The sequence below is a fragment of the Nicotiana tabacum genome, chromosome 19 (assembly GCF_000715075.1).
Source record: "Nicotiana tabacum cultivar K326 chromosome 19, ASM71507v2, whole genome shotgun sequence".
NCBI lineage: Eukaryota > Viridiplantae > Streptophyta > Magnoliopsida > Solanales > Solanaceae > Nicotiana > Nicotiana tabacum.
In genome coordinates this window covers 4178100-4250188 of record NC_134098.1, presented here as the reverse complement: position 1 = coordinate 4250188, position 72089 = coordinate 4178100, and positions in this window count along the sequence as shown.

Sequence of the window (72089 nt, the reverse complement as noted above, 5' to 3'; positions counted from 1 at the left end):
GATTTGGTAGCTTTGGAACGACTCCTGGCACGTTCGAGGATGAACGTATGTTTAAGTGGTGGAGAATGTGTTGAACCGATAGGTCATCTTATTTTTAAACTTAATTCTGCACTTTGAAGCCTCAAATACCTTATTTTAGCCCTCCTCGATTTGCGTGCACAGTTCGAGTATTTTTTCGGAAGGCTTTTATGTTAAAAACTGCTAAATATATGAAATGTTTGCCTTAAAACCCATTTGAGTTGACTTTGGTCAATGTTTTGAGCAAACAGACTCGGATGCATATTTTGACGGACCCGATGGGTCCGTATCATGATTTGGTACTTGAGCGTATGCCCGGAATCGAATTCGGAAGTCCTTAACTCAAGTTGTCGAATTTTTTTGAAATTTGAAAGTTTAAAGGCTTAAGGAATCTAAAGGTTTGATCGATGTTTAAAATTGTTGATACCGGGTCCGTATTTTACCGGGTTCGTGCATTCCGGATATAGCAGCCGCTTGTCCTTGGTAGCTTTAGATTTTGTTAATCTATTTATGTAATTTTCAAACAGAACGTGTAATTATTTGTATCAGCTTTGTAAATTTCAAGTCGTAGAAGCTCATGATTCGTACTACCTGTTCTTGGGTTAATTGGTAAAAGTTCAGATAATTCTTCCATATTTTCCTACAATTTCATTTGGATTGTATTGACTGTTAGTTGGATTACCTTGCGGGTCGAATTAGGTTCCATCACGACTTATAATTTTTGGGTCGTGACAAAGATAAAGAGGAGTTATTTGAGTTATAGTTCATTTGGTGTTGATAAAGTGCTTGGGTGGGATCATGTGATTTTGCGAAGCAAATTCTTTTTGGTTGCTCTTTGCAACTCTGATTTATCAACTTATTGAGAGAGAAAATATCTTAACTTAGGGTGTATTTGGTATGAAGAAACATATTTTCCATAAAAAAATATTTTCTTGAAAAATAAGTGATTTTCTTACTTATTTTTTAATGTTTGATTAGCTAGCAGATAATATTTTTTGAAAAGTATATAATATATGCAAACACTAAGAAAAACGAAATGAATGAGGGCAAGGGGAGGAGAGGGTTGTAGGACATGGGTAAAGCAAGGGTGCCACGACCCGAAAATCTCACACTCGGGAACGTGATGGTACATAATATTTCACTTGCTAGTCAAGCAACGTTAGAATAATCTTAACTATTTTAAATAAATCAAATTAAACGGATGCCAAATTACTGCAATAAAGTGCGGAAAACCATAACAACTGAATTATCTAATTATATCCCTGAATCTGGTGTCACAAGTGCATGAGCTACTAGAGTAATACAAATAAAGGTCTGAATGAAAGTAAAGCTGTCTGAAAGAACATACACAACTAAGATAAAGTAGAACGAGACTTCAGAACTACGGACGCCACGCATCTATAACTCAAGTCTCCTCTGGGTAGTTGAACCCGAGAAAGTGTATGGTATGCTGTTGGGACCAACTCCGATATCTGCATAAGAAGTGTAGAGTGTAGTATGAGTACAACTGACCCCATGTGCTATGAAAGTATCGAGCCTAACCTCGACGAAGTAGTGATGAGGCTTAGGCAAGTCGCTTACATTAACCTGTATGCAGTAATAATAATAACAGAAAACATGAATAGAGGTAAGACATATAAAGTATACCAACAAAGCTCAAATCAGCCAGCAAATAGCTCTGAATAATCAGTCATCTGGCTCATCTCAACAATCGAGGCCATTTCGGTAGTTTCAATCAATTATTACTTTTATCATTTTGTTGCGGCGTGCAACCCGATCCTACAATGTATATTTCACATAATTCTATTGCGCAACTCGATCCCATAATATATATATATATATATATATATATATATATATACTTGAACAAATCTCCTTCATTCTATATACCCCTTCATATAATAATCTGTCAATATCATAATCCATCTTTATCCTACCTTTTCAATTCATTTCCTTTCAATTTCTGTTGCGGCGTGCAACCCGCTCCCCAAATAATATAGATTAACAATACTCATAAGTGAAACCACTTCAATGAAGACAACAATTAATACAAAACTGTAAGGCAACAAGGCATACAACAATTCCGATATACAAGAGAAACAAATAAGGACAAATAACAAATATGTATGAAATAAGGGAAGGGATGGACAACCTAATACAGGAAAGTGATAAAACATCAAGTAGCAATTATAATCAGAAGTCCAAATAATCAGGTAACAATTAAGGCATAATATCAAGTAAGGAAGATAGGGGCAACAAGTAAAATAACAGTTAAGTCCTGAAATAAATCAATTAATAAAATACGGGAAAGCATGGAAACAAGAAATACGATGGTGTATATCCACCCGTCACCTCGCATATATGCCGCTACATATGAAATTCACATAACACATAAATTAAGGGCCCCTATTCCGTCAAGTCAGAGTTAGACCCAACACATACCTCACTTTGCAATGAACTGAACATTCCAATAAGCCCTTGCCTCGCGAATTAGTGACCGAATGCCTCGAATGTAGTCACAAACAATTCAATATACTCAACTCAAGCTATAGGAATCAATTCCATATGAAAATGCTATATTTCCAAATTAAAATCTGAAAGGTCAACTAAAACGTCAACACGGGGCCCACATTTTGGAACCTGGAAAAACTTACGAAATCCAGACACTCATTCCGATACGAGTTGAATCATATAAAAATTATCGATTTCCGATATCAAATCACCCTTCAAATCCTATATTTTCGTTTTTGGAAAATTTACAAAAATCTCAATTTCTTCCATTTGATCCACTGATAATTGAAGAAAATAAGAATGACATCATGAAATATAACTAATTTCGGATATTGAATACTTACCCAACTTAAGCTCGTGAAATATCCCTATGAAATCGCTCAAAACCCGAGCTTTAAACTCAAAAATGTAAAAAATCAGACTAACTCAGCTTTTGACCATTCGCAATTGCAACCTGGGGTTTGCAATTGCGAACCTTGAGAACCCCTGTAATGCAAAAACTCCTTCACAAATACAAAGACTTCACATTTCTGTTGCCATCGCAATTGCGATAGTTTGTTCGCAAATGCGAACTTGGCCTTCTCGCAATTGCTACCATTTTGATCACAAATGCGAACCATGTTGACCCAGCCCACTTTGCAATTATGAAGCTGACAGAGGCACCGTAGCATCGCAAATGCGAAACAAATTGCGGGGTCTGAGTCCTGCACCAGAAACTGGTTTCACCAGCTTTGCTTCTAAGTTCAAAACCACTATGAAGCCTATTTGAAACTCACCTGAGCCTTCGGGGGTCCATACCAAACATGTAAACATGTCCAAAAGTATCATATAAACTCGGCCGCGCAATAGAAATACCAAAATAACACCTAGAACTACGAATTGGACAACAAAATGAATGAAATTGTTAATAAAACTTAAGAACTTTCATTATAACAATCGGACGTCCAAATCATGTCAAATCAACTCCGTTTTGCACCAAACTTTGCACGTAATTCCCAAATGACACAAATGATCTATTCCAACTCTCGGAATCGCAATCCGAGCATAATATCAACAAAGTCAATTTGAGGTCAAACTTTAAAATCGTTAAACCTATACATTCTAGTTTTTCAATAAATGGGGATAATTCACGCTAGGGACCTCCGAATTCAATTCTGGGCATACTTTCAAGTCCCAAATTATGATAAGGACCCACCAGGACCGTCAGAACACTGATCCGAGTCCGTTTGCTCAAAACATTGACTGAAGTCAACTCAAATGAGTTTTAAACATAATTTCACATTTTAATCAATTTTTCACATAAAAGCCTCCTGGATTAAGACTCGGATTGCATACACAAAATCGAGGAAGGCTGAATGGAGCTATTCTAGGTCTCGAATATATGGAAATGAAGGTTAAAATTAATGATGACCTATCAGGTCTTCACAAAAGGGGACAAGGGCGGTGGTAGGAGGCAGTGGCAGTCTAGAGCATTGTATATAGAGTCCCTAGAATTCAGTAACTTTTGCATAAACCTTGTAGTTTTATTAAGTAATCCACCAAATACCTATAAATATCTAACTGTGAACCCAGTTATTATTGTATATTCAAATCCTGGATACGCCTCTAGTTGTAGGGTTGGCGAAGGGTGCTGTGGTAGAGATGGGTTGGGGAGAAGCCAGGGTGCAAGGTGGTAGGTTGGGATATGATAACTGAGGTGACTAAAGTGTGGATTAGGAGGTAAGGTGGGGTGGGAATTGGAAATGTCGAAAGAGAGTTTTGGAAAATATTTTTTCTCCTCAGTATGGAAGACATTTTCCTCCAATCGGAGGAGAATGAGTTCATAAGAAATGAAGTAAAGTAACTATTTATGTTAATTCACAATTTCAACATTTAAAATGAAAGTAAGGTATAAACACTTCTCAAAGTCATCTTTAGGTTATAGGCTTAAAATCATTTTATTCCATTGTATTGCAATTAGATGATAATTGTAACGACGCGACCGATCGTTTTGAGTATTACAGCCTCGTTTCCCCGTTTACTACTCAATTTATGCTTTACAGTTATTATGCGACTTGCCGGGGATATTGATTTGGGTCCGGTGAGGCTTTGGAAAGAATTGGAACACTTAGTTCCAAGGATTAAAGATTAAGTTGAAATAGTTAACAAGATGTTGACTTATGTGTAAACGACCCCAGAATAGAGTTTTGATGAATCCAACAGCTTCGTATGGTTATTTTGGACTTCGAAACGTGTCCGAAAAATTATTTGAAAGTCCGTAGTTAAATTAGGCTTGAATTGGCTAAAATAGAAATTTAAGTTAGGAAGTTTGACCGGGGAATTGACTTTTTGATATCAGGATCAGAATTCGATTCTGGAAATTGGAATAGGTGTGTTATGTCATTTATGACTTGTGTACAAAATTTGAGGTCAATCGGACTTGATTTGATAGGTTTCGGCATCGAATGTAGAAGTTGGAACTTCTTAGTTTCATTAGGTTTGAATTGGGGTATGATTCATTCTTTACCATTGTTTGATGTGATTTTAAGTTTCGACTAAGTTCGTATGATATTTTAGGACTTGATGGTACATTTGGTTGTGGTCCCGAGGGTCTTGGATGAGTTTCGGATGGTTAATGGATTAACTTTTGGACTTGGAACTTTGCTGGAATTTGTCTGATGTCTGTACCTTGTTTCCTTCTTCGCGTTCGCGATGGTAGTCCCGCATTCGCGAAGGGTATTTGGAGGCTGGTGAGCAATTATTCTTCACGTTCGCGAAGGGTTGAGGGTTAGTGTACGTTGCGATCGCGGAAGAGGGCTCGTGTTTGTGTAGAAGGGCGAGGCAGGCTGGGCACCAGGCCATAAGGCTTCGCGTTCGCGGTCAGGGGGGACGCGTTCATGAAGGCCAAGCTTTGTAAGGAATCGTGTTCCTGAGGGTGCCTTCGCATTCGTGAAGGATGAATTTTGAGCAGTGATGTTTTGTGCTTCGTGAATATGAGGAAGATTCCGCGTTCGCGAAGAAGGAAGAAGCTGGCAGAATGTTGAAGTTTTGAAAATGAGACTTTGTCCCATTTTCCATTTTTAGCGATTTGGAGCTCGGGGAGAGGAGATTGTCGGGATATGTTTCAAGGAAAACAACAGGGTAAGTGTTCTTAACTCAATTCTGGTCTAATTAACTGAATCTATTGCTATTTTTAGCATTCAATAGGTGATTTAAGTTGGAAAGCTTTAAAACCCTCTTGGAATAATTTGAGGATATGAGGGACGAATTGTTATCGGAATTTAGTAATTTTGATATGGTTGGACTCGTGGTTGAATGGGAGTTCATATTTTGTAAAGTTTGTAGGGTTCCGAGATCTTGGCCCAACAGACAATTTTTGAGTGCAATTTCGGATTTCGGAGGCCCAACAGACGGTGCACACCCACATACCTGTCACCTAGCATGTGTGTCACCTCAACAGTTCTAAATTTGGTTCCGAGGGTATTAAACCCCGAATTTTGTTATATATGATAGGTTTTGAGGTGACACACATGCTAGGTGACAGGCATGTGGGTGTGCACCGTAGGAATTGTGACTTGATAAATTCCATGTAACTATGTAGTTGAATAATCTGTTATTATCCGTACTTTTTCCACATATTAGAGAAATTGAACTATAAATCATATTTAAACTATGTGTTGAAACTGAAGGGAACCCCAGAGGTCGTGTACTTATTGAATTATATGCTAAATTATTGTTTTGTACTCAGTCACGGTTTTACATCCATATTACATCTCAGTCTCTATTGTTCATTATTGATGCATCATATCATTGTTGTTTGGGCTGCTTATCATGAATTCATAGAGCCTGTCATGACCCAAAATTCTAACCTATTGTGATGGCACCTATCGATGGAACTAGGCAAGCCGACCTTTCAAAATACTCCAATATTTCATGAAAAAAGACAATTCAAAGCTTTTCATACCAGAAACGTTTACAAGAACTGAAGTTGAATTCAAAGTAAAATGCGAAAAGATGGCCCAAAACATCGGGGTGTCATCAAGTCATGAGCATCTAGATATCCAGTCTAATAAAAATAGGGTCTAAGTATTAATACAGAAAAGAAAGAAAACATAGAAGAAGAGACAAGGTCTGCGAACACCAGCAACTACATAGTATTCTACGGTACTCGATTACGCATGAACTCAACGACCTCCGTGATCAAACACACCTGGATCTACACATGAAGTGCAAGGTGTAGCATGAGTACAACCAACTCAGCAAGTAACAGAAATAAACAAGGAATTGAGAAGTAGTGACGAGCTATACAATTACAGTTCATTTTCAATAATTCCAGCAAAGAAAAGACATGCTTTCACATCCGGCAGTTTAAGTCCAATCAGTTTTATACATTTAAAGTTTTAGGTAATCCAAATATAGAATCATTCAGGAATTTCACAACAATGACAGATAGCAACTAAGTGCATCAACAAATTAAAAAAAACCAAGTACAGTCACTCGGGGCGACAGTCACTCAACTTTTCACAACAACTCAAATCACTCGGCTCTCAGCCCTCAGTACTCACATTCTATAGGTATCTGCACTCACTGGGGGTGTGCATACTATAAAGGGGCTCTTTTCAGAACACGCGCTATATCCGCAAGGACAACTCACATGTTGCATGGACAACTCACATGTTATGCTATCAATATGTGAATCCGTACAGACAACTCACGTGCGATAGTACCAATACGTCACATACAGGCCCTCAGCCTCACTCAGTCATCAACCTCTCAAGTCTCTCAGGCTCTCGAAAATCATAAAGATCAGCCCAAACAAAGATAACATTGCGTATCAACAAGAATCAAGAAGAGGCTGAGATATGATATGCAAGTAAAACCATGCCTGAGTAGAAGACGACAATTAGAAAGTAATTCAACAAGTGCGCGACCACTGCGGGTCCCAACGGTACCATCACATAGCCTCAGCATGATTTTTAACATGATTTGCAATCAAATTTCTATAACACAGGGAGAGCATATAGCTAGCAACAAGTTATTCAACTTTACAGTTTCAAGGATTGGACCAAGTCCCAATTCCTATGGTGCACGTCCACACGCCCGTCACCTAGCATGTGCGTCACCTCCGAAATATTCACATAATCCAATAATACAGGGTTTCATACCCTGAAGACCAAATTTAAAACTGTTACATACCTCAAACAACGCAAAATCCTACTCCGCCATGCCTTTTTCCCTCGAATCAATCTCCAAACGCCCCGAATCTAGCCACAAGCAGCACAATATAATTAATATAGGCTAAAAGAATTAATTCCACAAGAAACACACGAAATTGTAAGCCAAAATCCGAAATAGGCTCAACCCGGACCCCGGGCCCACGCCTCGAAATCCGACAAAAGTCACAAAACCCGAAAGCCCATTCACTCACGAGTCTAACTATACTAAATTCATCAAAATCCGACAATATTTGGTCCTCCAAATCCCTAAAATCCACTCTCCAATTCTCAAGCTTTGAACCCCCAAATTTCACTTCAAAATCTCGCTAATTATGTGGGGAAGTTAGTGGCGAATCAAGATTTGTGATCAAGAACGAGTACAAGAAGCTTAGCTCAATAATCCCCTCGAAAACCTTCACCAAAATCGCCTAAGTCCGAGTCTCAAATGGTGAAATAAGACTAAAATCGTGAACCCTTGCTTTTAAACCTTCTGCCCATACTTTGCGCATCTGCAGACCCACTGTTGCATATGTGATGCCGCACCTACGAAAAATCCATCGTAGGTGCGTATTCCAATTGAAATCCCAAATTCTGCTCTTGCGGCTACAAGACCGCATTTGTGCCTATCGCAGGGGCGGAAGCCCATCGCACCTGCATATGAAACTCGCACCTGCGCTCAGCTGCCCGCTTTTGAGACTATCGCAGGTGCGGGAAAATCTTTGGACCTGCGACCTCTGCTCCACTCATCTTTGGCCGCTTCTGTGGTTCCTTCTCCACTTCTACGGGACCACACCTATGGTGCCCACTTCGCATGTGCGGTCACGCTAGTAGTAGCAGCACTTCAGATGCTTCATCAACTCAAAATCAAGTTCGTTAACCACCCGAAATCAACCCGAGGCCCAGGACCTCAACCAAACATACCAACTAGTCATATAATCCAATGCGAGCTTAGTCGAATCTTCCAATCACCCAAAACAACATCAAAACACATATTACACCCGGATTCAAGCCTAAAGAACTTCTAAACTTCCAAATTCGACAAACGACACCGAAACCTATCAAACCACATCTGATTGACCTCAAATTTTGCACACAAGTCCTAAATGACATCATGAACCTACTCCAATTACCAGAAACCAAATACGACCCCGATATCAAAATTTCCATTGTCGGCCAAAATTCTAACTTTTACCAATTCAAGCCTAATTATACTACAGACCTCCAAATCATATTCCGTACATGCTCCGAAGTTCAAAATCACCCAATGGAGCTAACGGAATCGACGGAAGTACATTCCGGAGATATCTTCACATAATTCCGACTACGGTCAATATCCTAAGACTTAAGCTTCCCTTTTTGGGACTAAGTATCCCAAAACACTCCTAAACCAAAAACAAAACCTCTAGGCAAGTCACAAAATCAAAAACAGACACGGGAAAAGCAGGAAATAGGGGGTCGGGGCTAACACACTCAAAACGACCGGTCAGGTCGCTACATCCTCCCCCTCTTAAAACAATCATTCATCTATGAACAAGTATAGAGAATACCTGAAGTGGTTAAAAGATGAGGATACCGGCTATGCATAACATGCTCGGTCTCCCAAGTCGCCTCCTCGACCGGCTGGCCCCCCACTGAACCTTCACAGAAGAGATATTCTTTGACTGAACCTTCACAGAAGAGATATTCTTTGACCTCAGCTTTCGAACCTGCCTTTCCAAGATCCCCACCGGCTCCTCAACATAAGATAAATCCTTGTCCAACTGGACTGAGCTGAAATCCAACATGTGAAATGGATCACCATAATACTTTCAGAGTATAAAAACATGGAATACTAGGTGAACTACCACTACACTGGAAGGTAATGCAAGCTCATAAGCAACCTCCCAAACTCGCCGCAACACCTCAAAGGAACAATGAACCTTGGGCTCAGCTTGACCTTTTTACCGAACCTCGTAACTCCCTTCACAGGAAAAACCCCGAGCAAGACCCGCTCCCCAACCATGAATGTAACATCGCGAACCTTCCGACCCGCATAATGTTTTTGCCTGGACTGGACTGTGCGTACTCTATCCTAAATCACCTTAACCTTCTCTAGAGCATCCTGAACCAAGTTTTTACCCAATAGTCTAGTCTCGCCCGGCTCGAACCAACCCACCGGAGACCTACACCGCCTACCATACAGAGCCTCATACGGTACCATTTGGATGCTTGATTGGTAACTGTTGTTGTAAGAAAACTCCGTTAGAGGCAAGAACTGATCCCACGAACATCCAAACTCTATCACTCATGCACGAAGCATATCCTCTAATATCTAAATAGTGTGCTCGGACTGTCCGTCCATCTGAGGGTGAAATGCAGTGCTCAACTCCACTCGAGTCCCCAACTCATGCTGCACGACCCTCCAGAACCGTGATGTAAATTGCGTACCCCGATCAGAGATAATAGATACTGGTACACCACGGAGCCTGACGATCTCGATGATATACACTCGTGCTAGTTGCTCGGAAGAATAGGTAGTCATCACATGAATGATATGAGCTGATCTGGTCAGCATATCTACAATCACCCAAACTGCATCAAACTTTTGATGAGTTCGTGGAAGCCCAACAACGAAAACCATAGTGATCTGCTCCCATTTTCACTTTGGAATCTCTAACTTTTGAAGCAACCCACCTGGGCGCTGATGCTCATACTTCACCTGCTGGCAATTTAGGCACCGAGCTACATACTCCACTATGTCCTTCTTCATTCTCCGCCACCAGTAATGTTTTATCAAGTCCTGATACATCATCGCGACACCTGGGTGAATAAAATACCGCGAACTGTGAGCCTCCTGGAGAATCAACTCATGCAAACCTTCTACATTGGGCACACACAGCCTGTCTTACATTCCCAATGTACCAGCAACCCCGATAGTGACCTCTTTAGCATCACTATGTTGGACCATGTCCATAAGGACAATATGATGGGGGTCAGCATACTGACACTCCCTGATACGATCATAAAAGGAAGATCGAGAGACCACACAAACCAATACTCAACTCGGCTCATAAACATCCAATCTAACAAACTGGCTAGCTACGTCCTGAACATCCAATGCCAATGACCTCTCTACTGCTGGAAGATATGCTAAGCTCTCCAAACTCTCTGCCCGGCGACACAAGACATCGGACACCATATTGGCCTTCCTCGGGTGGTACAAAATGGTGATATCATAGTCCTTAAGAAGCTCCAACCATCTCTCCTGACGCAAGTTAAGATCTTTCTTCTTGAATAGATGCTGCAAACTTCTGTGATCAGTGTAAATCTCACAATGAGCACCGTACAAAAAGTTCTGCCAAATCTTCAAGGCATGAACAATAGTTGCTTACTCAAGATCATGGACATGATAGTTCTTCTCATGGGTCTTCAACTAGCGCGAAGCATAAGCAATCAATCTACCCTCCTGCATCAGAACACATCCAATACTATTCCGTGAGGCATCACAATACAATGCGTAAGAACCAGAAGCTGATAGCAGAACTAGAACAGGAGTCGTGGTCAAAGTAGGCTTGAGCTTCTAAAAGCTCTCATCGCACTCATCCATCCACCTGAATGGAGCACTCTTTTGGGTCAATTTGGTCAAGGGCGATGCAATAGATGAGAAACCCTCCACAAAAAGACGGTAATAGCCCGCCAACCCAAGAAATCTCCGAATCTCTGTGGCTGAGGATGGTCTGGGCAAACTCTGCACCGCCTCTATCTTCTTCGGATGCACTTGAATACCTTCCCTGGACACCACGTGCCCCAAGAACGCCACTAAAGTGAGCCAAAACTCACACTTGGAGAACTTTTCATAAAGTTTTTCCTCTCTCAATCGCTGTAACACAATCCTCAGATGTTGAACATGATCCTCCTAGCTATGAGTGTACATCAGGATGTCATCAATGAATACAATAATGAACGAGTCAAGATAAGGCTGAAACATACTGCTCATCAAATGCATGAACGATGCTGGGGCGTTGCTCAGCCCAAAGGACATCACAAGGAACTCAGAATGGCCATATCGGGTCTTGTAAGTTGTCTTAAGAATATCCAAATTTCGAATCTTCAGCTGGTGATACCCTGACCTCAAATCAATCTTTGAGAACACCCTCGCTCCCTGAAGCTGATCAAATAGATCATCAATACATGGCAAATGATACTTGTTCTTGATTGTGACCTTGTTCAACTGCCTATAATCAATGCACATCCTCATAGTACCATCCTTCTTCTTTACAAATAGAACTTGTGCACCCCAAGGTGACATGCTAGGCTAAATAAACCACTTATCAAGGAGTTCCTGAAGTTGTTCCTTCAACTCCTTCAACTCCGTCGGTGCCGTACGATACAGTAGAATAGAAATGGGCAGAGTGCCAAGCAGCAAATCAATACCGAAGTCAATGTTCCTGTCAGGCGTCATGCCCTGCAGGTCTGCAGCAACATATCTGGGAAATCACATACCACAGGAACAAAATCAATAACAGGGATCTCTGCACTAACATCCCTCACAAAAGCCAAATAGGATAGACAACCCTTCTCACCCATCCGATGCGCCTTTAAGTATGAAATCACTCTACTGGGAACATAGTCTATAAAACTGCTCCACTCAACTCTCGGTAACTCTGGCACCGCTAATGTCACGGTCTTAGCGTGTCAATCTAAAACAGTATGACATGGAGACAACCAATCCATACCCAATATCACATTAAAATCGACCATAATAAGCAGCAAAAGATATACTCTGGTCCCCAGACCCCCAGTGGTTACCACACATGACCAATATACATGATCCACAATAATAGTATCGCCCACCGGAGTAAATACATGAACAAATGAAACTAGAGACTCACGGGGCATATCCATAAAATGAGCGAAAGATGAAGACACATAGGAATATGTGGAACCAGGGTCAAATAATATAGAGGCATCTCTGTGGAAAACTGAGACAATACTTATAATCATAACATCTGATGAAATGGCATATGGTATGGCAGGAAAAGCATAGAAACGGGCCTAGACGACCGCTATTTGGCCTCCCCCTCTAGGGCGACCCCAAGTTGACTAAACCCCACCCCTAGTTGGCTGGGCGGGTGGTGAAGCTGCTAGTGCTGGTGCCATCGGCCGAGAACTCTGTTGTGAAGCCCTACGTAACAACCTCAGGAAATCTCTCTTAATGTGACCAAAATCTCCGCACTCGAAACAGCCCCTCCTCTGACTGAACTGTTGCTCCTGATGCACCGAAGAACTACCGGTGGAAACCTGAGCTGATGAGGCAGGGTGAGAACTCTATATCGGTAGTTCGCTGAAGGACGACTGGCCCTGTTGATGGTTGTTTGAACCATGGCGAGATGATGCCGCACGGTGAAGTAGGATAGTCGTCTAAGCATGCCTGAAAGGATGACTTCTACTGTGGTGGAACTGACCCCAAAAGGAACACCGCTAAATCCACCTTGACTACGATGCCTCTTGGCCTCTCTCTCGACCCACTCCTGGCTTCGAACCATCTCAATCTGACGAGCAATGTCGACAACCGCATCAAAAGTATCACCATACACTCCCTCTGTAGTCATTAGCAATCCAGGTTGAAAAGTGAGGCCATCTATGAACCTCCTGATCCTCTCCCTATCTGTGGGAACCAACTAGATAGCATGACGGGCCAACTCATACTGCGTCATGGACATATCATATTGACGAAGTTGCTCAAACTGCCTATGCAACTCCTCTCAGTGGGACTGTGGCACGAACTTCTCCAGGAATAGACCGGAGAACTGCTGCCATGTAAGGAGTGGTACGCCGATTGGCCTACGCCTCTCGTAAGCCTCCCACCAACTGAAGGCAGCCCCAGAGAACTAAAAAGTAGTCTCTAGAACACTTGTTGTATGGAGTATCCTCTGACACCTGTCCAAGAAGGCTTGTGTATCCTCCCCTTCGGTACCACTGAAAGTTGGAGGCTGGAGTCTCCCAAACCTCTCCAATCTACACTGCTCATCATCAGGCATGACAGGGACTTCATAGTCCTGAGCAGCTGCAATTAGCTAGGCTGGTGGCACCCCTAGTGTCTGGAGTCCCTATACCACCTGCAATGGTGTGCGGGCGGCGGGGTTCTAAGCATCTCCCCCGGCCTGAGAAGTGGTTGTTGCGGCCGGAATAGAGATCGCCTGTGTTCCGGTTGTAGATGTGCCTGTGTTCCGGTTGTAGATGCCTCTTGCTCGTGGTAGCCTTAGATCTACAAAACTCTGTTAATGTACTTTTCAAACAGATGATGTATTTACTTCATTTCAGCTTTGCAAACTCTATTCTTAGAAGCTCATGATTTGTACTACCAGTCTTGGGGAACGTATAAGATTCATATAATTTCCTTACTTAATTGCTTCTTTAATTGTTATTGGAATTTGTTAATGGTTAATTGGCATACCTAGCGGGTTGGGTTAGGTGCCATCACTACTAGTTAGATTTTGGGTCGTAAAAAAGTGGTATCAGAGTTCTAGGTTCATATGTTCTATAAGTCATGAGCAAGTGTCTAGTTGAGTCTTGAGGATCGGCATGATGACGTCCATACCTATCTTCGAGAGGCTACAGGACATTTAAGATATACTTCCCATATTTCATTCCTTATTGTGCGACACTGATTCAGCTTAAAGAGTAACTCTCTAAATTCCTTCCACACATTCGTATGCGCATGTGAGCACTCGGTATCGACTGTGCGCTGGAGACTTGTGATTCCATGGTTGAGGTGCGAGATGTAATTTTTGGCGTGCTGATGATGGGCCAGTATGGAGGACTTGAGGCTGGATTTTGACGGTAGCTTGAGCACGAAGATTTCTATTTTGTGAGCACGTGCTTCTGGGACTTATATGTCTGGTAATGTCCATGCGGGTGGAATTTGTGGCTCGATGAGCGGTAAAATGCCTTTGTGATGAGAATGATGTGACTGCGAGTTGTGTTCAGATTGTTCGAATGTGATGAGAAAAGTTTACTTGAAATGTAGCAAGGACGATGGGGTGTCTAATTTCTTTATAAATTTGGCATATGGTCTCGAGTTATGGGTGTATTGAGGGATATCTCATGTTGTTTAGTCGTGGGATGAAGTATATTCCCATGTCTTGTCGATGAGTTCAGAATCGAGAAGATTAAGTGATTGCTTAGTAGTTGTGGCTGTGAAATGGTATAAAGAGATTCCAGTTTGAGGTTAGGCATATGGGTTATAACCTGCGAGGTAATCTACGGATGCGTGATTTTTATAATGTTGTGTGGAGTCCGTCCTTTCTACCAGTTGGGTATGTTTGTGCGATTTGAGTTTGGATCGGTTGTAACAGTTGAATTGACTATCACGAGGATGAATGCGAGATTTGCAGACGATTTGAGGTATTATATAGTTTGTGTTACATGACCTTACGAAGGATTTAGTTGAATTTTGGTGCGGGATTTTGGTAGCAATAGAGTATGGGTATCGTGATGTTATCGACTGTTTGGTTGTATGGCTTTAAGCCAAGCGAGGGAGTCTTCTATCGGCAAATGGATTGCACAGTTATGTGTTGTATTGGTTTCGGTTCGGGTTATACTGGTGAATTAGTTATGACTTGCAGAGGTCGAGATCGAGGATGACTCGGGTAAAGGAATTTCTGGATATAGGTTGTATTACACTCTATAAGTATATGGGAATCACACAATAATTGAGTGGTTATTCGCGAAGGATGTAGTGTACATGGAATGGGAATTTGCTCAGTTGCTTAGGAGTGTGGGTTACTCCTTTGGAGGGGATGGTTTGCTAATGGGGCACATGTAGTTCGGTCCGTTTGGTCAGTTTAATTGATATTTGAGTAGAGTGGATGATTCTCGAGAATGGTTCTAATGGATTCAAGATTTATATGTAGCAATTTGGAATTTTCAAGATTTATATATGGCTAGAAACTGAGAGTTTCATTGGACGGTGTCGAGACTTGGGGCATTTTATACCGTTGTGGATTATGCATTTCACCATCAAGAAGGTTAAGAAAACCATTTTAGGTTCACATAGGGTCTCCTTAGAGTGGGTGTCGCGGTTGTGGTGCTTTGGGGTGCTTAAGAGGGAAGTTAGCGGCTTATGGGCCTTAGGGCATTGTGGTTTTATACTAGGGTCTCTTGTGTGGTATTTTTGGTTAAGGATCGTGGTGTTCTAGCAAGGAGAAGTATCAATTTGAAGGAAATTTGGAAGGGAATTGGAAAAATAGGACAGTGTGGTAGTAGGTTGGATCAACACAGTAATGGATGTAATCGGTTCTTTAGGTACCTATGATGTGGCTAGTCTCCACATGTGTTTTGTGGCAATGCTCTTGGGTTTTGGCGACCTGCGTAGTTGGGTTGAGTTATAGAGATTCGGTTCTGATAGCTTGGTTATGTGAAAATGGGTTTCAAAAAGTTCTCAATGATTTTCACCACGGTTCGATAAGTATATTTCCTACCGGCATGAGGGATATATTGTGTATTGGGATTTTCTCCAGGATGAGATCAAATGGAAGGTTTCTGACTGATCTGGTATGTATTCTGCTTGAGACTCAGATTTAATTGTGAGATTCGTGTACTCTTCACAGGATGGCATGGTCGATACGGTGTTGTGTGGGATTGAGATTTGCATGTGCAAGGTCACAGGTCAGTTTGGAAGGGAAGGGCATAGATTCGTAGGCAGCATGGATGGTTTGAGATGGCTAGGTAATTGATATTACTAATCGGTATGACTTGATGAGAGTATACATTTCAGAAGGGGGAATGTGTTTTGATTTATGGATAATTCATTAGTATTGCGACACTCTCCTAGTTGTTCAACTGCTGATATTCAAATTTTTCTTTGTGTCATGGAAGAATTATAGAAGTATTCCTCGTGGGATGATCGTGTATGAGAGATATGTTAGGCATTCGGGCGGTGGAGTGGAGATCAAATATGGTGATTCATATGTTCTGTGGATTTGAAGATTGGGAGTTCTTAGGAGCAGATTGTTTCATGGTTGTGGACTATGAAGTTGTGGCCAAAGCTAGCCAGATAATAGTATGTGTTATGATTCAATCATTGTGGACTTCGGAGGTTATTTATGTATCTGTGGGTGACTAGAGCTGATTTGGGGGGTCCATTGGTAGGCCGAATTAGGATGTGTATTCCACACCGAGCCGGATTGGTTGGCTCCATAATGCTATTGTTGAGGGATGTGTCATTCGATTGTTGTTGAGCTTATTCGTGTTCTGAGATGACCTGTGAGTTACTCTTCTATTCTATGAAGAGTTATGATTTGTTGGTTATATGCACATATGGTGCGGTTCTATTGGGGCCTTATAGAGGAATTTGAGCGAGAAAAGTATTGGGTATTGCTTGGTTGATGGAGTATTGGCTATGTTCTTTCGGGTTTTGTGTGACATTGTGTCATTTGCTTCTCCGTGGTTATGGTAATGCACTTGATGTCAAATTGAGCATGGTTATTGATATTTAGCAGAGTGGCTTGAGGTATTGCATATGGACCGGTATTTGGATAGGGTCACGCATTGCAGCGGAGTTATGTTAAGATCTGATCCTTTGTGTTAGATTCGTGTGTTTTGGTTCTACGGTGTGTGATAGGTTCTTAGCATTGCATTGTGGTGGTACTTGTGGAGCTTGCGGGACAGTTCTCCCGTCTGAATCAGTTTTCCATGATTTGAGTATATTTGGAAGGTTTCTTATTGGTGCACGGATTGCACGGGTTATGGCGTCAGATTGTATTGATGTGGCATGTCACTAGAGTGGTCGTGTTGGATGAGATGAGATCATTGGACCTAGAATGGATACTATCGGAATTGATTACAATATGTTTGCGAAGGCTTTAGATTGAGGTTTTTTTTGATATGAGGTTTATTATCGGTATTGGGTTGTTTTGAGCAGCTACTGTGATTTGAAATTATTGCTATGAGTACTTGAGTTATGTGGTACATCATGTGATTACAGTGAAGGCTTGATACAACTTGTTCAGACTTATACAGTGTATAGATGCGAGAATCTGACCTTATAGAAATTCCAGATGTTGGAAATTGGATTTTAAGGTTTATGGGCTAGGTTGAATTAAGAAACTATAGTTATTCTGTGTTTTCAGGCCTATATGGGATAATTTGACATGAGATCACCCCTGGGTATGTGCATGGTAAGGTTACACGACGATTTGATGGCTTTTGGAACAACTTTTGGCACGTTCGAGGACGAACATATGTTTACGTGGGGGAGGATATAACGACCCGATCGGTCGTTTTGAGAATTTACACTTCGCTCGGTTATTTGAGGGAATGAGTAGCTCCGTATGATGTATTATGACTTATGTGAATCGTCGGTTTTAATTTTCAGGTTATTCAGAATTGATTTGAAAGAATGATTCTCAGCTAGAAGCTTTAAATTTGAAAAGGTTGACCATGTTTGACTTTTGGTGAATTTGAACCCAGATCGGAGTTTTGATGGTTTCGGTAGGTCCGTTGGGTGATTTTGTACTTAAGGGCGCGTCCGGATTGTGATTTAGAGATCCGTAGTAGAATTTGGATTGAAATGGCGAAAGCTGGAATTTTGGAATGTTTGACCGAGAGTGCACTTTTTGATATCGGGGTCAGATTTCGATTCCGGAAGTGGGAGTAGGTCCGTAATGTTAAATGTGACTTGTGTACAAAATTTGAGGTCAGTCGGACATGATTTGATAGGTTTCGGCGTCAGTTGTGGAAGTTTGAAGTTTCAAAGTTCATTGAATTCGAATGGAAGTGTGATTCTTCGTTCCAATGTTGTTAAGTGTGTTTTGAGGTCTCGAGTAGGTCTGTGTTATGTTATGGGACTTGTTGGTATGTTTGGATGTGGCCACGAGTTGCCCGGGTGAGTTTCGGACGGGTTTCGGGCTATTTTTCCTTCATTCTTTACTACTGGTTCTGCTGATGTCTGGTACACCTAGTGTTCTTCGCGATCGCGGACTGAGGGATGCAATCCTGTAAGGGAAAAATTGAGGCTGAGTGTTTCTTCACCGCACTCGCGAATATGGGTCAGCGTTTGCATAGGTTACTACAGATCGAGCATCGCGTTCGTGTAGGTGTGCACGCGTTCGCATTGTAGTGCTGAGCTGGGCAGGTCTTCATGGCTTCTTCATCGCCTTTGCCAGCCTAGGGCTGCGTTCGCATAGGTTCTTTTCGAGATTGAGCAGTTTGTGCTTCGCTATCGGATAGCTTATATTTGAGTTGTTTGCTATCGGGATTGGTTCCTTTAGCATTGTTTGATATATTTTAGTTGTTTTTGGTTAGTTTCGAGCCGTTCAGAAGTCGGACATTGCGTGATGGTATATTTGGAGCATCGTTTGGCTTGCTCGGCATTGGTATTGGCTTGTTCGAGGTAAGTAAGTCTTCTAATCTTGGAGCTGAGCGTATGAAATTCAGAAATACGTGTTATGTGATTTGTGCTGAGGTGACGGGCGTGTGGGCGTGCACCATGTGAATTGCGACTCTGTTGTTTCCATGAAACTGTATACTGGTCCTACTTTGTTAATATTCGTGTTTTCACCATGTGATAAAGTAATTGAGTTGTCAATCATGCTAGATACCATGTTTAGGCTTTATGACGATACTGCTAGGTCCCATAGTGGTCGTTTCTTGCTGTTATTTCACTGATTTCATTGATATTTCATACTCAGTCATATTCATGCATTCATATCATATCTCAATCTCAGTTATTTATTGATACATCATATCATTGTTGTCAGGCTAGTTTCATGGAATTGTGAGCCCATGAGTGAGACTGGAGAGTGATGAACGAGTGAGGCTGAGGGCCTGAGTGCGATTGATATTTTGGGATCGGGTTGCACGCCGCAACATTTTATATTGGTATTTTGGGATCGGGCTGCACGCCGCAACACATTATATTGATATTTTGGGATCGGGCTGCACGCCGCAACATATTATATGGATTACATTTTATGGGATCGGGATGTACGCCACAACGATATAGCGCTTGGGCTAAAAGGAGCCCCTCCGGAGTCTGCACACCCCTAGTGAGCGCAGTCCACTATAAATATGGATCAGGTTGCACGCCGCATCGGGTATTGTACAATGCTGAGTGATTGAGTGTGCTGAGCATAGTGAGAGAGAATGCGAGACAGTGAGATTGAGTACTCTGAGAGTGTGAGTACATGAGCTTATCATCGAGATGCGTTGCATTTGACATTCGTACTTGAGATACATGCATATAGGTGCATTTCCTTCTACTACCCGGTTTTGGGGACATTTATGACTTTACCTGTATCTTGACATGTAGGCATAGAGAAGTACTTTTCTCATGTTATCTGAAAATGAAACATCTTACTATTTGTTGAAAGGAGGTTTGGAAAAACCACAGTTTTCAAACTTACTCGTACTTTGGCTTTTTTTCCGGTAAACGATTTGGGTTTTCACTGAGATACTAGAAAAGAAATGCCTATTTTTCTGTAACTGTGAACGAGCTGAGCCTTTTATTTTCGAGATAGTCTTTTGTTATTATACTAAGTTGTTATGAACTATTGAGGAATATTGGTATTGTACCCGACCTTTTTGTTAGCTCGTCACTACTTTCAACCTAAGGTTAGGTTTGTTACTTATTGAGTACATGGGGTCGGTTGTACACATACTACACTTCTACACCTTGCGTACATATATTGACTGTTGATGTTGCTGTGTTCAATGGGAGCTAGTTTGGAAGATGTGTCTACGTCCCGGTTGTAGCTACCTCTTGTTCGTGGTAGCCTTAGATCTATAAAACTCTGTTAATGTACTTTTCAAACAGACGATGTATTTACTTCATTTCAGCTTTGTAAACTCTATTCTTAGAAGCTCATATTTGTACTACCAGTCTTGGGGAACGTATAAGATTCAGATAATTTCCTTACTTAATTGCTTCATTAATTGTTATTGGAATTGGTTAGTGGTTAGCTGGCTTACCTAGCGGGTTGGGTTAGGTCCCATCACGGCTAGTTGGATTTTGGGTCGTGACAGGGTGGATTTCGGATGGTTATCAGAATGAATTTTGATTTGGAGTAATTATTGAAGCTTTCTAGCATGTCTGCCTAGTTTTTTTGTACACGATCACATGGACAGGTCCGCAAATCGCGTAGGATATTTTGCTGGGTAGTGAAAGTTTGTTCTATGCGATCGCAAGTTTTGGACTGTGATCGCGTAAGCTGGAGGAAGAAGTTCATCGCGAACGCGTGGTCTAAGTCGCGTTCGCAAAAAGAAAGTGACACAACTGGGTTCTGCGTGGTTGTTATTCGCGAACGCGAAGAAGTGTTTGCGATCGCGTAGTTTAGTGTTGAGTAGTCATCGCGTTTGCGTGGGTATTTATGCGATCGTGTAAGGTTAAATTTTAGGGCGACATAGTTGTGCTTCGCGATCGCAAAGAAATTTATGCGATCGCGATTAAGGACATCTGGGCACACTTAAATATTTCAAAACGAGTGTTTGAGTTTATTTCACAATTTGATTTTGGGAGCTCGGTTGGAGGCGATTCTTGTAGAGCTTTTCGAGAAAGTGATTAGGGTAAGTGATTCTTACATACTTTTGATTAAATTCCATATTTATGTCTTTGATTTCATCATTTAATTAGTGATTTGGGTTGAAAAATTGAGGGAAAATGGAGGAAAGTTCTTAGGACGAATTTTATTGATTTGAGCGAGATTTTGGTATTGGATTTGTGTCATTCTTGTAAAGTTGGACTCGATAACTAATGGGTGTTCGGTTTTTTGCAATCTTTGGTTGGGTTCCAAGACATGGACTCTAGTCGACTTTTTGAAGCAAGTTTGAAGTTCTTAGCTAAGATTATTATTTCATAATTGAAATTAGTTTCCTATAGTTTTATTTAATGTATGAAATTATTTTGGTTGGATTAGACCTGTTCGGAGTTGGATAATGGACGTAAAGGCCTTCTAATTGATTGATTGAGCGTGGGTTTAGGTAAGTATCTTGTCTAACTTTGTGTGGGGAACTACCCCTTAGGATTAGAGTCTTTTGGGATAATTGTGTCATGTGAAGCCGAGTACGTGAGGTGACGCCTACATCCCATTACTTATTTGTTAAAATTTGACCGTCTAGTGCTCTTAGGTTCTTATATCCATTAAATATGAAGTTGTTTTGTCATGTTAAATTCCTCATTTACTAAATTCACCCTTACGTGTCTTAATTGGAATTAATAGCTTCATGTTCTACCCTTATTGCCGATTAAACTCTTATGTGCCTTAACTGAAGTTATTGCCTCTTTTATCGCCATGCTATCCTTTCCATAATTGTTTAACCTTAACCGAAATCATTAGTATCTCTTCCGTGATTTCTTAACCTTAACGGAAGTTTGTTACCCCTTTCATGGTTGACGTATTCATTTTTGGGGTCATTAATTCATGTTATCTCTCTTGCTGTCGAATTGCACTTTCGTGGAATCCTTATTACACATTACCTCTCCCATGTTGAACTATTCTTGTTAAAACTATTATTTCCATGTTGATTTACTTGTCGTATTCTCGTATTATTATTGTTGTTGTTGTTGCTGTATTTAGTGTTATTGAGTCGAGGGCTATACGTGGTTGTGATATTGAAACTGTTTTGAGTAAATGTTGTGAAAGTCAATTATTTGAGTTGTTACGTTTTCGGCAAACGTGTTTTGTTGAGAAGTTTGGTTTTGGCAAACTTCGAGGTCCTTGTGCACTGATAAGAAATTTGGTTTTGTGCCGCTTATCTTTTCGTTTATAATGTAGTAGCTTTTATTTTGGTAAATAAATTTCTTCCATAATTGAACGTCGTTGTTAAAAAAAGTAGTTTGCATTTTGGTTCCCTGTGTCAATACGGACAAGCATTAAAGTGACCAAACGAGGCAGTTTATTGAGACTTGAATATAAGAAACTATTAAAATAAAGTCACCTCTTCATCAACAAATATTAGCTGCCAACGTACACCCTCGCCCTTCTCATTTTTGTATTCCTTTATTAAGCCTTGTGGAATGACTAAAACTTTAATTACCCATTCTGTAGCATATTTCTTCAACTTGCTAATAGGTATGCACATCTTTCATAGCTCTTCTTCGTTAGCCATTGTAAGTTATCCTGTAGTGGCTCGGAGAATAGCCACAAACACAATATATAGTTTTAATGTAGAGACGTGTTTTACCTATCTAATATATACCCTTTAGAAGATGAAGCACAAAATGTAATATATAGTTGCAAGACAAGAGTAATGTTGAAAGAAGATACTGATTATTGAGGTTTAATTGGAAAATCAAGCAACGTTAGCTGGCAACATATATGGATATCTTAAAAAAGTTTAAAGTTAATGACAAGAGTGTAGAATTATTACCAATTTTGTGATGCAGCAACCAAAATACATGTAAAGAAAACTATACCAGAAAGAATACAAGGATGATAGGACAAAGACACCTTATTGTGCACTTATATAGAGTGTTGGTATGAATCTAAAAAGGCATGTAGAAGGAGTTATCATGAAAGATGAAAGAACAAAATATAAAGAGTGAAATACTGCAAATAATAAGTTAAGGAATGAAACATTAATTTAATGGACATATAGAATGAAAACGTGGCTTTAAAAATGGGAGAAAAGCAAAAATCCAAGAAATCAATTTCTTAGAAAAACTTGAAGGAGTACGTTCATGGGAGTAACTGAAGGAGAATAAGAATGGCCTCAAACCTACTTTTGAATTGATTTAATCACGCTTCCTACTTTTATTACTTTAGTATTTTGTATTAGTATATTTACTATAATAATATGAATTAGGTGATAAAGTCTTCTAGCTTTCAAACAAATTAATTGACAAAATATCTTAAATGGGTACGTTACCCAAACTTCTCTTCTTTTGAACTTTTATGGTCTTTAGAAAATGTATTATCCGTTCATCGATAAATTTTTTATCCTTTTTAATTAGTTGTAATTATAATATTACTATTTCATATTTATTATATTAGTTGTTTAATATTTTATTGCATTTTACTTAGAAATACTTTACAGTAGGGGCAAAATAGTAATCTAACTTTGCAGGAAGGAGCATCCCACTTTTAGTATAATATGATTATTTAATTAGTATTTTGGGTTAAAAATTTGGAGAAATATGGAGGAAAGTTCTTAGGTCGAATTTGGGAGATTTGAGCGAGATTTTGGTATCGGATTTGTGTAATTTTTGTATGGTTGGACTCGATATTGAATGGGTATTTGCTTTTTTGTAATTTTTGGTCGGGTTCAGAGACGCGGGCCCGGAACGACTTTTTGGAGCGATTGTTCAAATCTTAGCTAAGATCATTATTTCACTTTTTAAATAGTTTCCTCTAGTTATATTTAAAGTATAAAATTATTTTGGCTAGATTCAAGCCTTTCATAGTTGGATAGTCGTAGGAAAGGCCTTCTAATTGATTGATTGAGTGCGGGTTGAGGTAAGTATCTTGCCTAGCTTTGTGGGGGGAGGGGGGAACTACCCCTTAAGATTCGAGTCTTTTGTGCTAATTGTGTAATGTGAAGGCTGAGTACGCGAGGTGACGAGTACGTGCCCGGACTTATTTGTGGAACTTTGACCATCTAGTGATCTTAGGTTCTTATGTCCATTGAATATGACGTTATTTTGTCATGCTAAATTCCTCATTTACTAAATTCAACCTTATGTGTCCTAATTAGAATTAATTGCTTCATGTTCTACCCTTATTACCGATTAAACTCTTATGTGCCTTAACTGAAGTTTTTGCCTCTTTTATCGTCAGGCTATCCTTTTCGTAATTGCTTAACCTTAATCGTAATAATTATTATCTCTTCCATGATTTCTTAGCCTTAATGTAAGTTTGTTACCCATTTCATGGTTGACGTATTCTTATTTGGGGTCATTGATTCGTGTTATCTCTCTTGCCGTCGAATTGCACTTTCGTGGAATCCTTGTTACACATTACCTCTCCCTTGTTGAACTATTATAGTTGAGACTATTATTTCCCTGTTATGTCATTCTATGTGAGTTTGTTCTTCCGTTTCTTTGTGTTCTGAAGTTCTTGTGTTGATATACTTGCCGTATTATCGTGTGATTGTTGTTATTGTATTAAGTGTTGTTGCGCCGAGGGCTATACATGGTTGTGATATTTGAACAGTTTTGAGGAAATGATGTGAAAGTCAATTGTTTGAGTTGTCATATTTTTGGAATACATGTTTTGTTGATAAAATTGTTCTCTGTTTGCACGAGGTTTCTTCCATACGGTTGATATTGTGTTTGCAAGAGGTTTCTGTCATGCGGTTGTTATTATGTTGCACGATATTTTTGTCGTGCTATTTTTATTGATACGCATGCGGTAGTATAATGAATGGATGTTAAAATACATGCGGTAAAATAAGGTGGGTTTCAAACGCGTGGCTAGTAGGAGAATTACTAGAAGCCTTGCGATGTGATAAGGTGGGCTAAAATGCGGGGTGTTATTTCTAGAAAATAATTTTCAAAAACTAAATATAAAGACTCCCGCGGTGATATAAGGAAAGTTGTGATTCATTTAAGCTACGAGGAGGTGCCTCGGGAATGCTCTTGTTGTCATTTTCCCTTTTCTGTGCACTTGTCTTTGATTATTATTTTCCTTAGCATACTATTAATTATTTTCCTCCGTGTTACACTATTTGCTCAGCTCTGTGTAGCTAATCTTGTTGTGTTGGTCGTTGCTTCAAACTTCATTGCTGCTTCTGTTACATCATACATTTCGGGGTGATCGTTGCTTATGCGTCATTCATTGACTCTACTCTTATTATTTGACTGAAATTATGGTAGAGCACTTGCACAAGCATACACGTGGTTAAATCACCCATATCGGTTTTAAAAGGTGAATCCTGACGACATTAACCATTATACGTACTCTTATCTGCTTGCCTTTTGTGTGAGGATTATTCTTTTGGCACGTGAGTCGTCCCTACGGTTATGTCGTCCGTCGACATTTTGGAGCAATTTTTCAGTTCTTAGCTAAGATTATTATGTCATTGTTTAAATTAGTTTCCTATAGTTGTATTTCATGTATGAAATTGTTTTGCTTGGATTCGAGCTGTTCGGAGTTGGATAATGGATGTAAAAGCCTTCTAATTGATTGATTGAGCGTGGGTTTAGATAAACACTTGTCTAACTTTGTGTGGGGAACTAGTCCTTAGGATTCGAGTCTTTTGGGTTAATTGTGTCATGTGAAGGCCGAGTACGGGAGGTGACGCATACATGCCATGACTTATTTGTGCAAATTTGACCGTCTAGTGCTCTTAGGTTCTTATATCCATTATATATGAAGTTGTTTTGTCATGTTAAATTCCTCATTTACTAAATTCACCCTTACGTGTCTTAATTGGAATTAATTGCTTCATGCTATCCTTTCCATAATTTATTAACCTTAATCGAAATCATTAGTATCTCTTCCGTGATTGCTTAACCTTAACGGAAGTTTGTTACCCCTTTCATGGTTGACGTATTTGTTTTTGGGGTCATTGACTCATGTTATCTCTCTTGCTGTCGAATTGCACTTTCGTGGAATCCTTATTACACATTACCTCTCCCATGTTGAACTATTCTTGTTGAAACTATTATTTTCATGTTGTGTCTTACTCTATGAGTTCGTTCTTCCCTTTTTTTATGTTCTGAATTTCTTGTGTTGATTTACTTGTCATATTCTCGTATTATTATTGTTGTTGCTGTTGTATTTAGTGTTGTTGAGTCGAGGGCTATACGTGGTTGTGATATTGAAACTGTTTTGAGGAAATATTGTGAAAGTCAATTATTTGAGTTGTTACATTTTTGGCAAACGTGTTTTGTTGAGAAAATTGTTATGTGTTTGCGCGCGTTTTCTGCCATGCGGTTGTTATATGTTTGCACAAGGTTTCTATCGTGTTATTGTGTTTGTACGAGATTTCTGCCGTGCGGTTGTTATTTTGTTGCATGAGGTTTTTGTCGTATTGTTGCTATTGATACGCATGTAGTGGTATAGATCTGGGTGTTGAAATGGATGCGGTGAGACAAGGTACTTTGAAATGTGTGGCTAGTAGGGCAACTACTAGAAGCGATATGGTGTGATAAGGTGGGCTAAAACGGTTGATGTTATTTCGGAAAAATGATTTTCAAAATCTAAATATAATGTCTCCCGCAGTGATATAAGAAAATTTGTGATTTATTTATGATTTGAGACTACGAGGCGGTACTTCGGGAGTGCTCTTGTTGTCATTTCTCCGTTTCTGTGCACTTGTCTTTGATTGTTGTTTTTCTTAGCATACTATTAATTATTTTTTTCCGTGTTACACTATTTTCTCAGCTATGTGTAGCTAATCTTGTTTTGCTGATCGTTGCTTCAAACTTCATTGTTGTTTCTATTACACCGTACCTTTCGTGGTGATCATTGCTTATGCATCATTCATTGACTCTACATTTATTATTTGACTGGAATTATGGTAGAGCACTTGCACAAACATACACATAGTAAAATAACACATATCGGTTTTAAAAGGTGAACCCTGACGATATTAACCATTATACGTACTCTTATCTGCTTGCCTTTTGTGTGAGGATTATTCTTTTGGCACGTGAGTCGTCCCTACGGTTATGAATTGTAATGTGGGCACAAGATGCCAAGTGATTAGGGTTCATGAATTGGGACACGTGAGCTATGATTATGAGGTTTAGTACCTCATGGGAATGCTTGAACAGATTTAGTGTAAAAGGGGTTGTTCTCATTGAGTTGTTGCTGGTTTTCCCTTTATTTGGTTACCCCGGACGTAGACTGTGATTAGTTACTCTACAACATTATTACCTGACTAATTCCTATTCAATATTGTTGTTACTAGTGTATCATTGCAAGTATTATCTTGTATTCTTTATCCTACTTAGCTTTATATTTATTTTGTTCTATGTGTGTTCATCTACACACATGTTCAGGTTGTTTAGTTCGGTAGGTTTCTTGACTGTCCCTCGCCAATACTCCATCGATTTTAGTCTTGATACTTACTGGGTACCGCTGTGGTGTATTCATAGTGCACTTCTGCATAATTTTGTGCAGATCCATGTGCCTCGGTTTAAGGATGGTTTTTGTTACTGCATGGGATTTTGATGTTGTTAATGAAGCATATGTAGTTGTTTAAGGATTTAAATTCGTATCTCCCATAGCCAAATGATGGGAAAAGGCTTTGGCAGCCATGGGAACTCCCAATTCGCTATTTGCTACAGTAATCGCTCCAAAATTTCTTAGATATGTGGCAGCTGGGACAAAATTGTTTGGGGCGCCCAAATGGGGTTCGTGCACGATGTTGAGGCGCATATTTTGGCACTGATCTCGTGGTTCTCCCATAGCTTGAAGCTGGGGAGAGGGCTGTGCATCCATGGAAGCTTCTACTATACCATATCGCCCTAGATAGAGGAGAGAGGAGAGTCCTCACCTTTTCTTGAAGGACGGAAGAAAGATATCTTGGTTGACCGGTCAATGCAAAAAATTTCTCTTCGCGAACTTGAAGGTCTCCCGCGAAGGCGATGAACAAAAATCATCTAGACAGTGTTTTAAACCAAACATATTAGTGTTTTGAGCATATCTTGAGTTCTAGATTGCCGTTTGAGGTGATTTTTGTGGCATTGTTCTCGTATCAACAAGGGGGTAAATTTATGTCTGGACAGTGTTTTAAACTGAAAAATGTTAGTAATTTGAGCATATCGTGAGTTCTAGATTTCTGTTTGAGATGATTTTTGCGGCATTGTTCTCGTATCAACAAGGGGGTAAATATATGCCTCTTATTTTGATGTTTTACATGATCAATTTTGTTGATTATTATTTTTATCCATATTTGGATTGTAGAAATTGGGGTTTTGAGATCGAAAGTTGAGAAATGGTAAATCCTTGATTTGAGAGTCAATTCGTGGATGAAATTGGATGCTTTTCTGGATATATACTATATAAGTTATCGGTAATACTTATTTTTGATAATATTTGGAATTCGGGCACGTGCGCCTGGGCATTGACCTTGTTGACTTTTCGAGCGGAGTTGAGAATTGTTACAAATTATTAAATTACAAGTATTGGAGAATAGTTTGATTGATTTGCGCATTGTTTTATTAGTTTCAGACCGTTTGGCATTGGTTTGAGGAGTTAGAGAGGCATTGGAGCCTGTTAGCAAATTTTGGATTCGAGGTAAGTCTCATGTCTAACCTTTTTAGGAGGAATTTATCCCATAGGTGTTAAGGGGGCTTCGCATGTATGAGATGGCGAGTGCCCGTGCATATGCTAGAATTCCTGATTATGTCCAGGTAGACTTAGAATTATGCCATGCTTTAATTGTACTATTTGAGTTATTCTTGCCTTCTTAAATGATTTAATTTCCATTTAGCATGAGATTAGACTCGCGTAAAGTATCAGACTTGCCATTTTAGATACTTGATGAGATACTTGATCAGCCTTGGAAATCGTACTTTCCTTTACGGAGTTTTTCTGTGTTGTGCGTATTCGTCTGATATTTTTTCTTGAATTCTATAACTTACACGTATATTCGTGAGTAGGGTCACTGACCTGTCAATGTTTCATTTTCCAAAGTGATTGAGCTGAACGCCTCAGCAACACTCTTATGGGATTGGGCCGTTCGCCTCGGTGGTAGCATGTAATACACTCTTATGGTATTGGGTCGTTCGACTCGGTGGTATCACGTAACACACTCTTATGGGATCGGGTTGTTCACTTCGGTGATATCATGTAGCATACTCTTATGGGATTGGGACATTCGCCTCCACAGTATTATGTAACACACTATTATAGGATCGGGTCGTTCACCTCGGCAGAGTAACATATTCTTATGGGATCGGGGCGTTCGTCTCGGTAGGATTATGTATCACACTCTTATGGGATTGGGTTGTTGGCCTCGAAAGTTCTATGAAAAACTCTTATAGGATCGGGTCGTTCGCTCGGCAGTTCTATGAAACACTCTTATAGGATCAGGCCGCTCACCATGGCAGAATCGTGCGAAATACTTGATAAGGAGTTCACGTACTCATGAGTTTCCTTACTTTAGATGTGACCGTTGGTTTCCTATTGACCATTACATATTCCATTTGAGGAGGTATCCAATAATTGAGGACCTTGTGTTCACTGTTCAGTTGTAGACCGTACTATTTACCTATATCTGTTCTCATTGTTTATTTACCATGTTTCATACTTGTCTACTTTATTATACTTTATTTATTGGACCATTTGTAAGTGTCAATGTCGACTCCTCGTCACTACTTTTTCGAGGTTAGGCTAGATACTTACTAGGTACGCGTTGATTTACGTACTCATGCTGCACTTCTGCACAAAAGTGTACAGGATATGACAAGTTCATTTGGTGGTCATTTGGGCGTGTAGGTGCAACTACTGGGTGGACTTTATGGTAAGATGCATTTCATGCTATGATTTGTTTATGGTTTTGCTTACCATTGGCCCACTTTTACTTTATATTTCATTTAAATTATACGTTTCTACGATTTTTAATGCATTAATTTCCCTATCTAATAAGATATTTTATTTAAAAAATAATAAAATGAATACATAAGTTGGTAGTTCACCGGATAAAATCAACTACTATAGAAAAACAAGTTGCACATTCAATTCATCCTCCTCGATAAATGACTTTTGTGAGCGGACATTTGAGATTCATTTTAAATCTAAAGGCACTAATGAATAAAAAAATAGCAACTAGGAACCGGTCTGGTACGCACAGCAGAGAGATTAGAAGAACGCATGAAAGATATTAGTCTCGCCTTTATCAAGTAAGAATGTTTCTTTGTTTGTTCATTTTACGATGTAAGGGGCTTGTCTAATGGCGTCGTTGAGAGAAATTACGACTAATAGTGGGTTTTGGGGCGTGTTAGCTTGGTATTAGAGATCTAGTTTCACTTAGGTCTCACGAGTGATGAGCAAGTTGAGTAGAGCCTTGTGGATCATTACAGAGGCATCTGTACTTATCTGCAAGAGGTTACAAGGCTGTTAGGAGAACTTCCCTTCCTTATTTCCTCATTGTGCGGTTTGATTTTGTTGAAGCTTATATCTTCATTCCCATCCTACTTATTCTTATACGATGTTGAGCGTTTGTCATCAATTAGGCATCGAGGAGTTGTAGTGGTGCTACAGATATGGTACATGATTTGTTTCCCTGCGTATTCGGGCGGACTATTATTGACAACTTGTGGAGGGGTGCTCTGTTGTTTCAGCCCAGTGTTAACGTTGCCTATAGTTTCTAGGCTATGCATAGTGTAATGCAATGTTTAAGCGTTGTTATCGCACGGTGCTGGTGTGCATGGTCAGGTACATATTTATGTGTCGCGACAGTGAATGTCCCAAGAGGAGGATTTCTCGGTCCATGGTTTAGATATTCGGCATTTACTTATGACGAGTTGGGAACACACATTAAATTATGCTATCTAGTCAAAGATAGTATAATATAATATCGTATCCTTATGGATTGGAGTTAAATAGTATTTTCATAGTTTCCAGCTTGATTACTATCAAGGAGAATCAACAATATAGATTTATATGATTAATAACTAAAATTAACTAAGAATCTAAAGCTATTGACTAATGACTATAACAATAAAGGTAAGCGAGGAAGTTATCAATGGGAGAAAGTAGGGGTTGATAGGATAAGTGCAAGATAATTGTTTGGAATCTAACTCTAGGTAATTCACTTCTAATGTTAAGTGAGTCTCTCGAATTCACTCAATTATCTGTTCAATCGTTCAGCAAAATCTCCTCTCTTGATCAAGTCTTAACCTCACAAGAGGAACCAATTTAAGCACGTAGAGATATGCAAGAATGCATAGTGGATTGGTCTTCAGGATAACCTCTCTCGATTATTCTCTTAACTAGGTTTAATCAATGATTCAACTAGCCTCTTTTGATTACTAAGAAGAATTCATGAATTTACCCAACAATATAATGCAAAGATATCACAAGTTATGCCTCTTTCGATTACTAAGAAGAATTAATGAACTCACCCAGCAATATAATGCAAAGATATCACAAGTTATGCCTCTCTCGATTACATGAACTAGTGAATATAGATGCAATAATGAAATCATTCAAAAATACTTCAATACATAAAACTAGAGTTATAATCCACAAACAATCATCAAAAACCAAAATCCATCAAAAACTAAAAGGGAACTACTACATATATATGGAGAAATTCATCACAAATAAAGCTAAAGTAGAGAAAAAGAAAAATTTAATCCAAACTCGGGTCTTGAGTGAGGAAGGAATAATAAAATCCTTGTACTCATGTTCTTCCAACTCCTCCTTAGCCTTCTAACGTCGAATATGTGTCAAAAGTCCAGAAAATAATATTTTTTCATGTATTTATATCAAGTAGGGTCGGGCACAGATGAAATCACCTTCTCCTATCTGAATTAGGATTTTCACTATGTAATAATTGCACAGGCACGCATGGGACGACACGCCATACGGGGTATTAGTGGGGAAATCCAGAGAGTTGGTTCTGAAATGCATCAGGAAATTGTAAGCCGCGGCGCGCCACGCGCCGCCCCATGCACCACGACAGTGGGCTTTTCTCAGAGTACGGATTTTTCATGCATTTTGACGTCCAGACTTGGTCCTCGACTCCTTAACAGGATTATGGCTTAATCCCTTGGACTTTTACTCAAACTTTTAAGCTAAAAATCACTCAAATTCATTCCATAACATGTACATTACTCAGAATCACTCCTACAAGGCATAAAACACACAATATGTGCAAAACACTATAAATTAAAGCTTAAAACGAGTAAAGTGCAGTAAATGAGATTGCAATAAGCAACTAACACCTGAGATTATAGCATAGCATCAACACCCCACACTTAAACCATTGCTCGTGCCCAAGCAATCAACCAACACTTTATACAGATACAACGTTTTTAACAACTCTAATAACTCATCACACCAAGAATATTTAAAACAGACTAAGCACAATACCGTAACATCATAGCCTCAAGAGGTGACTCAAAAGAACAACGCATTAATTATAACCCGCTCACTTACTCTAACACAGAGGTCAAGCATTACCTTTTCTTCATGAAGTAAGTGCCCTCACACAACAATAGAGAGTAGTTCCACACACAACAAAAATTCAGAATAATTAGGAACTCAAGATAGAAAGAATCCGCTCACTCTCAGAAACAACATTCATATGCCACAAAAGATGTACCATAAGCTTGCCCGTAGTGTACTACTCTACTAGTTGAGTTCATTTTGTCAAGGATCAAGTAGGACTTCATTTGGTTGTAATGTAGGTTGCGGGATAGGTAGGCTATATTTAGATATAAGAGTGACTTCACCTCCCTAAGGACTTTAATACATACATTTCATTGTTCAAAACCCCACACTTATGTCAAACCATAACTCCACCCTTAAATCAACATATATCGACACCCAACTTCTTTAAGCACAATTACATCAAGAGTTACCACTATAAGGGAATATTTTTCACAATCATACAATATTATTTTTTCTTTCTTTTTCAATTCAAGTGGCTCTTACTTTTTCAATACAATGGACCTTCTTCCTTATTTCAACAGTTTTACTCAAAAGCTAAACCAACTACCCCACACTTTAGCTTTTACAAAGTTTATAACAAATTCAAGTGCTCACGAGAGGTACAAGGTTAAAATAGATGGTCAATTAAAACAAATGGGTAAGGCTTGTAATGTGGTTGCCAAAGAAACCGGATTACATGCTCAAAGGGGTTAACTAAGACACATAACAATCATATGGGCAATAGCATATAACTGGCTCAACAAAGAAATGCCTAAATCACTTCCAAGACTGAACAAAACTACTATTTCTCTTTGCAAACACACGAGGTAAGTTCTGTACATCAAATGCAATGCACAAAATAACACAAAACCTCACACACACACATGGCACATGACCCACTCAGGATCAGAATCATCAAGACACTCTAGTCAAAGCAGTTAAGCAAAGTTAAGATCATACACTTTAAGGCACTTCTACAAGAGTTAAAAACTGAGCCTAAGCGTCACAACTAAAGCACTCACTATTCTCAAAGCATAATACAGTCAAAAGACATTAATTTCAATTCAAATCATAGCACATTATTTCCTACTACTAAAAAAATAAAAACTAACTACACCCGGTTCAATAAAACCCTTGGAAAAGAACCGCAACACAAAGAAAAAACAAGGGGGAATTAATAAACTACCTAACAAAAGAAAATCTTCTTGTCTTTTTTCTTTCGACTTTAATCCCTCAAGAAACCTGTCGAATTATATCCATCGTCGGGAAAAATAAAAAATGTTTCAAATCTTTATGGTGTGTTTTCAATTGTTTTCTATCTCTAACTACTACAACTAATAAAAAGAAAACTAAAATACATGCATACATACAAATATCCCCCACCCCACATTTTAAGTTGTGTCATATCCCCGTGATACACAATTAAAAAGCATAAGGTAAAGAAAACTTTCTTGAACATCTATTCGCGGTTTGAGTCGAAGTCGGACTCCATTCCTCTCCTTCTAACTAATGTGCACATCTATGCCGACAACTTCTTCTCAGCCTTTTTGGGGTACACCCCACACTTATCTTTCTCACTTTGTGCAGCCTTCTCTTTTGAGCCCTTTACTTTCAACTAAACCCTCGCACATAGTTTTTCTTTTTGTGTCCCTTTTTCTACATTCATATCAAAAGGCATTGTCTCCTCACCCACTCTAAGCATGAGTTTCCTCTCGCGTATATCCAATATTGATCTACCCATTGCTAAGAATGGTCTTCCTAGGATGATGTGGATCTCCTTGTTCTCCTCTATATTCACCACTATAAAGTCTACAATAAATACGAACTTATCCATTGAACTAACACATCATCCACTATCCCCTCGGGTATTAAAATCGTCAAGTCCGCCAGCTGCAAGGATATTTTCACCGACCTTATCTCTCCAATCTCCTACTCCAGTTTCCTATAATTATATAGAGGCATTAAATTAATTGAGGCACTAGAATAACATAATGATTTATTAAAATGAATCCCTACAGAGCAAGGTATAGTAAACCTCCCTGGATCTTCACATTTTTGTAGAAGGTTTTCAGCTAACCGGGTATCTAAATTGCTGGTGACTCAAAGTTGATAGTGAGATTGTTGTGCATGCCACATGATGGCATGATATATGTGGTGTGTTGTGCAGGATTAAGATTTACATGTACAATGTGACAGTTCATTCTTAGAGGCAAATTCACGAATTCTGGACTGGATGGTCAGTGTTATATATTTAGATGAATGTTATAGTTGCTCGGTAATCCCTGAGAGGGTTGAAATGGGCATTGTGTTTTGATTTACGGATGTTCATTGGTATTGCGGTACTCTCATGGTTGATAGATTGCTGATATTCGATTTTGCTATATGGCACAGAAGAACTTTAGGAGTATTCCTCGTGGGATGATCGTGTATGATAAATGTGCTTGATATTCTGGAGTTGGGATCAGATATGGGATTCGTGTGTTAGATAGATTTGGAGACTGAGAGTTCTCAAGAGCAGGTTGTTTCCATGGTTGTGGACTATAAAGTCATGCCCAAAGCTAGCTAGACGGTAGTATGTGTTATGATTCAGTCATTGTGGACTTTCGGAGGGTTATTTATCCATGTGTGGGTGCCCGGAATTGATTTGTGGGTCCATTGGAAGGCCCAATTAGGATGTGTATTCTACACCGAGTCGGATTGGTTGGCTCCATACTGTTATTATTTGAGGGATGTTCCATTCAGTTGTCGTTGAGCTTATTCATGTTTTGATATGTTCGGTGAGTTACTCTTCTATGCCCTGAGGGATTGTGATTTGTTGGTTGTATGCACCCATGGTGCACTTCTATTGGGGGCATTATACCGGAAATTGCGCGAGATGGGTATTTGGGTGATGCATGAGTGGTTGCGCATTGGTTATGTCCTTTAGGACTTGTGTGGTATTTTGTCATTTGCTTCTCCAGGGTTATGGTAATGCACTTTGAGTACTTGATGTCGGATTGCGCGTGGTTATTGATTTTGAGCATGGTGGCTGAGGTGTTTCATATGGATCAGTGTTTGGATGAGGTCGCGCATTGCGGCAGAGTTATGTTGAGATATTATTCTTGTGTTAGATTCAAGAGTTATGGTTCTACAGTGTGCGATGGGTTTTTAGCATTGCGTTGGTGTGGTACACGTCAAGCTTATGGGACGATTCTCTTGTTTGAGTCAGTTTCTTGATTGAGTACATTTAGAATGTAGCTTATTGGTGCACGGATTGCACGGGTTGTGGCTTTAGATGGTATTGGTATGTCATGTCAGTAGAGTAACTGGTATTTGATAAGATGAAGTCGTCGATTCTAGGATGGGTGCTATTAGATTTGATTGTGGCATAATTAGAAGGATAATATCAAAAGTCAGCTTATAAATTTGCTATGGTTCTTGTTGAAGGAGAGGGAGCTCCACGAATGGTGGATCTGATGAATGGTTATGAGTCTCCACTTATTTGATATGAGGTTTATTACCGGCATAGGGTTGTTTTGAGCAGCTACTGTGATTACGAATCATTCCCTCGAGCATTTGAGATATATGGTATTCGGGTTTTGAGTATTTGAGTTATGGTTACGGCTTTTGGTACAGCTTGTTCAGACTTATATAGTGTGTAGGTTGCGGGATTAAGATCTTATGAGAAATTTTGGATGTTAAAAATTTAATTCTAAGGCTTGTGGGCTAGGTTGAATTTAGAAATTTCATTTATGTGGTGTTATCAAACCTATATGGGATAGGGTGACGTGGGATCACCCTCGGGTACGTGTGTGGTAAGATGGAATAGTGATTTGGTGGCTTGGAAACAACTCTTGGCACGTTCGAGGACGAACATATGTTTAAGTGGGGGAGGATGTAACGACCTAACCGGTCGTTTTGAGCGTGTTAGACCCTATCCCCTATTTACTGCATTCCCCGTATTTGTTTCTGCTTATGTGACTTGTCGGGAGATCTAGTTTGGGTTTCAGAGTGTTTTGGGACACTTAGTCCCTAAAACAGAAGCTTAAGTCTTAGGATTTTGACCGTAGTCTGAATGGTGTGAAGACGACTCCGGAATGGAGTTCCGTCGGTTCTGTTAGCTCTGTTGGGTGATTTTGGACTTAGGAGCGTGTCCGGACTGTGAATTTGAGGTCTGTAGCTGATTTAGGCGTGAAATGGCGAAAGTCAAATTTTCAAAAGTTTGACTGGGGGGTTGACTTTTGATATCGGGGTCGGATTCCGATTCCGAAAGTTACAGTAGGTCTGTAATGTTGAATATGACTTGTGTGCAGAATTTGGGGTCAATCGGACGTGGTTTGGTAGGTTTCCGCATAGTTTGTGGAGTTGGAAAGTTTATAAGTTCTTTAGGCTTGAATCCGAGTGTAATTTGGTGTTTTGATATAGTTTTGAGGGATGCGATGGTTTGACTAAGTTCGTATCTGCTTATAGGACTTGTTGGTAAAATTGGTTGAGGTCCCGCAGGCCTCGGGGTGATTTCGGGTTGTTAACGGTTTGATGGGAGTTAAGGAATTGTAGCTGAAGCTACTGCTACTGATGTAACCACACATGCGGAGTGGGAACCGCATGTGCGGGCCCGGAGACGCGAAGGAGGAGCCGCAAATGCAACAAAGGAGGATCTGGGCAGAGGGCGCATGTGCGATGGTTGAAGAAGTGGATGTAGGGGCGTAGGTGTGAGTTTGGACCGCAGGTCTGCTGTGGTTCCCGCAACCGCGATGAGCGCAGATGCGGTCACCTGATCGCAGACGCGTAGGACATTTTTACATGATTTTCCGCAGAAGCGGGGCTTTGCCCGCAGATACGGAAATAGAGCCGCAGGTGCGAGAAGTCTGGGTAGAACCTATAAATAGAAGACTTCGAGATTTTTCACCATTTTCATCATTCTTGAGCTTGAAATTTGGGGGTTTTCAGAGGGATTTCGAAGTAATCACTTAGGTAAGTTCCTTGAGCCTATTTATCTTCAGTAATGGTGTTTCCCCACTAATTTTACACCTAATTTGTGAGATGTTGAAGTGAAATTTGGGGGTTTAGGGCATTGGAATTTGAGAGTGAATTTTGGGGTTTTGGATGGGCAAATGAGGTCGGATTTTGATAAATTTACTGTATGACCCGTGTTTTATGGAATTGATCCCTTTATCCTATATTGATTGTATTGTATTACTTGTGGCTAGATTCGGGACGTTTGGAGACCGATTTGAGAGGCAAAGGCATTTCGACGTAGAGATTTGCTCGGTTTGAGGTAAGTAACGCTTTCAAACTTGGTTCTAAGGGTTCAAAACCCCAAGCTATGTGTTATGTGATTGGTATTGAGGTGACGCACATGCCAAGTGACGGGTGTGTGGGTGTGCACCATGAGAGTCGTGGCCTGATTGATTCCATGGGACTGTATAATGACTCTATGTGTTGATATTCGTGTTTTCATCACGTGATAAAGTAATTGAGTTTTCAATCAGCTAGATATCATGTTTAGGCTTTATGCCGGTACTGTTGGGACCCCTAGTGGTTGTTTCTTGCTGTCATATCACTAATTTCACTGATATTACGTACTCAGTCATGTTCTGCATTTCATATCATATCTCAGTCTCAGTTGTTATTTATTGATACATCATATCATTGTTTCGGCTAGATTTCATGATATTGTGAACTCATGAGTGAGAATGGAGAGATTGATGAGTGAGTGAGGCTGAGAGCCTGATTATGAGTGACAGTTATGGGATCGGGCGGCACGCCGCAATGGTTATACTAATTTTATGATAGCGCTTGGGCTGTAGGAGCCCCTCCGGAGTCTGTAACACACCTTAGTGGATGTGGTTGATATTATTGAGGGATGGATATTCCCTGGACATGGATCTTATCCAAAGTACTTGATACCTGGAGATGGATCTTCTCCATGGGGCTGGATTGGCCTTTCCTCGGTACTGGGTGACCTATGGTCAGTGTTGTATATGTTCTGGGATGGATCTTCCCTAGGCCGTGTGAGCCATGTACAGTACCGAGTGGTTGAGTATTCGAGAGTGTGAGCACATGAGGCTGACAGCATGGTGCATCACATACAGCATGTGCATTGGCATGTAGAGATAGCAGAGTTATATTCTTTACACTGTTCGGATCTGCTTTACTTTACTGTTTTGAGTTGCCTATTTAATTTGGAAACATGCCTACATTTTTGCACAATTATTTCTATTTTATCTGTACCGGTTGAGTTCGTCACTACCTTTCAGTCCAAAGTTTGGACTTGTTACTTACTAAGTTGGATGTACTCACGTTACTCCCTGCACCTCGTGTGCAGATCCATGCGTTTTTGGTCACGGCGACAGTTGCTGATTGAGACTTCAGAGTTCGGAGACTACCAAGGTAGTTGCACGGCGTTCGCACGCCTTGACTCACCTTCTATATCACTAGTTGTATTTTCAGTTTATTTCTCTAGACATTGTAGTGGACTGTATTCTAATTTAGACGCTCATGTACTCAATGACACCCCGGTTTTTGGGATGGATTGTATCGTATTTTGGATATTCTATTTTCAAAAAGGCTTTTCTAAATTATTAAATTTCTTCCGTCTTTATGTTCAAGGATTTTCCTGGGTTGAGATGTTCAGTTGTGGCATGCCTAGTTCCACGATAGGCGCCATCACGACAGTTACATTTTGGGTCGTGACAATAAGCTCCTCTATCGATTAAGCAAAATAATAAATAACTTCACAATACGATTTAAAACTCCATTAATTAATTCAAACAATTGTCAAGAATTGAATCCCTATCAAATTATCAGTACACCATATCCATCAACACCCTAAGGGAAATTACTCCATTGCAATGAAAAATCTCATCTCAATAAGATTTACAAACATAGAAAACAACAATACTAATGATTCGGTACAAACTCCCGTTTTGCCTCGATTGTTGGTTCAAATCCTGATGAATTCTTTTGTCTTCTTGCTTTACTTTCTTCTCAAATATTTGGTAGGCCAAAATTCCTTTCCAAAATTTATTTTTGGTGTATTTATACCATGTAGAAGTGGGTACGGACAAAACTACCCTGTCCAAGCCGAAACAAGAATTACTCTAACAAAAACGCACAGATGCGGCGCGCCTGTGGGGAAATTCAGAGGGTTGTCAATTCTGTCAGCATGGACATTATACATTTCCACGCCACACCTCGTGGTGCCCCATGCGACACGGTAGTGTAAAATTCTCAGAGTAATTTTATCTTCTAGTTTTTTGACATCCAGACTTGGTCCTCGACCCCCGAACACGATCCCGATTTAATTCCTTGGGCTATTCATCAGATTTCAAAGCTCCAAATTATCTAATTTAGCTCCAATTTATATCTTAACTCGGAATTACTTCCTGCAAAGCATAAAATATGTAATAAGTGTCATTCACTATCATTTAAGCTCAAACATACAAAAAGTGCAGTAATTAGAGTGTAAACTGCTGCTAAAATAAAGGTTACTATCCTACCATCAACACCACATACTTAAACTATTGCTCACCCTTGAGCAATCTTTCCCAAGTTTTGAAAACTGTTTCAGGGTCCTTCTGGGAGAAGTTGTGGATTTCCCTTCTGAATTTCCCTATTTTTGCAGTTGAGAAGTACTTGTCCAGAAACATTTTTGTCATATCTTCCCATGTATTGATTGTCCCTATTGGTAAAATTCGAAGCCAGTGCTTCGCGTCATCCTTCAGTGAGTAGGGGTATACCCTTAAGTAGACCGCATCTTTTGTTACTCTATTGTATTGGAATATGTTCATGATTTTCTCAAAATCCATCATGTGAGTGTTAGGATCTTCATTCACATTCCCTATAAACAATACAGTTGTTCTGGATGGTTTGAAGCAAGCGTTGCTTCAACTCGAAGATGTTTGTTGCTATGGTTTGAGGTCTGACACTTGACAGACCCTGGTTTTAGACTGGTATGGCATAGTAACCTAATGATCTCCCAGGCCTGGGAGCTATATTTTCAATTTTTTCTTCAACCAGGGTTGATTTAGATTGAATCTTCGACCTCCATCCTCTTCGACAGTCTCATCTGCAGCTCTAAGGGCTCCTTCAACTGCTAAACGTGCAGTTTGTTCTCTGTGTTATGCTGCCTCTCTTAAAGCCAAGTCTACTACATCATCACCATTCTTAGCCATGTGTTATTGGGTTGAAGATTTCCTAAAACAATATTTGGTGAATCTTGTTTCTTATCTCAGTTTTCGCAAGTGTTTTTCTAACTCCAGTTCGTAAGGTATAACCTCTTTTGAAGAAGATCGAGTCATATAGTAGAGAAGTCACACCTGTATCCTCGACACTAGTGATAAAATGTGATTACAATAAAGTAAAATTTGTTCATGAATTAGTATTAAAAACTATTTTAAACACTATTTATTACTAATCCCCAGCAACATCGCCAAAATTTGACTAGCGAAAACACAAGACAAAATTAAATCTCGCTAGTCAAAGATAGTATAGATTAATTATCGTCTCCAGAGAGATTAGATTTAAACAATGTTTGAATAATCTTTAGTTAATTACTATCCAGGAAAATTAACACTTTATTGAATGATTGTCAACTACGATTAGCTATTAAAAATTAAGCAGTTATCAATTGATCACAAAAGACAAGAGTTGAGCAACACATAGTAATATTAGTGAGAGAAATAAGGGTAATTCACTAGACATGTGCAAGACACTTGACTCAGGATCCAATTCTTGAATTAGTTCAGTATAAAATATTGTTGATTCTCAGGAATTCAATAGATAATCGGATTACACTTGAAGTTAATGTTCCTCTTTCGATTAAACGTTAATTTCAGTAATGAATCCAATTGAAGCGTTGTGAACAAATTCAACGAATAAAATGATGGTTATGGTCTAAAGGGTAACTTCTCACGAATATTTTCCTATTTTCTATTTTGATTTAAAATTCAAGAGGCTCTTTCGATTACCTAGTTGAATCACGAATTTAAAATAGAGCATAAGATGTAAAGAAATTCAATATAAGCTCCTCTTTTGATTAAGAAAAATAATAAATAATTTCTCAATATGATTTAAAACCCCATCAATTAATTCAAATAATTGCCAAGAATTGAATCCTTATCAAATTATCACTACACCATATACGTCAACACCATAAGCGAAAATACTCCGAAGTAATGGAAAATTCATCTCAATAAGGTTTCAAAACATGAAAACATCAATGCTAATGATTCAATACAAACTTCTGTATTGCAACGATTGTTAGTTGAAATCTCGATGAATTCTTCTATCTTCATGTCTTAGTTTCTTCTTAAATCTTTCATAAATCAAAAGTCCCTTTAAAAATATATTTTTGGTGTATTTATACCGTGTAGTGGGTCTGGACGAAACTACCTTTTTAAGCCGAAACAGGAAATACTCTAACAAAAATGCACAAATGTGGTGCAGGGCACGACGCGCCTGTGGGGAAATTCAGAGGCTTGTTAATTATGTTAGCATGCACATTTTACACTGCCACGCCACGTCTTGCGGCGCGGTAGTATAAATTTCTCATAGTAATTTTTTTCTTATACTTTTTGACATCCAGACCTAGTCCTCGACTGCCGAACATGATTCCAATTTAGTTCCTTGGCCTTCTACTCATACTTCAAAAATCCAAATTGTTCGATAACCTCCAATTTAACCTTTTAACTAGTAGTTACTTCTTGCAAGGTATAAAACACGTAATAAATGTAATGCACTGTTATGTAAGCCCAAACACACGAAAAGTGCAATAATTAGAGGGTAAATACGACTAAAATATGGGTTAGAAGCCTACCATCAGATCAACACCTAGTATTATATTCACACTGAATGAACCAACTTATATAATTTATCCTGGTCATATGTGCAATACACGATGCTTGCCCACCTATTAAAGTCTTAGTCTAATGAGATTATATTTTCCCCGCCTTAGGTATATAGGGTTGACTTAACATCAACACGAGCCTTAATTCTATCTTGTAAAATATTATTTGTATTTATGTTAACCACTAATGTCTTACTGCACAAAGTAGCTAAATCCAAACTTCACATTTTTCTTTGTTTATTTTGGTTGCAGTTTTTGCAACTCCATTTTATTTATAAGACTCGGACCAAGATATTATGTATCGACACGACCACTCATTTTGAGCGCCAGAGCGTCGTTTGGCGGTTTGAATTGTTGCATAGCTTCACTTCATGTTTTATGACTTGTACGTGTGGTCGTAGTTGGTTTGGAAAGAAAATTCTCAATTAGGAAGATTTATATTGGAAGAGTTGACCATGGTTTGACTTATGAGTAAACGACCTCAGAATCGGGATTTGAAGGTTCTAATAGGTTCGTATGATGATTTTAGACTTGGGCGTGTGTTGGAGTTGAGTATCGGGTGGCCCGGGAGCATTTTCAATGCTTATTGTGGAAAGTTAGCATTTTGAAGATTTTAGAATTTCCTAAGTTTGGTTTGAAATGGAATTTGGTATTATCGATGTCTGGTTGGGGTTGGGAGCCTTAAAATAAGTTCGTATCATGATTTATAACTTGTACGTAAAGGTTGGCATCATTTCAGAATATTTAAGTGTGAATCAGATTCGTTTGTCGAAGTTTGAATGTTTGAAAGTTGAAAGAAGGATTTAGATCATCGATTCGTAGTTTTGATGTTGTTTGGTGTGATTTGAGGCCTCGAGCAGGTTCGTGTTACGTTTTGGGACTGGTAGTTATGATTGGACTGGGTTTTGGAGGGCCTCAAGTGAGTTTCGAGGGGGTTTCGGATAAATTCTCCTTGTTTTGTCACCGCTGGTTTCTGGTGTGGTTAGTGTTTATCGCGATCACGAAAGGAAGAATGTGATCGCGAAGGGTTAGCTGGGCTAGTGGAAGTTTTGTTCAAAGCAATCGCGTAAAAGGGAACATGATCGCGTAGCTGGAGCAGGTGTTTCTTCGCGTTCACGTGGGCTGAATCGCGAACACAGTGAGTTGAGGAGGCAGGCCTATTTGGGGGAGTTGTGCTATGAGATCGCGTAAGGACTCACGCAATCCGTAGGGTAACTTTTGAGGCGGGGGTAAATTGCCTTCGCGTTAGCATAGGCTTTTCTGGTTAGGCTATGCGATCGCGAAAGGGCTAACCCATTCGAGTAAGAGGATTTTTGGGCAAGGTCTGTTAGGCATCCGCAATCACAAAATCTTTTCTGCGATCGCGTAGAATGGAGGCCAGGGCAGATTACACGTTAGCAAAAAAAAGGGGATACTTTGGGGCAATTTTGGAGAGTTATTTTGTCTTTCTCTTAGGGGTAAGTGTTTCTAAACCTCTTTTGATTATATTTCATGAACACATGGAATATTAACATGAAAATTTTGGGATTTTGAAGAAAACCCTAGAATTGGGATTTTTGGATTTTTACCACAAAATTGGACATGAAATTAGAAATAAATTAGACATTTGTGTTCGTGGTGTTATTGGTAATGATTATCTTCAAGCATTTTCGAAATTCGGGAACGTGCGCCCGATGGTTGATCTTGTTGACTTTACGAGTTGAGTTGAGAATTATTCTAAATTGTTAAATTATACACATTGAAGTATATTTTGATTGATTTGCACATTGTTTGACTAGTTTCGGAACGATAGACATTGGTTTGAGGTTTTAGAGAGGCGTTGGAGTAGATTATGGATCTTCTGAGCAAGGTAAGTCTCCTCTATAATCTTGTGAGGGAGAAATTACCCCCTAGGTGATGTAATTATTATGCGCAACTAGTTGTGGGTGCTACGTACGCACGAAGTGACGAGAGTTCGTACGCAGCTATAGCATGTTTATGTCCGGGTATACTCAGGATTCTATCATGTAATATTTGAATTATTGTAAGTCCATTAGCTAGCTTAAATGAGTGAAATTATAATTGAAATTAATTTCGAAATACATATATATATTAGGCCGAGCTTTATCACCTTGAGTTGTTGGCCAATTATTTGAGAAACGGTAAAGGTTATATTCACTTTATGCTCTTGTACCTGTATTGTAAGCACGTGCCTCGTAATGATAAGTTCCTTCCTTTATTGTGGAGTGGGCCGAACGCCTTGGTAGTATATTGAGATGCATCTCTACTTAGTGCCGGTCGACCCTCGGCAGTGTACACACCACTCTGGATCGGGTCATATAACCTCGGCATAATCGAGCGTTATATCGCTAGCAGTTCGAATATTCATGAGATTATCCTTCCACTGATGCCTGACATTTTATATTGTATTCCTTACCCATTTGAGATTGACATTTAATATTTTCCTAGTTGTTGAGTTAGGATACGAGATTGAGAAATTTTTATCGTTAAAACAAATTTTGAGAGATTATATTAGTTACAGTTCTTACCTCACTGATGCTGTTGTGCCTAATATATGTTTATGATTTATCATACTACTTTATTGGACCTCTAGTAAGTGCCGATGTCGACCCCTCGTCACTACTTCTTCGGGGTTAGGCTAGATACTTACTGGGTACGCATTGATTTACGTCTTCATACTACACTTCTGCACTAAATGTGTAGGATCTGACATGTTCATTTGGTGGTCATATTGGCGCTTAGGCACAATTACTGAGGAAATTTTATGGTGAGCTACATTCCAGGCTACGTATCACAGCCCACAGAGTCTCTATCGTACTATTTAATTTATCTTGTCTTATTTATATTATAGACAGTTATTATATTATTATTATACTCATTAGTAAATGCTCATGCACTTATGACACAAGGTTTTGGGATATTCTACTTGATGCTTACGAATTTGCATATCCTTATCATATTTTACTTTTATGCATTACTAATTATGTATGATTTCGAAAGAAATAAAATGAAAAATTAACTTGATAGTTCACTGTTGGCTTGCCTAACGGCTACGTTGGGTGCCATCACGGCCTATAATGGGTTTTGGGTCGTGACAGTTTGGTATCAGAGCACTAGTTTCACATAGGTCTCATGAGTCATGAGCAAGTCTAGTAGAGTCGTGTGGATCGGTATGGAGATGTCTGTACTTATCTTCGAGAGGCTATAGGGATATTAAGAGCACTTCCCTTCTTGATTCCTCATCGTGCGATTTGATTCCATTGAAGCTTATGCCTTCATTTCCTTCCTACTCAATCTTATGCGACGTGGAGCGCTTGTTATCAATTGGGCATCGAGGAGTTGTAGTGGTACTGCATATATGGCGCAGGATGTTTTTCCCTACGTGTTCGGGCGGGCTATTATCGTTTTCTTGAGAAGGGGTATTCCGTCATTTTAGCACAATCTTAGTTTTGCCTATGGTTTCGCGGCTATGCATAGTGTATTATGATATTTGTGAGTGGTTATCGTGTAGTGTTGGTGTAAATGGTAGGGTGCTTATGTATATGTCGAGGTAGTGAATAACTTGAAATAAGGATTTCTCAGCGCATGGTTTAGAGGTTCGGCATTTAGCTCTAGAGGAAAAAAACAATTGGACTATGTGTGTTCAGTCCTCGGTTGACGGAGTAGCGAGATCAACTATTTTTGAACTTGGTGGAAATTCTCATTTGAGATATGGTATCATCGTCCTTATTTGAATGCATTAAGGCTCGTCGGTGTTATGGTCCTCTTTGATTTTCTTTCGGGGCAATGTGTTGTGAAATGGTGCCTGAGAAGCAGTTGTTAGAGATGGCGGTGTGTAGTGGTGTCAGAATCGATTCGGTATTCCTCATGTTGATGGCTCGAAAATGATGATCTTCTCGGAGACTTATAGTCGGTAGCAATTAATTTGTTCAGGTGCTACAGAGATAAATTTTGATTTGAGGTAGTATGTGAAGGATGAGAAAGGAATGGTGGGAGATATCTCGCGGCAGTTTAATTGCTAGCAGGAGTAATTTTTGTGGAGATGGGTTTATCATAGTGGGAGTGGCATAGTAGAGTATGGATTCCGTGGTAGTATAGCCCCATACTTTGAGAAAGTTTAGAGTAATTTGTGGATCATGGTGGATAATGACTAAATCTATAAATTTCATCTGGGATGGTGGTTACTGTACTAAGGAAGATTGAATATGTCAAAGAGGTGTTCGCTTGAAATTAAAAAGGGTGTGAAAGCTTGATTATTATTTTTGGATGCAACATGACTTCGAGTTTGGAATGTAGGTTGGACTTTTAGTTGATGTCAATGTGGAATGAACAGACGTTTACAGCTGGTGAACGAGCATGGGCTAAGGAGGGTTTGCTAAATTTGTGGTAGTTGTAAACATGGTAATATTGTTGGAAGATATCGAAATGGAATTCCACATGTGGGCTATCTTTTGTGGGTAGATTGGTGGTTGAGTTATTGTTGATGACGTTCCCATAAAGGGATCTACTTTCTACCCAGCGGGAGGCATACACTACGATGTGAGCTTGGATCTCTTGAAGAAGATGGTACAATTGTCAGGAGGTCGAAGGTGTGATTGTGGCTGATAATTATGAATGTTTTATGAAACGTTTAACATGAGATTGCGAGAATTTGGCGGGTTAACGGTGCGAGATCGTAGTAATTGAGAAGTAGGAGTTATTGTGGGTTCTAGATTTGTGTGATTGTAGATTAGAGCTAAGTGGGGGAGCTACGATTGGGCCATGCGGTTGTGTGCCTGTGCGGTTTCTGGTTATCTGTACATTTGTGGATTAGTTATGACCAAGGAGAGGAGTCCATCTGGTTGCTATTGGGAGTGTTCATGTGCTAATGGAGCACTAGAGTTTGGTTATATATTCGGGACCAAGTCAGAGTGAGTGACTCTCAACAGTGGTTCCAATGGGTTCAAGAATGTAAGCGCAATATCTAAGGATTTTGGGTTCGTTATGTGGCTGAAGACCGGGATTTTGCAGCAGAGTGTGAAAAATAATTAGGGAATTCCCTATGTGTAACAACCTGGTCGGTCTTTCGATAGTTATAGTCCTGTTTCCCCCATTTCTACTTTTTTCTGTGTCATTCAGCTATATTGTGTTATACCGGGTTAGTTAGTTCAGGTCTAGAGCAGTTTCATAGTGGATTGAGACATTTAGTCTCTGATGTAGAAGCTTATGTTGAAAAATTCAACCGAATGTTGACTTATGTGTAAACGGTCTCGGATTGGAATTCTTATGGTTTTGTTAGCTCCGTTGGGTAATTTTGGACTTAGGAGCGCGTCCGGAATGTGAATCGGAGGTTCGTAGTTGAATTACGCTTGAATTGGGGAAAGTTGGAATTTGGGCGATTTCGGTCGGTAGTGCAAAATTTGATATCGGGGTCGGAATAGATTTCCAGAAGTTGGAGAAGGTTCGTGGTGCCAGTTGTGATGGGTGTGTAAAATGTGAGGTTATTCGGATGTAGTTCGGAAGGTTTCGGCATCGTTTGTGGAATTAAGAAGTTTAGAAGTTCTTAGGCTTGAATTCGAGGGTAATTTGGTGCTTTGATATTGTTTTGAGTGATTCGAAGGCTCGACTAAGTTTGTATGTTGATAAATGACTTCTTGGTATGGTTGGTTGAGGTCCCGAGGGGCTCGGGGCGATTCCAGGTAGCAAACAGATTTGTTGAAGTTGGAAAATGCAGCTGAAGCTGCTGCTACTGGTATTTCCACACCTGCGGAGGACGAGCCTGCAGGTGCGAGGGCGAAGAGGCGCTTGGATAAGTCGCAGGTGCAGGCATGGCTAAGGTGGGCTGGAAACGTAGGTGTGAGAAAGTTGTCGCATCTGTGAGCTCGCAGGTGTGAGACATGGGGCGCAGATGCGGAAGGGAAGGACGTGACTGGCTTTGCAGATGCGGAGAATTATGCACAGGTGCACAAGCGCAGGTGCAAAAGGTTGGCCGCAGATGCGGAACCTGGGATCTTGAGTGAGTTCCGCACATGCGATGGAAATTTCGCAGGTGCGGCATCGCAGAAGCAGAAAAAGGGGTCGCATGTGTGATATTGCTAGGCAGAAAAGTACCAGCTCATGGTTTTGTATTCATTTTCAATTTTTTGGATTTGAGAAACTTGGGAGAGAGGCAATTTTTCAAAGGTTTTCAAGGAGCAACATTGGGGTAAGTGATTATAACCCATAATGGTATAAATTTTGTGAATGTATGGCTTGTTCATCATTAATTAGTAGGATTATGGAGTGAAAATAAGGGGTTAAGGCTTCAGATTTTGGAGAGTTAAAATTAAGGATTTGAGGGACCAAATGATATCGGATTTGGATAAATTTTGTATGTATGGACTCGTGAGTGAATGGGCTATCTGGTTTTGTGAATTTTGTCGGATTTCAAGACGTGAGCCCGGGGGCCGAGTGTGAGCCAATTTCGGGTTTTGAGTTTAATTTGGTATTTTTCATGTGGAATTGATTCCTTTAGCCCATATTGATCGTATTATATTACTTGTGGCTAGATTAGGTACGTTCGGAGGCCGAATTGAGAGGCAAGGGCATTCCGGAGTAGGACTTTGCTTGAATTGAGGTAAGTAACGCTTTCAAACCCCAAGTTATGTGTTATGTGATTGGTATTGAGGTGACGCATATGCCAAGTGACGGGCGTGCGGGCGTGCAACGTGAGAATTGTGATCTTGATGATTTCATGGCACCATTTAGTGACTCTATCATGTTGATATCCATGTTTTCATCATGTGATAAAGTAGTTGAACTATAAATCATGCTAGATATCATGTTTAGGCTTTGTGCCAGTATTGTTTAGACCCGTAGCAGTCGTTTCTTGTTGTCATCTCACTAGTTTCCATTTACTATTTCATACTCGGTCATGATCATGCATTTTTATATCATACCCCGGTCTTAGTTAATTATTGCTTCATCATATCATTGTTCCTGGTTGTTTCCATGACATTGTGAGCCCGTGGGGAGACTGGAGAGGTTGATGACTGAGTGAGGCCGAGTGCCTGGTTTTGAGTGACAGTTATGGGATCGGGCTGCATACCGCAGTAGTTATATTGATGATTATGATAGCTCTTGGATTGTAGGAGCCCCTCCGAACTCTGTAACACACGCTAGTGAGCGTGGTTCATATTCTTGAAGGATAGATCTTCCCTGGACATGGATCTTGTCCGAAGTACTTGATACTTAGAGATGGATCTTCTCCACATGGCTGGATTGGCCTTCCTTGGTACTGGGTGACTTATAGTCAGTGATGTATATGTTCTGCGATGGATCTTCCCTGGGCCGTTTGGGCCATATACAGTACCGAGTGGTTGAGCATTCGAGAGTGTGCGCACATGAGGTATATAACATGGTGCATCACATGCAGTATGTGCATTGGCATGTAGAGATAGCAGAGTTGTATTCTTTACACTGTCGGTTCTGCTTCACTTCACTGTTTGAATTGCCTATTTAATTTGAAAGCATGCTTACATTTCTGTTCAGTTATTTCTATTTTATCTGTATCGGTTGAGTTCGTCACTACCTTTTAGTCCAAAGTTTGGACTTGTTACTTACTGAGTTGGTGTACTCATGTTACCCCCTACACCTCGGGTGCAGATCTAAGCGATATCGGTCGTAGCGACGGTTGCTGATAGAGGATCCTAGAGTTTTGGAGACTATCAAGGTGGTTGCACAGCGTTCGCGGGCCTTGACTCTCCTTTCTTTATCTTTGTCGTACTTTCAGTTTATATCTCTAGACACTGTAGTAGACTTTATTTCTGATCTAGACGCTTTTGTACTCAGTGACACCCTAGTTTTGGGATGGATTGTATCGCATTGGAATTTTGGTATGTTTTAAACAGTTTTTCTTAAATGTTAAATACTTCCGTTAACGTTCTCCAGCTTAATGTTATTGGTGTTGGGTTGTTGAGTTGAGGCTGGCCTAGTTCCACGATAGGCGCCATCACGATGGTTGATTTTGGGTCGTGGCACTATGTTATCATCTGGTCTACGGGGCAGTATTGGATAAATGGAGAAACAAATTTGGATTCACAGAAGGTCTTCCGGAATGGGTGTACCAGTTGGATATGCTATTTTGCACCTAAGGAGGGCATGGGATGGCTCAAGGGTATTGAGCGATGTGAACTCGTGATTGGGTCAATCGGGAAGAGTGTTGATTGAGTTTCATTATGTTTTTTAATGGAGCTATTATTATTTCTAAGGAAAGTCAAGAGTAAATTGGAAGAAGTGGGATCGGTGAGTAATGGCTTGAATCAACATGATTGTGGCAATAATCAAATTCTTCGGCTTGTTAAGTTATACATGTGGTTTCTGGTTGTACGTGCGGGCTTGACATCCACCATAATTTGATTGATTTGGGTTGTATCTGATTTTAATGGTATTGTTATGTGTAAATGGATCCCTGGAGTGTTATGGCGGCTTAGACCACGGCTTGAGTTCTATGTCTTTTGCAGTTATGAGAAGTTGGTTGTGTGTTGCGATTCGTCTTCAAAAACGTGTAAGTGAAAGGTTTCTTGCCAATGAAGTGCTTATTCTACTAGTAGTCCAGGGGTTATGATGAATTCTTGTACTCTCGCGTATTGGCATAATAGGTGCAGTAAGCGGCATGGGAATTGGAAGTTGAGGATCAAGGTTGCGGCTCAGTGTTGATAATAATGTAACGATCTCGGATGAGCAGGGAAGAATTTAGGTGTTCTGGGTAAGCTAGCATTATCTTATTGTCGCTTTAGAATGGTGTTTTGTGGAAAAGGCATTGTGTATTGATTTGTGGATTCTTGATTTGCATTACATAATTTGTACGGTTGGAGGTGTGGATGTGCAAAATTGGCTACCTGATGCAGAAGGTCGTGGGAGTATAATCCATGGGAAGATCGTATAAGTGTGACGTGTTAGTCACTTAAATGTTATAGGTTGAAACCAAGTATGGAGATTATGGTACTATCGCTAATGTGAGAGTTTATGCCTGAAAGGCGCTTTATTCCTTTGGTTGTGGACTATAGAAGTTTGTTTTGGATCGGACGGCTGCTCGTGTGTGTCATGAATAGAGCCATTGTGGATCCTCGAAAGGATGTTGGCCCAATATGGGATGATCATAATCAGCTAGAGGTCCGTTAGTGGGTTTAATGTTGATGTGTGCTCTACATCAGGTCGGATGTGTTCATTCAGCATAACGTTGCTTATGGAGGAGTCTTCGAGCATTGGATGTTATCCCTGGCATAATCTATTCTATATAATACTCTATTGCACCATGTAGGTTGTGAGACGGCTTGATTATTCGCACATGTGTTATGATCCTATGTAGTTTGTGGTGATATATGAGCAAGGTGGTTCTCGAGATGCTGATAGCTTATTGGACCTTAGTCGTGCTTGAGGTTTTGTGGAGCATGGCGCTATCCGTCTCCCCGGAGTTGTATTTATACACTTGGCGTGCTTGTGGTCAACATTTGGGCATTTCCTAAGTATAAGCATTACGGCTTGATTGGTGTTTCCTTATTTATTGTTATGTGTGGATCGAGGGGCACGCCGACACGAGTATATTTTTTGGATCGAGTGGCACGCTGCCACGGGTATGTTGTGTGGATTGGTTTGCATGACGCAATGATGTCATGTTTGGATCGGGTTGCACGCCGCAACAGTGTCATATTTGGATCGGGTTGCACGCCGCAACATTGAGATGTTAAGTATGGCCCCTTATAATTATTTTGTGTGACTTGTTTCTCATATCTGAGATAGAGCCATAACATTGGTTTGGACGTTTTATTCGTTACGCAGGCTGGATGGATGTTTGCCAGAGTTCGTTCTTCCATATGGGTCATATTCGAGTTGTAGCTTGTTGGCGCTTTAATGGTGATGTATGAGATTTTAGACTGTGTTTGAGGTGGATTATGGCTCAATCAGCTTGTACTGGGTACGACAGGGTTATCGGACCTGAGATTAGTGCTATCAGATTTATGTAGGGTATATTAAAGAGAAAATGTCATTATTCAGTGCAGAATGAGGTAACGGTTCTTGTCGGGTGGAGAGACTCCATGATTTATTGATTTGGCAGGTGGTTATGAGTTTCTACACATCTCTTTCGTCGCGGCAGAATTACGAGAGTTGGAATAGGGCTTATATGTGTTATGAGGTGTATTGGGGGCATCAGATTCGTGAAATTGTTGTTATTGTGGCCGGAGGATGTTATTATGGGCAAACGACTTATGTGATGCATAGTATGATTTCAGCATAAGTGCATGATCATATTTTGGTACAATGTGTAGTGATTGATGCAGTGTTCGTATGTTAGAATCGGGTCTTGTGGAGAATTTCGGATTTTGGAATTTGATTCAAAGGTTTGTTAGCTAAGGTTATAAGGAAGGTCTTCAGTCTGGCTCGAGCTAATGTGCTCACATGCCTTGTGGCAGCACGGGTAGGTGTACGAGGTTGTTAAACAGTGTTTTTGGACAATTCTGAAACGGTTCTTGGCACGTTCGAGGACGAACACATGTTTAAGTGGAGAAGAATGTAATGACCCGATCGGTCATTTTGCGATCTAGTGCGTCGTTCGACAGTTTGAAGCCTTACGTAGCTTCACTGCATGTTTTATGACTTGTACGTGTGGTCGGAATTGAATTTTGGGAAGTTCGGATTTGGTTTGGAAAGAAAATTCTCAATTCGACAGCTTTAAGTTGGAAGGGTTGACTAGTGTTTCACTTTTGAGTAAACGACCTCGGAATTGGGATTTGAAGGTTCCAATAGGTTCATATGATGATTTCAGACTTGGGTGTGTGTTCGAGTTGAATATCGGGTGGCCCGAGAGCATTTTGATACTTATTATAAAAAGATAGCATTTTGAAGGTTCTAGAATTTTCTAATTTTGGTTTGAAGTGGACTTTGGTGTTATCGATGTCTGTTTGTGGTTCCGAGCCTTGGAATAGGTTCAGATCATGATTTATCACTTGTACGTAATGTTTGGCATCATTCTGGAATGCTTAAGTATGAATCAGACGCGTTCATCGAAGTTTGAATGTTTGAAAGTTGAAAGAAGGATTTTGATCATCGATTCATTGTTTTGATGTTATTTGTTGTGATTTGAGGCCTCAAATAGGTTTGTGTTATGTTTTGGGACTAGTTGGTATGAGTAGACGGGGTCCCGGGCACCTTGGGTAAGTTTCGGGTGAGGGGGGGATTCAGATCAGTACTCCTAGTTTTGTCACTGCTGGTTTCTGGTGTGGTTGGTGTTCATCGCTCGCATAAGTACGGATGCGATCACAAAGGGTTTGCTGGGCTGGTGGAAGTTTTGTTCACTTCGATCGCGTTAAAGGGAACGCGATCATGTAGCTAGAGAAGGTGTGTTTTCGCGTTCGCGTGGGCTGAGTCGCGAACGCAGTGAGTTGAGAAGGCAGTCCTATTTGGGGGAATTGTGTTATGCGATCGCAAAAAGAACTCACGTGATCGTGTAGGTTACTTTTTGAGGCTCGGGTTTATTGCCTTCGCGTTCATATGGTTTGACTCATGTTTGTGTAGGCTTGTCTAGTTAAGCTTGGCGATAGCGAAAAGGGTTATCGTGTTCGCGTAATAGGATTTTTTGGTAAGATATATTTGGCCTCCGCGATCGCGAGGTCATTTCCACGATCGCGTACAAGGAAGGCCTGGGTAGATTGTTAGTTAGCAAAAAAAAGGATTTGCTCATTTCAACTCATTTTTCTCTCTTGGAGCCGACTTTGGGTCAATTTTGGAGAGCTCTTTCATCTCTATCTTGGGGGGTAAGTGTTTCTAAACCACTTTTGATTGTATTTCATGAACACATATGGAATTGTAACATGGAAATTTGTGGAAATTTTGGGATTTTGAAGAAAGACCTAAATTGGAATTTTTGGACTTTTACCACGAAATTGAACATGAAATTAGGAATAAATTATATATTTGTGTTCGTGGGATTATAGGTAATGATTATTTTCAAGAATTTTCGAAATTCGGGCACATGAGGTGGAAGGTTGACTTTGTTGACTTTTCGAGAAAAGTTGAGAATTATTATAAATTATTAAATTATATGCGTTGACATATATTTTGATTGATTTGCACACTGTTTGACTAGTTTCATATCAATGAGTATTGGTTTGAGGTGTTAGAGAGGCGTTGGAGCCGATTATGGAACTTAAGAGCAAGGTAAGTCTCCTATCTAACATTGTGAGGGGGAAATTACCCCTAATTGAAGTAATTCTTATGTGCTACTACTTGTGGGTGTTACGTATGCACGAGGTGACGAGAGTCCGTACGTAGCTAAAGTATGTTTATGTCCGGGTAGACTTACGATTCTATCGGTAACGACCCGACCAGACGTTTTGAGAAGTAGCACCCCATTCGGCAGCTTAAGGTCTCGAGAAACTTCATAATGTGTATTATGACTTGCGTGTATGGATGAGATTGGTTTTCAGATGATTCGGGATTTAATTCAAAGTAGAATTCTTATTTTTGAAGCTTAAATAAAAAGAGTTGACCGGAATTTTACTTTTTTGTAGAAGACTCCGTAATGACGTTTTGATGATTTTGGACATAGGTGTGCGTCTGGATTTGGAGGTCCGTAGGGTAATTTGATGCATTTTGGCGAAAGTTAGAATAGTTGATATTTTAGAAGGTTAAGAGATTTGACCGAGAGTTGACTTTGGTTATATCGGGGTCGGATTTCGAGTCTGAGAGTTGGATTAGCTCCGTTATGTCATTTGGGACTTGCATGCAAAATTTGACCACATTTCGGGTTGATTTGACATGTTTCGGCACGAGTTTTGGAAGTTGGAAGATTTGAAAGTTCATAAGTTCGATTTGTGGTGCGATTGGTAGTTTCGATGTTGTTTGATGTGATTTGAGGACGAGTGTTGGTCCACATTATGTTATGGAACTTGTTGGTATGCTTGGACGGGGTGTCGGGGCGGCCGGGTGTGTTTCGGACGAGCTTCAGATCATTTTCATGTTTTGTGACATTGTAGTTCTTCGTACCTATGACAATTTGGAGCGCAAGTGCGGCTCCGCTTCTGTGTGTGCCTAGTCTCTTTTTCAGTCACAATGTCCTGGGAGGGAGGGAGCTTCTGCGGAGATTGGCACGCAGGTGCGATGGCCACCTTTGCGGCCCAGCGATCGCATATGCAAAGTTGTTCGCTCATGCGGTTCTTTTGGTGGTTCTGCGATGTCACTGGTGTTATTGTATCTACCGCAGATGCGGATTCCGGCTAGGTAAGTTAAGTCCGCAGATGTGAACTTTAACTTGCAAATGCGAGAGCGCAGATGTGCTTCCTTATTCGCAAATGCGTAGGTTCTGGGCAGAATCATATAAGTCGACGGTTTGGCCATTTTCTTCATATTTTGATTTGTAAACCTCGATTTTGGGAGATGTTTCGTGGGTTTTCCAAGAAACTCATTGGGGTAAGAGTTCTCTATCCGAATTTTGTTATATTTCATGAATCCATTGCTGTTTTCATCATTTAATTAGTGAATTAAGTTGGAAATTTGGGGAAAATTTATAGAAATCTTTCAAAATGTATAATGATGATTTGAAGGACGAATTGATATCAAAATTTGCCAATTCTTATGTGGTTGGAATCGTTATCGAACGGGTGTCCGAGTTTTATAATTTTGGACGAGTTCCGAGGTGCGGGCCTAGGGTTTGACTTATGGATTAACTTTTAGTTCTTGTTAAAGATTGAAGCTTTATTGTCCAAAATTATTTTCTATGAGTTTTATTTATGAATTGAAGTTATTTTGGTTAGATTTGAGCCATCTGGAGGGTGTTTCACTCGAGAAGTCATTTTAGAGTAACAGCCTAACTTCTTTGAGGTAAGTATCTTGCCTAACTTTGTGGGGGGGGGACTACCCCTTAGGATTCGAGTCTTTTGTGCTAATTGTGTCATGTGAAGGCCGAGTACGCGAGGAGACGAGTATGTGCTTGGACTTATTTGTGGGAATTTGATCGTCTAGTACTCTTAGTTCCTATGTCAATTAAATATGAAGTTGTTTTGTCATGCTATATTCCTCATTTACTAAATTCAGCCTTACGCGTCTTAATTGGAATTAATTGCTTCATGTTCTACCCTTATTGTCGATTAAACTCTTATGTGCCTTAACTGAAGTTGTTACCTCTTTTATCGTCATGCTAAATTTCCATAATTGCTTAAACTTAATTGAAATCATTGTTATCTTTCTGTAATTGCTTAAACCATAATTGAAATCATTGTTATCTCTTCTGTAATTGCTTAGCCTTAATGGAAGTTTGTTACCACTTTCATTGTTGACGTATTATTATTTGGTGTCATTGATTCATGCTATCTCTCTTGTTGTCGAATTGCACTTTAGTGGAATCATTGTTACACATTACCCCTCCTTAGTTGAACTATTCTTATTGAGACTATTATTTCCCTGTTGTGTCTTTCTCTGTGAGTTCATTCTTCCATTTATTTGTGTTCTGAAGTTCTTGTGTTGATTTACTTGTTGTATTCTCATGTTATTGTTATTGTTGCTGTTGTATTTTGTGTTGTTGGGCCGAGGGCTATACGTGGTTGTGATATTGAAACTGTTTTTAGGAAATGTTGTGGCATATGGGAACAGATGGTGAAAGTCATATATTTGAGTTGTTATGTTTTTTGTATACGTGTTTTGTTGAGAAAATTGTTATTGTGTTGGCATGACGTTTCTGTCGTGCGGTTGTTATTGTGTTTGCATGAGGTTTCTGTAGTGCTGTTGTTATTGATACGCATGCGTTGGTATTAGGTCTGGGTATTGAAACGCATGTGGTGAGATAAGATGGGCTTGAAACGTGTAGGTAGTAAGGGAACTGCTAGAAGCTATGCGGTGTTATAAGGTGGCTAAAACGCGGGATGCTATTTCGGAAAAATAATTTTAAAAAACTAAATATAAAGGCTCCCGCGGTGATATAAGAAAAGTTGTGATTCATTTACGATTTGAGACTACGAGGCGGTACCTTGGGAGTGCTCTTGTTGTCATTTACCCTTTTCTGTGCACTTGCCTTTGATTGTTGTTTTCCTAAGCATTCTATTAATTGTTTTCCTCCGTGTTGCACTATTTTCCCAACTCTATGTAGGTAATCTTGTTGTGTTGGTCGTTGCTTCAAACTTCATTGCTGCTTCTGTTACACCGTACATTTCGTGGTGATCGTTGTTTTTGTGCCATTCATTGACTCTGCTCTTATTTGTTGGTTGGCATTATGTTAGGACACTTGCACAAGCATACACATAGTTAAATCACCCATATCGATTTTAAAAGGAGAATTCTGACAACATTAACAATTATACGTGCTCTTGTCTTCTTACCTTATGTGTGAGGATTGTTCTATTGGCATGCGAGTCGTCCGTGTGGTTTTGAATTGTAATGTGGGCACAAGATGCCAAGTGATTAGGTTCATGAATTGGGACCCGTGAACTGTGATTCTGTGATTCGGTACCTTGTGTAAATGCTCGAACATATGTGGTGTGAAAGAGGTTATTCTCATTGAGTTGTTATTGGTTTTCCCTTTATTTGGTTTCACCGAACATAGACTGTGATTAGTTACCCTACAACATTATTACCTAACCGCTTCCTTTTGAATATTGTAGTTACTAGTGTATCATTGCAAGTATTGTCTTGTATTCCTTATCCTGCTTAGCTTTATATTAATATTTTTTCTCTATATGTTCATCTACACACTTGTTTAGCTTGTTTAGTCCGGTAGGTGTCTTGACTGTCCCTCGTCACTACTCCATCGTGGTTAGTCTTGATACTTAGTGGGTACCGCTGTGGTGTACTCATACTACACTTCTACACATCTTTATGTATATCCAGGTGCCTCGGTTGTTGTTGATTATTAGCTGGCTGGTCGAGCTGTGGAGACTCAAGGTAAATCTGTCGTCACGTTCGCAGGCCTCAGAGTAACCTTTTGATATTTTCTTTGTGCTTCTTAATTCAATCCAAATAGTTGTATTTAGAGATTATCTAGAAAATGCAGTAGAGCTTATGACTTTTACTACCGGTTTTGGGAATTGTAATTTGTATAAGATTTTTATCTCGTAATATTCATTTGATGGTCGAATTCTTCTAAATATTTAGTAAGTGTTAGGCTTACCTAGTCTTAGAGACTAGGTGCCGTCACGACATCCTACAGTACGATCGTGACACTATCATGTAATATTTGAATTATTCGAACTCCATTTGTTAGCTTAAATGATTGAAATTGATTTAGAAATACATATATATGTTAGGCCGAGATTTATCGCCTCGGGTTGTGTCACGACCCAATTTCATCATAGGTTGTGATGGCGCCCAAGACCGTTGTTAGGCAAACCAACACTGATAAATCTAGTGGTTTCCACTTTTAATATGTTTGCATAGTAATAATTTTCCGCATTTATAAAAGATTTTGAAATTTACTGTTGTAAAGTAATTAAACAAAAGCAACTGAGTGCAAATCGAAGTCATAATAATAAATCCAAAATCATAAGTCTACTAGTGTGTGCCAAGACCTGGTGTCACAAGTATGTGGGCTACTAGCAGAATATACAAAAGAATACTAGTCTATTATCTCAAGGAAATAGATAGAAATATAAATCCAAAAGAGAGACTCCGGCTGCTGCTGAACGGCTCGGAGGGGCATCTCGGTGTGTAGTATCGAGCTAGAAGTCAAACGTGCACGCTGGACTTTTAACCAGATGCACCTACCTCAGATCCTGCACATCAAGTGCATAAGTGTAGCGTGAATACGTAAACAACGTGTACCCTGTAAGTATCTAGCCTAACCTCGAAGAAGTAGTGACGAGGAGTCAACTTCGACACTTACTAAGGGCCAAAAATATGATAATGTATAAAGCATGTAATATACAATAATAATAGCACTCAAAACATGAAGTAAGTAAGTAAATCCTTCTTTCAAGTAAAAGTCAACCCATATCTCTCATCTTATTCCTTTCACCTTTCAAATCCATGAAACATTATTAAATATAAGAAGGGATTTCGGTTTTAATAAGAAGGGATTTCGGTATTACTACTCACGAGTTATGCCGAGGACGTAGGACTCGATTCAAATATACGTAATAATATACTGTGCACTGCCAATGGTCGAACGACCCAAACCATATAATGTATCAATAAATCCTACCGAGGCGAACGGCCTGCTCCCATGAGAGTAATGGAAGTTTACCCTGCTCATGTAATATATTTGCGAAGCGGTTGAACATATATTTTCTCAACTCATCGTAATATTTCTCAATTCTTTTCTAAAAGTAAGAAATTCAACTTAGGGCTTTAAATATTGGGACCTTCAACTTCCACTTTAATCCAACAACTAGTAAGCATAAACAAGCAACGGTATCAACAAGAGTATGGTGTAAGCCTAAATCTACCCGGACATAAGCATGAATAGTAGCTATGCACGAACTCTCGTCACATCGTGCGTACGTAGCCCCCACAAGTAGAAGTACATATTTATTAAGTTCACCTATGGGGTTAAATTCCTTCTTACAAGGTTAGAAAAAAGACTTACCTCGTCTCAAAGCCTACTTTCTGGTAAAAAAATGCGCTCATGCCCTCAAGTCGGTGTCGAATCAATCCAAACTAATCAAACAATATACAAACTAATCAATACGTTCTCAAGAGTTCATATTCTAACTATTAAAGAGGTAACCCAACCATAAATGCACGATTCTAAAAAGCCACTCCCGGGTTCACGTGCCCGAAATTTGGACATTTTTGAAGGAAGTTGTTACCCCTAACCTTAGAAACATAAATATATGATTTTCACTAAGTTCCATAATCATTTTTGTGGTAAAATCGTATTTTTATTACACACTAGGTTTTTCATCTAAACCCACGATTTCTACGAATTTTCATGTTAAAATTTACCCATAATCCATGTATTAAACTCACATTAAGTAGAAATTACTTACCTCACAGAGCTAGGTCAAAATCCCCTCCTTGAAAGCTCTCAAATCGCCCAAGAGTGGATGAAAATGTGATAACAATGGCCTAAGTCCCGTATTAAAGAAACCCTCACTGCCCAGCGACCTTCGCACCTGCGATGCTTTGGGCCGCACCTGCGGTCCTGCATCTGCGGAAAATGCCTCGAAGGTGCGCCCTTTCCCTCACCTGGCCGGGCTCCGCATCTGCGGACTAGGAGGGCCGCATATGCGTGTCTGGCCGCACCTGCCACCACGGCTCTCGCACCTGCACTCACGCATGTGCGCCCAATCTCCCACATCAGCGAATTCTGGGCTACCCCCTATTTATCGATTCTGCAGCTCGTGGATCTCACTTGCAAAGCGCATGTGCGATTATGACATACCTGGGAGCTTCAGCTATTGTTCCAAGCTCACAACTTGGTCTGAGCCTCGTCCGATCGACACTCGGGGACCCCGGGTCCCCGCCCGAACATATCAACAAGTTTTAAATCACATAACGGACTCACTCGAACTTTCGGAATGCTCGAAACAACATTAAAACTAAGAATCGCACACAAAAAAATAATTGAATCAAACTTATGAACTTCATGTTCTTCTATTAACTCAAAATGCGCCAAAACGTACTTAGACTACTCGAATAGACACAAAATTTTGTGTGCAACTCTTAAATAAAATTACGGAACTATTCCCCGTCTCAAAATTTTGTTTGGACCTCGATAACACCAAAACTCGCTCCAAACCAAATTTAAAGAACTTCAAAATTCATCAAGAACAAACTTTTGATATAAGGCGCCGAAACGCTCCCGGGTCATCCAAAACCCGAACCGAGCATACGCCCAAATCCAAAATCGTCATACAAACCTATTGGAACCGTCAAATTTTGATTCCGAGAGTTTTTACTCAAAACGTTAGCTGATGACAAATTTAGCCCTTTTAATGCCAACTTAAGGAACCCATTATTCCGATTTCAACCCGAACCCTTCCAAATACCAAACTAACCACCCCCACAAGTCATAAAATAGTAAAAGCACATACGGGGAGTCTTATTTAGGGGAACAAGATTCTAGAAGGTAAAAGGACCGGTCGGGTCGTTACAAGTTGTTGGCCAATTATTTGAGAGGCGGTAAAAGATATATTCACTTTGTGCTCTTGTACCTATATTGTAAGCATGTTCCTCGTAATTCGATAATTTCCTTCCTTTCTTGTGGATTGGGCTACCCCCTCGGCAGTATATTGAGATGCATCTCTAGTTCGTGCCGGTAGACCCTCGGTAATGTACACACCACTCTGGATCAGGCCGTACCACCTCGGCATAATCGAGCATTATATCGCTAGCTACGTATCGCATCTCACAGCTTCTCTATCGAACTATTTACTTTATCCTATCTTATTCACATTTCATACATCGTTATATTACTAGCTCATGCATTTGTGACAACGGATTTTGGGATATTCTAGTTGATGCTTACGAATTTGCATATCATTATCACTTTTTGCTTCTATGCATTACTAATTATGTATATACCCGTGATTTTAAAGGCGTAAATTTTCTTACTTAATAAATTCATGATTTCGAAAGAAATAAAATGAATAATTAACTTGATAGTTCACTGTTGGTTTGCCTATCGACTATTTTTAGTTTATGTAATGACTCGGTCGGTCATTTTGAGTATTATAGCCTCGTTGCCCCATTTACTGCTCTATTTATGCTTGATAGCTGTATTATGGCATATCAGATTAGTTAGTTCGGGTGCGGAAGGATTTTAGAATGAATTGAGATTTCAAAATGAATTAAGAGACTTAGTCTCATAATGAAAAGTTTAAATTGGAAACGTTGACTGGATGTTGGCATATATGTAAACGACCTCGGATTTGAATTTTGATGATTTCAATAGCTCTCTATGGTGAGTTTGGACTTAGGAGCATATCCGAAAAATTATTTGGAGGTCCGTAGGGGAATTAGGCTTGAAATGGCAAAAAATAAATTTTGGAAAAGTTTGACCGGTTGTTGACTTTTTGATATCGGGGTCAGAATATGATTCTGGAAATTGGAATAGCTTTGTTATGTCATTTATGACTTGTGTGCAAAATTTGAAGTCATTCCGGATTGATTTGATGTGTTTCGGCATAAGATACAGAATTTGAAAGTTCTAAGTTCATAGATTTTGAATTGGGGTATGATTCGTCATTTGTATATTGTTTGATGTGATTTGAGGCCTCGAGTAGGTCTGTGGTATGTTATAGGACTTGTTGGTGTATTTGGTTGAGGTCCCAGGGGCCTCTGGCGAGTTCCGGATGATTAACGGATCAATAATTAGAGTTGTGAGGTTGCTGAAGCTGTAGCCCTTCTGGTGTGATCGCACCTGCGAGGGTTTTGGCCAAGTTGAGATGCCGCATGTGCTGCAGCTCAAGCGTAGGTGCGGAGTTGGAGAGTGTTAGCAGGGGTCACAGGTGCGATGGGATTTTCGCATCTGCGATTGCGCAGATGCGGAATGGTGTGGAAGCCGGGAAGCAAATATGCGACCTTTCTTCCGAAGAAGCAGGTGCGAGCCCATGGTACGCAGGTGCAAAAAGCCTGCGCAAAACCCTTTAAGTTCGACGGTTCAATATTTTCACTCATTTTCAGATTTTGGAGCTCGGTTTGGGCAATTTTGGAGAGGAATGTTTCCACACAACTTTGGGTAAGTGTTCTTGACTCCCTTGTGATTATATTTCTTGAAACAATCTTCATTTTTGGTGTAAGATTATCGAATCTTCAAGATAAATCGAAGGCAATTCCTATAATTTCATAAAATGAAATTTTGAGTTTTGAACATCGATTTGGAGTCGGAAGTGAATGAAATTAGTATGGTTCAACTTGTAATTGGACGGGTTGTCGTATTTTGTGAGTTTCATCGGATTCCAAGAAGTGGGCCCCAAGAGCAATTTTTGGAGTGTAATTTCAGATTTTGTGGGAAAATATTAGTATTTTGATATATAATTAAATCCTATAAATTGTGTGGACTAAATCAAATTTATTTTGGCTAGATTCGAGTTGTCCAGGAGTTGATACTCGTAGAATAGGGTTTCTGGAGAATTTTGATCTTGCTCGGAATTTGATTCATCTTATTCGAGGTAAGTAACTCTTCTAGTCTTGGAGCTGAGGGTATGAACCCTGAATATATGTATTATGTGAGTTGTTGGGAGGTGATGCACATGCTAGTTGACAGGCATGTGGGCGTGCACCATAGAAATGGTGACGTAATTGGTTCCGTCGAATTTTGTAGTCATAATCTTGGCATTTTCTATGTAATTTTATGTGTTAAAGAAATCGAGCTGAGAATTATATTAAAAATCATGTTGAAGCTATGTGCCAGTAGTATTGAGACCCATAGAGGTCATATTGTTTTGTTTAAATTGCAATTTCATACTCAGTCATATTCATTTCATTGCATATCATATCTCAGTCTCTGTTGTTATTTATTGATACATCATATTATCATTTTCTTGATATTTCCGTGATATTGGGAGCCCATGAGAGAGAGACTGGAGAGATTGATGACTGAGTAAGGCCGAAGGCCTAATGTATTCTAATATTTATACTGATTTGTGATAGCGCTTGGGCTGAAGGAGCCTCTCCGGAGTCTGCACACACCCCCCAGTTAGCGCGATTGATACTATATTGAGATGGATCATCTCCACGGGGCTGGATTAGCCTTCCTCGGTACTGGGTGACTTATAGTCAGTGATGTATATATTCCGGGATGGATCTTCCCTGGGCCGTATGTGCCATATACAGTACCGAGTGGTTGAGTATTCGAGAGGGTGAGAACACGAGGCTGTCAGCATGGTGCATCGCATACAGCATTGCATTGACATGCACACAAGACATACATGCATAGAGATGTATTTTTCTCATGCAGTAAGGTATTACATCATTCATGATTTCACACATGTGTTGACATACGGGCATAGTGATGCATTTGTTTTACGCTGGTTATCTGGAAAGAAAATGAGACATCTTAATTACCATTGAAAGTATTTTGGGAAAATTACTGTTTTCAAACTTACTCATATTTTTGGCGACTTCGGTAAACAATTTGAGTTTTCACTGATGTACTTGAGAGGAAGAACTACTTTTAGAAATCATGACTCAGCTGAGCATTTTATCTTTGAGTTGATTCTTGTATTACTTGCTTTGCATTGATATGGACCGTTGTGGATTATTGGTTTTGGACATGACATTGATACATGCTCGTCACTACTTTCAACCTAAGGTTAGGTTTATTAATTATTGAGTACATGGGGTCGGTTGTACTCATACTATACTTCTGCACCTTGCGTGCAAATATTGGATGTTGATGTTGTTGTACTCAACGAGAGCTAGAATTGAAGATGTACCTGTGTTCCGGTTGTAGCTGCCTCTTGTTCATGGTAGCCTTAGATGTATAAGAATCTGTTTATGTACATTTCGAACATATGATGTTTTTATTTAATACCAGCTTTGTATACTCTATTCTTAGAAGCTCATGATTTGTATTACCAGTTCTTGGGAAAATGTATTAGTTTTATATATTTTCTTTTAATTAATTGCCTTATTAATTTCATTGGTATTGGATAGTTGGTAATTGGGTTACCTAGCGGGTTGGGTTAGGTGCCATCACAACTAGTTAGATTTTGGGTCGTGAGAAGGTGGTTTCATAGCTCTAGGTTCATAAGTTCTACAAGTCATGAGCAAGTGTATAGTAGAGTCTTGCGGATCAGTATGATGACGTCCATACTGATCATACTTATCGTGCATTTAGGATATATACTTCCCATCTTTCTTTCCTTATCGTGCAGAATTGATTAAGCTTGAGACATAACTCTTTGAATTCCTTCCACGCATTCGTATGCGCACATGAGTGCTCGGTATCAGATGTGCATTGCCGACTTGTGATTCCATGAACGATGTTTGAGTTATGTATTTCGTGTTCTGGTGATAGGATAATCTGGAGGACTTGAAGCTAGGTTTATACCGCATCTTAGGCTCGGTAGATTCAGTTGTAACATGTACATTTGGACTCATATGTCCGATAATGTCCTTTCGAGTGGAATTTGTAGCTCGATGAGCGGAGGAATGGCCTTGTGATGAGTATGATATAACTGCGGGATGTGTTAAGACGATGTGAATGTGACGAGAAGTGTTTTTTTGAAATGTAAAGGAAGGCCATTAGATGATTTTTTTTGTTTTGATGAGATGTACAGTCTCGAGTGTGAATGTTCTGAAGGATATTTCACGTTGTTAAATTTTGGAATAAATTAAATTCTCATAACTGGTTAATGATTTTGGACTCAGACAGATTAAGTGATTCCATAGTAAGTGTAACTACGAAAGGATATAACAAGGTAGAAATTTGAGGCTAAGCAGGGGGGTTATCCCCTACGGAGTAATCTACGTAGGTATGTTCCTTATAATGTGAGTGGAGAGTTTCGATTTTGCCAGTGGGGCGTATGTGTTGATATTTGAATTTGAATCTGGTTGAGAAAGTTGACTTGAGTGTTAAGAGAATGAATGCGAGCTTAGTGGATAATTTGGGGTATTTTTATGGTTGGCGTTGCATGAGCTTGAGGAGAATTTTCGTTGTATTGACTACAGTATTATGACAGTAATAGAATATGGATATTGTAAGTTATCGAGTGTTTAAATTTATGGCTTTGAGCCACGTAGGGGAGTCTGCTATTGACAATTCAATTCATGGTTATGTGCCAAATATTTGTTTTGGCCTGAGGCATACTTGGGAATCAATGATGACTTGTATAGGTGGAGTTCGAGAATGACTCGAGTAAGGAAAATCTTGGATACGGGTTGTATTTTGCTTTATGAGTATATGAAAATCATGGGATGAGTGAGTTGTTATTTGTGAATGATGTAGTGCGCACGGAGTATGAATTTGATCGGAGGTCTTAAGGTAGGATTACCTCTTTGAGTGATGTTGTGCTAATGGGGTACGTGTCTTTCAGTCCATTTGGGCGGTGTAATTTGGATTTGAACAAAGTGGGTGACTCTCGAGAAAGTTCCAATAGGTTCGAGGTTTATATATAGCAATTGACAATTTCTCCGAACTTGTGTATGGATAAAATGTGAGATTTGCATTTGATGGTTTCTACCATGGTTTGAAACGGATATTTTCGACCGGTGTGGGGAACGTGTTGTGCATTGTGATTTCCTCCTGGAAAGAAGCAAGAGAAAGGTTTCTAACTAGTAGGGTATGCAAATTGTTAGTGACTCAAAGTTGATAGTGAGATTTTTGTGCTTGTCATATGATGGTATGATAGATGCAGTGTGTCGTGCGGGATTACAAGGTGGCAGTTCAGTCTTGAAGGTAAGGTCCCAAAATTTGGACAACATGGTCAACTTCATATCTTTAGATGAATGTTATAACTGCTCGGTAATCCTTGAGAAGGGTGCGTATTTCAAAAAGTGCATTGTATTTTGATGTCATTAGTATTGCGTTACTCACATGGTTGAAAGACTGTTGATATTCAAATTATTGATATGTCGCACAGAAGAATTATGGAAATATTCTGAGTGGGATGATCGTGCATCAAGGATGTGAGTTATTCGGGCGGTGGAGATTGGATCAGAAATGGTGATTCGTGTGTTCTAGGGAGTTGAAGACTGGGTGTTTTCAGGAGCATATTGTTTCTTGGTTGTGGACTATAAAGTAGTGGCCGAAGCCATCCATATGATAGTATTTATTATGATTTAAGTTATTGTGGATATTTAGAGGGTTATTTATCTATTTGTGGGTAACCAGAGCTCATTTGGGGATCCATCGGTATGCCTAATTAGGATGTGTATTCTACACTGAGTCGGATTGGTTGGCTCCATACTGCTATTATTGAGGGATGTGCCATTCGGTTGATGTTGAGCTTATTCATATTCTGAAATGATCTGTGAGGTACGCTTTTATGCTACTAGGAGTTGTGATTCAGTGGTTATGCAAACATGGTGCGGCTCTATTGGGGGCATCATGGAGGAATTCGAGCGAGATGAGTATTTGGGTATTGCATGATCGAATGCGTATTGGTTATGTTCTTTCAGGTATTGTGTGGCATTGTGTCATTTGCCTCTCTGTGGTTATTGATTATGAGCAGGGTGGCTCAAATTATATAATATGGTCACGCATTACAGCGGAGTTATGTAAAGGTATGTACCTTGTGTTAGAATCGTGTGATGGTTCTACGGTGTGTGATGGATTTCCAGCATTCTTTATGGCAGTACTTGTTAATCTTGCAGGGCAGTTCTCTCATTTGAGTCATCTCCCCTGACTTAGTACATTTGAATTGTTGCATATTGGCGCACGAATGGCACGATTTGTGGCTCTGAGTTATATTGGTGTGGTATGTCTGTGGGATAGTTGTGTTTAGTAATATAAGGTCATTGGATCAAGAATGAGTACTATCAGGTTTGAAATTGTATATTCGGGAGGATAATATTGAAATTCGGCTTAGAAAGTGATTATGGTTCTAGTTAGGGCGAGAGAGCTCCATGACTTGTTGATCTAATAAGGGGTCCTGATATTTCTATATGTGTATTTCATTATCAGCAGTGTACGAAGGTTTTTGAACGAGGTTTTGTTTGATATGGGGTTTAATACCAGTACCGGGTTAGCTGGAATAGTTATTGTGATCGGGAATGGTGCTGCAAGTATATGAATTGCGTAGTATGTTATGTGATTATATATGGGGTTATAGTCATGGCTCAATGTAGCTTGTTCAGACTTATACAATGTAATTGTGACATTCGGGTCTTGTAAGAAATTCTGAAGGTTAGGAATAGTATTCTACGGTTTTTGGGCAAAGGTTAAATTAACGATTTTTAGTTGTATTATGTTGTCAGGCCTATGTGGAATAGGGTGATGTGGGATCACCCCCGAGTACGTGTGTGGTAATATGGAATAGTGATTTGATGGCTTGGAAATAACTCTTGGCACATTTGAGGACGAACGTATGTTTAAGTGGGGGAGAATGTAACGACCCGTCCGGTCGTTTTGAGTATTACAGCCATGTTCCCCCATTTACTGCTCTGTTGGTGCTTTATAGCTGTTGTATGACCTATCATATTAGTTAGTTCGGGTCCAGAAGGATTTTGGAATGAATTGAGACACTTAGTCTCATAATGGAAAGCTTAAATTGGAAAGGTTGACCGGATGTTGGCTTATGTGTAAACGACCTCAAATTTGAATTGTAATTATTCCAATAGCCCCGTATGGTGATTTTGGACTTAGGAGCATGTCCGAAAAATTATTTGGAGGTCCGTAGTGGAATTAGGCTTGAAATGACGAACGTTGAATTTTTGGGAAGTTTGATCTGGGGGGTTGAGTTTTTGATATCAGGGTCGGAATCCAATTCTGTAAATGGGAATATCTCCGTTATGTCATTTATTACTTGTGTGCAAAATGTGAAGTTATTCCGGATTGATTTGATGTGTTTCGACACAAGATATAAAATTTGAAAGTTTGAAGTTCATAGATTTTGAATTGGGGTATGATTCGTCGTTTTGATGTGGTTTGATGTGATTTGAGGCCTCGAGTAGGTACGTGGTATGTTTTAGGACTTGTTGGTGTATTTGGTTGAGGTCTAGGGGGCCTCGAGCGAGTTCTTGATGATTAACGGATCAAATATTAGAGTTGTGAGGTTGCTGAAGCTGTAGCGCTTCTGGTGTGATCGCACCTGCGAGGGTCTTGGCCGCAGGTGCGGCAACTTGAGTGCAGGTGTGGAGTTGGAGGGTGTCAGTAGAGGTCGTAGGTGCGATGGGATTTCCGCACTTGCGATTGCATAGATGCGGGCAGGGATTCGTAGAAGCAGAAAATGGTGAGGAAGCCGGGTAGCACAGGTGTGACTTCTTTTTCGCAGAAACGGGTGCGCCCGTGCGAAAAACCTGCGCAGAACCCTTTGAGTTCGAGGGTTCGTTATTTTCACCCATTTCAGATTTTGGAGCTCGGTTTGAGCGATTTTGGAAAGGAATATTTCCACACAACTGGGGGTAAGTGTTCTTGATTCCCTTGTGATTATAATTCATGAATTAATCTTCATATTTGGTGTAAGATTATCGAATCTTCAAGAGAAATCGAAGAAAATTCCTATAATTTCATAAAACAATTTTTTGAGTTTTGAACATCGATATGGATTCGGAAATGAGTGAAATTAGTATGGTTGAACTTGTAATTGGCCGAGTTGTCGGATTTTGTGAGTTTCATCAGATTCCGAGATGTGGGCTCCACGTGCGATTTTTGGAGTGTAATTTTGTATTTTGTGGGAAAATATTAGTATTTTGATACGGAATTAAATCCTATAAATTGTGTGAATTGAATCTAATTTATTGGGGCTAGATTCGAGCCGTTCAGAAGTTGATACGCAAAATGGGATTTCTGGAGCATTTTGATCTTGCTAAGAATTGGATTCATCTTGTTCGAGATAAGTAATTGTTCTAATCTTGGTGCTGAGTGTATGAACCCTGAATATATGTATTATGTGAATTATTGGGAGGTGCCGCACATGCTAGGTTACGTGCGTGTGGGCGTGCACCATAGAAATTGTGGCATAATTGGTTCAGTGAAATTTTGTATTCATAATCTTGGCATTTTCTATGTAGTTTTATGTGTTAAAGAAATTAAGTTGAGAATCATATTAAAAATCATGTTGAGGCCATGTGCCAGTATTATTGAGACCCACAGATGTTATATTTGTCACGCCTCAAACATACGGAGGCGTGGCTGGCACCTCGAGCCATACTGGCTCTAGCGAACCACTCTGTAACTCATTGTTTTCTTTTTTTGTAACTACCAGGAGGCAACATGGACACAACTTGTAATGCATAACTATAAGTGGGCAAACATTGTATCAATGAACCATCTTTATTAAAACATGAATACATATGGTCCGTCAAGGCCTCTGACATACTCTACAAAATGAACCTCTGTCTACAAAGCCTCTAAGATTATTTGACATTAAATAGGACAGGGTACCGGCCTACCCATAAGTCTATAGCAAAACTTTGATACGATGACTCATAGAATCGGCTTCACTCCGAATGAGGTGGAGTCTTACCAATCATCCGCTGAATGCCAATCTCGTTTACTATGAGGGCTCGTCAAACTGATTATCTATACCTGCAGGCAGGAATGCAGCGTCCCCAACCAAAGGAGGTCAGTACGAATAACGTACTGAGTATTTAAGGCAGAACTGAAACATAACAATAAGTCATTATTAATTAAAGACATATAAGAATCAACCTGAATCTCTAAAGTGCCGCCGTATATGCATACTTATTATACTTATATATATACAATGCTTCTCTTTAAGACTATTATCCTTATCGTATGATGCAGGACTGCCCAACTGATCAATGGTAACTACCCGACCGGCCATAGCGCGGTGGTAAATGCATGACTTTCCAACCGGCTGTAGGTCGGTGGTAAATGTATAACTGCCCAACCGGACGTAGCTCGGTGATAAATGCATGACTGCCCAACCAGCCGTAGCTCGGTGGCAAATAAAGAGAGCCCGACCGGCCGTAGCTCCGTGGTAAATGTGTAACTGCCCAATCGGCCGTAGCTCAATGGCAAATACATGACTGCCCGACCGGCCGTAGCTCGGTGGTAAATGTGTAAATCTTTAACCAGCCGTAGCTCGGTGGCAAATACATGATTGCCCGACCGGCCGTAGCTCGGTGGTAAATGTGTAACTGTCCGACCGGCCGTGGCTCGATGGTAAATCTGTAACTGCCCAAGCGACAGTAGCTCGGTGGTAAATGCATGATGCATATAATACCATTATGAACATTTAAATCTTTATCAAATAACTTAATAGAGATTGAGGAACATACTTAGACATGCTCGAATATCACTTTACAGGAATGAACAACGTAGACCTTCTTAGTTACTAAGAATAGAATCACTTGTGAAAGAACATTATGTTGACGTATCGTTATTTAGATCATGCCAAAAGAAGGAAGGATTAGCCTTAACAAACTTGGAGTTGGAAAAAATCCGTGTTATATTCTTGAGAAGGTTATACCGGACTTCTTTAGAGTCACATTGCTAAGATGCTTACGGAATTTTCTTTCTTGAATTATTGAATTCTTGCGTGAATATCCATTGACTAACATTCTGATATAAGACCTTTCTTTAAATAAGTTTGTATACTAGTTGAAAGAAGCAGTATACTTGCACAGGAAAGAGAAGACAACAGATACACGAGGAAGATTGACTACCGGTTAGAGCTAGAGGGTAAAAGGTAGTGTTGCAATTGAATATGGAATTTTGAAGTGTACTTTAACAGGGTTATATATAGTAGGTAATGATTTAGGTGAACAAAGCATTTTGTAATCCCTGAAAAAGTACATTTAACCCTTTCTTTAAGATTGGAATAAATATGTGACTTACGTTTCTTATGCATGCCAAAACCCGTATCTCTAATTTTTCCACCTATTATAATGACTCAAGAGTCACCATTCATGGGGTGGCTTAATGCCACGTGGGTGGTTATCCATTTTCCCAATAGACCACCAATTATCTTAATTAAGTGTTAATCTGCTACT